Source organism: Anolis carolinensis, unplaced genomic scaffold (genome assembly GCF_035594765.1).
Source record: "Anolis carolinensis isolate JA03-04 unplaced genomic scaffold, rAnoCar3.1.pri scaffold_9, whole genome shotgun sequence".
NCBI lineage: Eukaryota > Metazoa > Chordata > Lepidosauria > Squamata > Dactyloidae > Anolis > Anolis carolinensis.
The window spans coordinates 24,659,069-24,709,679 of NW_026943820.1; the positions used below are offsets into that span (position 1 = coordinate 24,659,069).

The 50,611-nt window shown below is 39.8% G+C and overlaps 1 protein-coding gene across 1 annotated transcript; it reads right to left on the minus strand.

The window, feature by feature from the left end:
* Positions 1-857: 857 nt before the first annotated feature.
* LOC100566237 (polycystin-1-like protein 2) lies at positions 858-48,584 on the minus strand. The gene is made up of 44 exons (XM_062961878.1): positions 48,014-48,584; positions 46,280-46,444; positions 44,911-45,096; positions 44,158-44,268; positions 42,298-42,445; positions 41,627-41,856; positions 40,359-40,763; positions 38,930-39,146; positions 38,209-38,216; positions 37,991-38,031; positions 37,377-37,494; positions 36,491-36,698; positions 35,665-35,785; positions 34,373-34,514; positions 33,075-33,275; positions 31,705-31,850; positions 30,786-30,980; positions 30,342-30,467; positions 29,763-29,945; positions 29,090-29,214; positions 28,381-28,507; positions 27,906-28,037; positions 26,726-26,951; positions 25,392-25,585; positions 24,566-24,796; positions 23,405-23,506; positions 21,820-21,998; positions 20,096-20,242; positions 19,089-19,288; positions 18,502-18,722; positions 17,916-18,132; positions 16,831-17,053; positions 15,759-15,990; positions 15,301-15,397; positions 12,776-12,916; positions 11,499-11,684; positions 10,879-11,206; positions 9,967-10,100; positions 9,524-9,651; positions 9,135-9,295; positions 7,117-7,327; positions 5,412-5,513; positions 1,465-1,596; positions 858-1,250 (listed from the first exon to the last, which is right to left on the minus strand). Exons 1-44 carry the CDS (start codon positions 48,312-48,314, stop codon positions 1,125-1,127), a joined length of 7,554 nt encoding a protein of 2,517 aa, XP_062817948.1. The 5' UTR covers positions 48,315-48,584; the 3' UTR covers positions 858-1,124.
* Between the last annotated feature and the right edge of the window lie 2,027 nt (positions 48,585-50,611).

Genomic DNA, 50,611 nt, shown 5'->3' on the forward strand with positions numbered 1-50,611 from the left:
TTAAAAAACTCAAAAATCAGAACAGTAAATAAGAAGCAACACTCTGAAACATGGGAACTAGGGGCAGCTAACAAAGGATGCCCCCAGGCAGAAAGTAGCCAGTAGATGAAGACATTCAGTGCAAATTAGGGTGATTAACTGCAACATTCACGCTGGCCTCCAACTGACAAAGAGTTCTTCCCTCACCCTGGACTTTCCACAGATATATATAAACCTTCCTTGCTGAGTTTCTCCATACCTCACAACCTCTGAGGATGCCTGCCATAGATGTGGACGAAATGTCAGGAGAGAATACTTCTAGAACATGGCCATACAGCCTGGAAAACATACAACAACCCCAAATAAAGGACTCCTCTGACACTCTGCCATACAATCACAATGCAGAATGCATGGAAGTTCTACAATGCTACCTGCATTCAAGACACAATATTCCCATTTTGTAAGAAGAAACTATTTCATTGAACTGATAACCCCAAGACACGTTGGTTGCTTTGTTATTTTGTTGTTTATTTGTTCAGTTGCTTCTAACTCTTTGTGACCTCATGGTCCAGCCCATTCTTACAGCAATTTTAACTCCAACCTTGGATTCATCAAGCCCCATACATCGCATAATGTATTTTGCATACAGGTAGAATAGATCAGGTGAGAGTCTACAGCCCTGCCGCACTCCTTTCCCAACCTTGAACCAGTCTCCTGGTCCGTGGTCTGTTCTGTCTGTGGCTACTTGGTCTTTATACAGATTCCTCAGAAGACAGACAAGGGGGCTTGGTATCCCCAAACCACCAAGAACTTGCCATAATTTATTATGATCCATACAGTCAAAGACTTTAGAATAGTCAATAAAACAGAAATAGATGTTTTTTCTGAAATTGCTTTATTATATTGTTTATTATATCACACTGCAGATGAAATACAGTTAAGTGGAGTCAGGCTAGCCATTTGATGCTGTTACACTTATTTCTACATTTTTCAGTACAGGATTAAGGCTAAGGTCTTGAATATAACAATTTAGAGCGCACATTCTGGAATGTTCTTCAGGTCTAGCATTTCACAAACACAGGAACCATGATATCTAAAGGCAGCTGTAAAATGAAGTGATAAGCAAGGCATTCTCCTGGCAGTGTTCAATTGCCTGCAAGTCCTTCCAGAGGCTTATCATGGCCGGTTTTCTGATCATTTTTGCATCTAATGCCAAGGAAACTCGACATTTTCTTCAACATTAGGTCGACTATCTCTTCCTCTTCTGAAGCCTGGAAAACCACAAACACATGCACATTTATGGATCGCTGTACAAACAAACATGATACTAGAGGATGGGAGGGGGTATGGTTTGCCTCTGGGTCGCTATAAGTTAGAAATGATTTGGAGACAACTGCAACAGCAGCAACATATAGAAAGCTTTACATGCCATGGCAAGCTGGAATCCCAAAGGCTAGGATTCACAAAATACAGATGTGAACAAACCTGATAATGTTTCTGCTCCTCACTGAAAGCGACAAGGATAACTGAAATAAAGAGATTCAACACCACAAAGGTCATGAAAATGATGCAGGAGCCAATTAAGAAGGAGCCCAAAATAGGATTGTAGTCCAAGACCTGAAATACACACATAAAATAACAATTATGTATTTGCTATCCTATGGAGAAGAGAGAAAACAGTTTCTAAAGGATTTAAAACTTACAGGAGCTCATGCCTCATGTAAATATAAATGCTGCCTGGCTTAATGCTGAACAGGATATGATAAATATTTCATATAAAAGTATTTATTCAGCAAAACAGTACAATGAACAACATATTCATGTCAACAACAAAAGAGCAATGCTATGCTTATTGCCTTAGAAATTATTGAGTTCAAAGGAGCTTTCTTCCAGGTAAGTGCTAGGGTTGCAGTCTATCTGACTTACCGTATATACTTGAGTATAAGCCGACCCAAATATAAGCCAAGGCACCAAATTTTACCACAAAAAACTGGGAAAACATTGACTCCAGTATAAGCTGAGATACCAATAAAATTACATTAATTGAGGCATCAGTAGTTTAAATGTTTTTGAATCTTTACATCAAACTGTAATTTAAGATATGACTTAAACTCTGATTAAATCATTATTTTCATCTTCTTCAATGTAAATGTGCTTATGTATCCTTTTAATAATAATAGAGTGAAATAATAAATGTCATAATAATAAATGCAGTAAAATAATAAATGTATTAATAATAAAATAGAGTAAAATAAATGTAAAAGTAACAACAATAATAGAGTAAAATAATAAATGTAATAATAATAATTAATAGAGTAAAATAATAAATGTATCAATACCAATAATAATAGAGAAAAATAATAAATATACCATATATACCTGAGTATAAGCCAACCTGAATATAAACCCACCAGGACCGTCACCTGAGTATAAGCCGAGGAAGTTTTTTTTTCAGTCCTAAAAAAGGGCTGAAAAACTAGGCTTATACTCAAGTATATACAGTATCTTTAAAATATCACACTTGGGGAGTGTGTGGACTCTGCTTCTTCAAGGGTCTTTAAAACAGAGGTTGGTCATCTTTCGGGGGTGATTTGGTTGCCTATTTCTGCATGGCAAGGAGCTAGACTAGATTACTCTTGTGACCCATTCCAACTCAGAATTTTATTATTCTTTGATCCTAAAAAAACAGTATGTTTTGGGCTACAACTCCTAGAAACCTTGAGCCAGCTGGTTGGCAGACTCCGGGGATTTGAATCTAGAAATACATTTGAATCTAGAAATATATTTATCTACGTTCTGCATAAGAGTGAACTCTTGGTGAGCTTCTTTTGGAAAAGTATTTACAGAATGTCAATAAGATGCCTTCAGTAATTAAAGAGAGAGAGGCTTAAGGAGAAAGGACTTCAATTATGATCGTAATATTCCTTTGATATTGTTAAATTGCCTATGTTTGTCTGTTCCTGAGAACCGGTGTGTTTATTTTTGCACTGGTGACGCATGCATTCTTGTTAATCGGTCACTTATTGTTATATTGTTTTAGCAAAATAGTTTGTTGGCTACTAAACATGCTTCTGGAATGAGCTTCATGTATTCCAAGTAGACTGGAACATACGTAGTCCTAATCTTTTTAATATTACTGGCTTTAAACCACTTCATTCAATGTTGCAATAGCAGATTCCCAGTTTAGTTTAGAGTTACATCTTATTTATTTATTGATATTTAATATTCAGTGTTACTTTTACTTAAATGATAATTGTCTTTACTGGGTTGCTGTGAGTTTTCCAAGCTGTATGGCCATTTTCCAGAAGCATTCTCTCCTGATGTTTCGCCCACATCTATGTCAGGCATTCTCAGAGGTTGTAAGATCTGTTGGAAACAAGGCAAGTGAGGTTTATAGATCTGTGGAATGTCCGGAGTGGGAAAAAGAACTCTTGTCTGCTTGAAACCAATGTGAATGTTGCAATTGGCCAGCCTGATTAGCATTGAATGGCCTTGCAGCTTTAAAGCCTGGCTGCTAACTGCCTGGGGGAATCCTTAAAAATAAATAATTAGTAATAATGTGGCCAAGCAACATCAGCATGTGATCAAGATGGCACAATACATAATTAGGAAGAACACAAGATAGGGGAAGTTGCAGGAGTTTCCTTTTGCCTGATTCTACTAAGAAGGCTTTTAAGCAGAGGCTGGATGGCCATCTGTCGGGGGTGCTTTGAATGAGATTTTCCTGCTTCTTGCAGGGGGTTGGACTGGATGGCCCATGAGGTGTCTCCCAACTCTACGATTCTATGATTCTATGACCAAATTCTCCCTTCTCTGCTGAGTTAAATGAGTTCAAACTATGTTTGCAGCACCTGAAGAAAGCTAGGGGAAAGGTGAGTAGTGGAAAGAGAAACTAGGACATTTCAAAAGTAGCAAAGTGGGAGTACTTCTCAAATCGAAACAGTTGAGGGACCCCAGTGCTGCCTGCTAACAAGTCCCTGACCACTGGCCGGAATTAATGGGGTGACAGAGGCAGCTGCTAGCACAAAGGCCAACAAGGGAGGTGGAACAGAGCTGTGGGAGGGAGGAAAGAAAACTTGAACACTGGGGGTGTTAGAACTGGAGGAGCAAAGTTTATGGGAGTAGTATCTAGATAGCAGAGTTAAAAGATAAGCCGGGAAAGTACTGAAGGATAGGGAGTTTGTACTGTATCTAGAAGGATGCAGGAAGTTTGGCCCCAAACTGTTAGTTAGTAGATGCAATAATTTCATTAATGCAATTTTTTTCATGCGAGCTTGCCTTTAAAAGTTTTCTGGATACTTCAGGAAGTCTAGTATACATTCGCTCAGATTAGCCCTAGGGAACAGTTTCCCAGGGTAGAATTAATACACTTTGACAACATTTTATTTATTTTTTACCAACATTTATATCCCACCCTTCTCACCCCGAAGGGGACTCAGGGCGGCTCACAAGTCATATGTACATACAATATAATATATTATTCATATAGCACAATATAAGCATTATATATTACTACATTGTACTATAACACTATTATTAGTAATATTATATGTAATAGGGGCCCCTGGTGACACAGTGTGTTAAAACGCTGAGCTGCTGAACTTGTGGACCAAAAGGTCCCAGGTTCAAATCCCAGGAGCGGAATGAGTGCCCGCTGTTAGCCCCAGCTCCTGCCAACCTAGCAGTTTGAAAACATGCCAATGTGAGTAGATCAATAGGTACTGCTCCGGCAGGAAGGTAACAGCGCTCCATGCAGTCATGCCAACCACATGACCTTGGAGATGTCTATGGACAACGCCGGCTCTTCGGCCTAGAAATGGCGATGAGCACCAACCCCACAGAGTCGATCACGACTGGACTTAACGTCAGGGGAAACCTTTACCTTTACCTTATTACATGTAATATAAACATACCATTATAATTGTGTATAATAATTATTATATTGTATTACATTATAATATTATTAATATTATATGCATATACAATATATTATATTATTAGTGTAGCATAATATGATTAATATATATAATTATATTGTTATATTGGCACAGGAGACATGGTGGAATGATTTCTTCCTTTTTATTGCATGTCACCCTAGGATCTCTGGATGAAGCAGGGATATAAATATTTTAGTAAAATAAGCCAATTGCCCTGGTTTCATCTCTGCTATTGCTGAAGAAAGAGGTCCTTCCTGCTCAATCCTTTTTCATGGGGAAAAGCTCCCTTTTGGTCTAGCCTCACTGCCCAACATTTCAATCGAGGCACATGATAATGAAAAAATCCCTTTAGTTTGAACACCTTCATCACTTATACACAATACATTGATATTTTCATATACCAGTAAATCAATTATAATAACATTTCTCTGGTTTCATTTTAATAATCCAACCACAACTACAAGAAACAAACCCGCTGAAGGCCAGATTCTGTACCTCTTCATAATTGAAGATTCCGAGTTGAAGGCTAACCATTGTCTCTGCCGAATCAAACAGGGTCTTGTAAGAATTTAGCTTCCAGCCATAGATCAAGTTTGTCTGCAAATTCAGAAGAAGGGGAGGAGGGGGAAGGAGGTCAGATCTTGCATTTAGGTCAGTTAGGTTTTTTCTCTGTAATTCTCATTTTTTTATTTTTCCACTTGCCTATAAGATGTCTTGGATTGGTGTGATGTTTCTAAACTACTTTAGAGACCATGGGAGTACTTTTCAATTAATTGTGTTTGGAGACGGACTAAACAGAGCTCATAGCAGATTGCTGAGCAGGGAAATGAGCCCAACTTTAAAATATAATTACTGTTGTAGTCAACTGCTTCATTTGGACAACATCATATCTTTGGAGATGGTTTCTCTAAACAGAGATAGTACAGTGCATCCAAACCACTCTATTGAGCTTTTGTGCCAAGAAGCTCTTATTTCTAGATTTCCTTTTCTATTTCTTTTGCCTTGATCATTTGATCTGTCAGTCTATATCCACTCGTTTTATAATCAAAGTACTGTAGTTTTATGAGTATTATCTGTTCCCTAATTTTTACACATTTTCCTGAATAGATTCTCAGGCCCCTTCTACGTTATAATCCAGTTCAAAGCAGATAATGTTGATTATCTGCTTTGAGAATCTGGATTATATGCCAGTGTAGAAAGGGCCTGAGTCTACACTATCGTATAATACAGTTCAAATGAGATAATCTGGATTTCATATGGTAGTGCAAATGGGACCTCAGTTTAGAAAATCTACATTTTCAAATCCTTCCGTCTTCTTTATGATAGCCTGTAACCCCATCTACACTGCCATATAAAATCCAGATAATATGCTTTGAACTGGGTTATATGGTAGTGCAGATTCATATAATCCAGCTCAAATCAGATAATCTGGATCATCTAATTTGATAATCTAGATCCAGCCTGTATTAGAGTCTGTAACATCATGTTATACACTTCATCCATGAATATAGAACATTTTTGCCACTGTCCTTTGCACCCCTCAAATTAGTTTACGAAACACAATTTTGGAGAAAATGTGACAAAGGCCCCATCTACACTGCCATATAAAATCCAGAAGAAGCTAACACTGATAATAACATTGCCATTCATTCTACAAACATGCTAGCTGGATTGGCATCTGAGAATGCATCTGTACTGCAGAATTAATGCAGTTTGACACCACTTCAACTGCCATGGCTCAATGCTATGGAGTACTGGGATTTGTAGTTTGGTGAGGCACCAACACTCTTTGGCAGAGAAGCTAAAAAACTTTGTAAAATTACAAACCCCATGATTCCAGAGCATTGAGCAATAGCAGTTAAAGTGGCATCAAACTGCATTTATCCTATAGCATAGATCAGGCATGGGCAAACTTCAGCCCTCCAGGTGTTTTGGACTTCAACTTCCACAATTCCTATTAGTCTACCAGCTGTTAGGAATTATGGAAGTTGAAGTCCAAAACACCTGGAGGGCCAAAGTTTGCCCATGCCTGGTATAGATTCACCCACTACATATTGCCAGAGGCAGTTGCTTCATTCTGCCAAATTATAGAATAAGATCAAATGGTCAGGGTTCTCAAAAATATGAGGAAAAAATCCCTGCATTTATAGATGTGCGGAGAAGTCCTACTGACAGCAGGCAAAGTGGAAAGCTTACTCACAGCAATGGAGTAGGCAAGGAACATGATTATAATCACAGTTGCAAATCCTGATATGTCCCCCCAGGCCCGCTTCAGGGTGGAGGTGATCATGTTCAGTTTGGGGTTCAACCGCAGAAGATGCCAGAGCTTCACTGTGGAGAGAAGTACCAGGAAGGCGATCAGGTAGCCCAGAACGGCATCAACAGTTGCGGTCTGATTGAAGCTGGCAAACCTGAAGGCAATGCAGGAAGCATCGTGAGACACAACAGTGGCAGCCTCTTGAAACTCAGGCCCCTTCCACACAGTTGTTCAACCATGCGCCCAACATCAGATTGCGTCGTTCAGAGAGATTACGTGAGAAGTTGTGAAAGAAATTCACGGGAAACTGCATGCTTTCATGAGTGTCTATGAAGCAGCAAACTATTTACCTTCAGGCAACACTGCGTTAGAGTGAGAGGCTAAGCCTGAGTTCTCTTGTTCCTGGTTCAAGTCAAGCTTTGATTTTGGATTTAATATATCCTGGAAGTTCTATATGTTCCAGCTCATGTACTCCAGTTCAAGTCTTACTAGTTATATCTTCCTGATTGTGGATTTATGCTGTATCTGATTCCTGATTGTTTCTGGACTTTGTCACCTTTGGAACTTTATAAGAATTTGGTTTATTGTTTGGTTTTCACTTTTTGTTAAACATTTTTGGATTATATATCTTCCTTCCTTATTCCTGATTTTATATGCTTTTTATCTTTTTTTTTTTTTACAATAAACTATATTCCTGGACTTTCGTGTAGTGCAGTGGTCATAGGTGTTTCCAGACTTGGAGTGCAACAAATATTCATTGTTTCTTCAAAATCTATTTCACAATCAGGGTGACCATAATCCAGTCAGATTTTTTTTTCCAGGCTGGATCTACACTGCACCATGTCCCAGAAGCTGATCTCAAATTACTTTGAAATGGATTATATGAGTCTACACTATCAGATAATTTGGGATAAGCAGATAATCTGGGATCAGGTCTTGGGATATAGGGCAGACCCAGCTTCCATTTCTTCCTATCTTATTTTATAGTAAGGTTGTAAGAACAATATTTCATTTCTGTAAAGGTATTGCACTGAATCAAACAGTTTAGATCAGGGGTCCCCAAACTAAGGCCCGGGGGCCAGATGCGGCCCTCCAAGGCGATTGACCTGGCCCCCGCCCTCAGTTTTTGACTTAGGCTCACCCAAAGTCTGAAATGACTTGAAGGCACAACAACAACAATCCTACTTGATTATCTCATCGGCCAGAAGCAGGCCCCCACTTCCCACTGAAATCCTGATAAGTTCACAGTATGTTGGTTAAAGTTATTTTTATTTTTAAATATTGTATTGTTCTTTCATTTACCAATATTGTAAATGAATGATATGGCAATAATATAATATATTGTATAGACATATAATATTGATAATAATATTATAATGTAATACAATATAATATTTATTTATTTATGTATTTGTATTTCTGCCCCACCCTTCTCACCCAATAGGGGACTCGGGGCAGCTAATAATAATAATAATACAATATAATAATATTGTATAATATAATAATATTAATTATATATTATATATTAAATGTAATATTAATTATAATATTATGGTATAGTGGTATAGTACAATATAGTAATATATAATGCTAATATTGTGCTATGCTAATAATATAATTTATTGTATGTACATACAACTTGTACAAGTTGTACAATGGGGTGAGAGAGGGTGGGGTATAAATGTAGCAAATAAATAAGTAATTGTTGCTGGGGGGGGGTGTTGCACTACAAATAAGACATGTGCAGTGAGCCTAGGAATTTGGTGTTGTTTTTTTTTCAAATGATAATTCGGCCCCATAACAATCTGAGGGACCATGAATCGGCCCTACACTTAAAAAGTTTGAGGACCCCTGGTTTAGATAGTACTTCTTTCTCTGCATACTGGGATGTATACATATACTGGGAATATACGTATACTGGGATGGAGAGTTTGGAAAGTGCTGGGAAAATGAATCCTTACTCATCCTTGTGCTCCTGATAGTAACTGATGTCTCGTGAGCCCAAGATTGTCCGTCTTACAAACACCGATAGGGCACTCCAGCTGATAGTGATGATGGCCAATTCCAGCAGGTTCCACTTGCTGCGGAAGTAGTTCCATTTCAGAGCCCGTATGAGCTTTCCCTGTTGGAAAAAAGTGTTCAGTTCCCTTCAAATCATGCACAATGTGAGCAGGGATGAGGACCAATTATGCTATTACATGGCAACTTTGCTAAGAATACTAGCCAAGTGTGGCCTCAGATCAAATGGCCATTAATCAGAAAAGTGTGAAAAGCTGCAGGAAGAGGAATAGCTATGCCAATGTTTGTCTTGTCTATTAGTGAGCTTGTCTGTGTCTTCAGGTGGTCTTACCTGTTCCACCATGTAGTAGATGACAAAGAGGAAGTAAACAACTTCTGCTGCCACCACAAAGATATGCAAGCCATCTGTGTAGGGATAAAGTCGGACACTCTGCAGCTCAGCCCGTGTAAAGAAAGCCCCTGAGAAACCAAAAGCAGAGATCAGTGGGCGAATATTCTTCTGCATGTTGAAAGCTGGGCTGTGTGAAACCCAAGTTAAAACATAAAATAAAACCATCCAGGCGAAATAAGGTCTGCATGACAAGAAAACAGAGTTCTAAAATGCAGCAAGGCATTCTGAAAGTTAAATACATTTGTATGCATGTGTGGAATTTTGAGTGGTTGATCCAGCAGGTTTCTTTACTTGGTGCAATTGATTCTCTAACAACGCAGTGATATGGTACAGAGATTCATAACACTATGAGTGAAACACTGGAAGAAAGATCAAATTCTCACCTAAGGCATTTGTTTCAAACATAAGGCTTACAATGCAAAACAGGTTCACGTTGGCATTATAGACGGTGAACTCGACAAACACAGCTCTTGTAAAAATATCCAGCCAGGTGTTATCAAAGAGGTACTGGAGAATTCTGCCAAAGAATAAACACATACACATAGAATTGGTGTCTGACTGTATGTTTGAAGCTTTTAAAGGAATTTTAAGGTTTTTATTCTTTAAGGTTTTAGCTTTAAGTAAAGTCACGGTAAAGGTTTCCCCTTGACATTAAGTTTAGTTGAGTCCGACTCTGGGGAGTGGTGCTCATCTCTATTTCTAAGCCTAAGAGTGGGCATTGTTTGTAAGCATCTCCTAGGTCATATGGCCGGTATGACTGCATGGAGCGCTATTACCTTCCTGATGAAGTGGTACCTATTGATCTCATATTTGTATATTTTTGAACTGCTAGGTTGACAGAAGCTGGGGCTAACAAATGGAGCTACCCCATCCCATGGATTCAAACTGCCGACCCTCTGGTCAGCAAGTTCTGCAACCCAGCGGGTTAACCCACTATGCCACCACAGCCACTGTTCTAGCTTTATTAATTTGCTAATTGTTTTACATACATACAGTAACTCTTATATTTATAGTTGGACTGAAATTATTGCATGGTTCTCAATCTGTATAGTTTTGAAATATTATGTTAGCTACTACTGAAAGAAAGATCAGGTCATTTGTAGCCATCTTTTACATATTTATGAGGCGATGTAGGATTTTGGACATTGTTTTTAATTAGCTTCAGTTTCATTGATAGTTTTAATTAGATTTTTAATTTTTGTATTGTATTTCTAGCTATATTTGATTGAAGTGTTGCAAACCACCTGATTCCCAGATTTGGGAAAACATGGGCTATAAATATAAAAATATTATACCTGGAGGCATTCTGGGAATCTGTCCCCAAGTGAATCACGTATCCTCCGCCTCTATAGACAGCCAGTTTGCCCCAGATTGGATGCCCTCTGAGTTCAGACTGGCTCTGATACTGCCAGGCAGAACTGAGCTCAGAAGAGTTGTCAAGGGAAGAGACGTTCCAGTTCACTCCATAATCCATTGTGTCTTCTGTGTCAAAAGAATAAGGCGCACGGCATTCTCTGACAGTCAGCTGCAGTTTGGGAGCTATGGGGCACGTGCCGCTTTTTACCCGAACTTGACGAATCCGTGCACTACCTACAAGTTTGGAGTTGCCATCTGTGATAAAGCCTTGTTGGGATTTAAGGAGGTGGGGAGAGAGAAGACACATTTGAAACTACAGGTCAATATGTGATTCTTTGCAGAACTGTCAAGATCAATTTGTTCTTTGAGATGGGGAAAATCTGTCCTCCCCTCTTCATTTGTTTTCATATTCCTCCAAACACCAAATTACACCAAAAATCGGAGTATCTGAATTCGCATCGTGAAATTTTTTCATTTTAACACATTCATCCCTGCACAAAAATGTATTACTTCCAAACACTGTGTTGAGTTTAATTGCTCAGATGTTCTGTCTTCATACCTTGATATGGTCCATATAAATTTTTGATTAAAGTGGCTCTGGCCCATTTAAAGAAATCCTGGTAACTTAAGACTTCTTCAAATCCATCTGTGAAGCTTTGTTCAATGTGTTTGTTGAGATAATAGGAATTAGGATCTCGCTGTCCATAGGCAACCAAAAGCAACATCCACAAGAATCCCAAGTAGGCTGGGAAAAGAATAACAAACATGAAACAATTTAGGTTTCCAAATCAAATCAGATGTGTTTGGTCAACTCAGCACAGAGCAAAGGACTATGATGATCCACCATCCAAATCTTTTTATACTTCTGTAGTTCTGATTGCAAGCAGTTATGAGTAGAAAGAACTGTTTTCTTGATTTCTCCTTATTCTGTGAAGTAGACTGGGAGGCTGTGATTACCTCAAGGCAACTACATGAGCTTTATGGGGAAGCTGGAATATATGTATGTGTCTCTATATGTATGTGTGTGTGTTATTTTAATATATAATGTGTGTTGAGGAGATAATCTGTGAGTCTGAGAGAAAACTGTCTTTATGTGGAAGGTCTCGTTGATTTTACATTAATGCATACCATACCAGTAATTTTTATAACCATGCTCCGTGACATAGGCACAAACACCAAATATGATATTTATTAATTTAGGGATCACAACCATGGCAATTAAAGGGGAATCAAAGGACTACACATCCTCATTTGACTTAATCCTTTTGATCACATCCTCATGTCGCTCACCCACAGGCCTTACAATTTTACATAGGCATCTCCGTTTTCTTCTGTGAAATGTTGGAGGTTATGTAGCAGGAGTGTTAGAAGACTACTCATTCCTCCATAAAGAAACCCAGTATGTCAAGCAAGGGTTGGAAATCTTCTCCTTGGGCTTCTGCTCACTCCTTAGAAAGTGTTCAGCGATTCACTCCATCTTCCCATTGTCCTGGAAGTTTTCTATGTTTCTGTTCAAGTCTTACCAGTTATATCTTCCTGATTGTGGACTTATGTTGTATCTGTGATTCCTGGCTGTTCCTGGACTTTGTCACCTTTGGAACTTTATGAGACATTTGGGTTATTGTTTGGTTCTCACCTTTTGCTAAACCTTTTTGGATTATATATCTTCCTTTCTTATTCCTGATTTTATATGTTTTTTATAATAAACTGTTTGCTTATATTTCTGGACCCTTGTGTGGTGCAATGGTCATAGATGTATCCAGGCCTGGAGTGCAACCGTAAGCCTGAGAGCAGGGAACTGAGGTGTTTTCAGGATGCAAGCAGAAAAGAAAGTACCTAAGATTTCTCTTATCAAGGCAAAGGCTTTCTGTTCCTTGACTCGATTATTCTTCATCTTCTCGATGTCAGTGGCAGGGGGAGGCTGATAGATGTTGCTTCCGCTGTCTCTGCGTACCCCAAAGATAGGATTTGAGTCACCTGTGCAGGAAAAAGAGGTGAGATCTTATTGGTAGGCTGGATTTTATTTGAGATCTAGCCAACCTGGTCTATTGTTGCTGTTATTAAATAATTGACAAATCTATAGCAAAACACTCAGACTTACCAGTACTTCCTGACAGACCTTTTGCCCCTCTTCTCTTTTATAAAAACTGCAGAAATATTACTGAAAGAACCTGAGGTCCCTTTTTCACTATGCAGTTTCAGACATTTGATACATTCCAATTGCCATGGTTCCGTCTTATAGAAATCTTAGACTTGTATTTTGGTAATATATGTACATATAGAATTATCTGCCGGAGACCTCTAGTTCTCACCAGACTAAATTACCCACAAGGACTCCATACGATGTAGTGATGGCAATTAAAATGGAATCAAAGGGCTACAAATATGCAGTGTGGAAGAGACCCATATATGCCAAGTTCAATAGTCAGTATGCAGCAATAAAGAAATGAAATGCTGATATTGCTTTTCCAGTTTTCTGAGCTGTAAAAATCTGTGGTCTAGGAATTGGCCACTGCTTTGTCTTTCTTATTGCAATCACTAGCAATGCTATATATTCCTTTGTAAAGATCACTGAGCTCAATTGTACCTGATTGCAGTTGATTTATTTTAGCATTTTTATCTCACAACATAGACAAAAATAGTTTGAGGGCGCAAGATCAAAGACAGCCTAGAAACTAAGACTGGTTAGTATTTAGATGGAGGACCATTGAGTGCTATAAGATATATTTCAGAGGAAGGCAATGACAAGTTACTTCTGAGTACTCCTTTCCTAAGAAAGCCCTGTAAAATTAAGAAATCAACAGATGATTTGAAGGTACAGGCAACACACACACCTCACTCTGTGTCATGGGATCTCAATACGGCATACAATAAAATCAATTTAAAACAGTAAAAGTACAGAAATAAAGTGCAGATACAGGATGCAGTGGTATTCTACAAAAGCTCTCAAGTTCATTATCTGGCCCGGGGCTGTGGCGCAGACGGGAGAGCAAACCAGCTGCAATTAACTGCAATCAATCACTCTGACTAGGAGGTCATGAGTTCGAGGCCCGCTCGGAGCTATGTTGTTTGTCTTTGTCCTATGTTGAAAAGGCATTGAATGTTTGCCTATATGTGTAATGTGATCCGCCGTGAGTCCCCTTCGGGATGAGAAGGGCGGAATATAAATGCTGTAAATAAATAAATAAATAAATCTGGTACTGTAATTCCAAAAAAATGGCTAGAAAACTCTCCTGTTGCCAACTATAGAGATCTTCTGCCAGGTAGTTTTAACAATACTGTTATAGATAGACCTATGGTTTTAATGGGGGCCACGGTGGCGCAGCGGATTAAACTGCTGAGCTGCTGAAGTTGCTGACCGGAGTAAGTGCCCGTTATTAGCCCCAGCTTCTGCCAACCTAGCAGTTTGAAAACATATAAATGTGAGTAGATAAATAGGAACTGCTCCAGCGGGATGGTAACAGTGCTCCATGCAGTGATGCCGAGCACATGACCCAGGAGGGGTCTGCGAATAACAGCTTAGAAATGGAGATGAGCAGCATTTTGGCGACGATGCGCAGCTGCGGGCAGGGGTGACCGGCTGGTTGAGGAAGCAAGCGGCAGAGTTTTGTGGGGAAGGAGTTGCCAAGCTCATTCATCGCTATGATAAGTGCCTAGATTTGAATGGCGACTAGGTTGAGAAGTGATATTTGGGTGTGGCTTTCAACTGCATATGGTAAATGTTTTCTCCTATACTTTGTTAATTTTTAATTCCAAAACATAATCTACTTTCTGGATAACCTTCGTATACCACAAAATGTTTTTTCTATCTGCTATGCTATATCCATAGATCTGCACAATTTGCATCACAGTCATCATATTTGATATGTATTTGCACAAGAATTATATGCACATGTCTTGTGTAACTGTTCCTTGAAGAGATTAAACTTTATATTCTTAAACACTCTCCCAAACAGTAAATATGTCCAGGGCAACTTTGCAGTATGAATGTGTGGTGTTATTAAGAAATCATGAAAGGCCATTCTTTGGAAATAAAGACGATGGCAAAAACAAAGACCCTTTTCCATAGCAGTGGAAATAAACAGACAGGAGCATAACTGCTGATCCTGAAACAAATCACCCAAAGCAAAAGCATGGAACCTAATAAGATCCTTCCCATCTGTAGCTGTTTTCAAATCCAGCAAACTCCAAGAAAAATAGCAAAAACATAGGGAAAGCCCTCAGTTCTCTGCCTTTCTCTAAGTTTTACGGTAGTTCTTTCAAACTCCCATCCCCTCTTTCAAACAAAATAAAATATGTACTTATTGGAAAGTCAGGGAAATTAATTTCAGATAACCAATGGTTTTTTTTTAATGTGTTACCTGAAGTAGACAATGGCCCATCAATGGCAGTGTTCTCCTCATCTTCTTGCTCCACTTTTTTAAGCACCAAAGCAAAGAAAGCAGCAAATCCTAGAACCTAAAAAAACACCAAGACGAAAAATCTGGCACTGGATTCAGTCTTAACTCAGCAATTCTGACATCCTGCATACTTTCCAAATTTCCTGATTTGGCTGGGACAGTCTTGAGTTTCTGCTGTCCCACTTTTTGAGCTGCTTTGAAAATGTCCCAGTTTGCCATCTTGACTGCATGCAGGTTGCTTGGTCAGACATGTCCCTATTTTCATCTGTGAAATCCAGGAAGGTATGTAACCTGTCGCTACTTTTGTACCAACATGAAAGAGAATGAACCTGTCTCTTTTGCAAAAATATTTTTATCATAAATGGAGCTGGTGACATCAAGTCCCGCTTACTTCAACCGATTGATGGAAAGAAGCCTACCTTTAATGGTTGTGTAATGAAAATGCTTTCAAAGAAGGAGATAGCCATGGAGATCAGCCACTTGATGGAGTTCTCCTTGCCATAATGCAGCCCATACAGCATTGTGAAGAACCCAGAGACACCACTGGTGACTACCACCAAGAGCCAGCCGATGTAGACAAACCACGAGGGCAAGCCTTTGGGTGTTGGTTCCTTCTTACCATCTTCCGGAAGGCTGGGAGTTGGTGAGCCCCTGGTGAATTAAGAAGTATTATTACTGTATATACTCGAGTATAAGCCGACCCTAATATAAGCAGAGGCACGTAGTTTTACCACAAAAAACTGGGGAAACTTATTGACTTGAGTATAAGCCGAGGGTGGGAAATGCAGCTACGGGTCAATTTCAAAATGAAAATAGAGCCCAATGAAATTATACTGAGGCATCAGTAGGTTTTGAATATTTACCATATTTCAAAGAAAAACAGTAAACTAGCTCTGGAAGTGGAAAAGTAGGGTAAAAAATAATATGGTACTAACAATAACTTAATAACAACAACAACAACAACAACAACAACTTCATTTGTACCCTGCCCTATCTCCCCATGGGGACTCAGGCCAGCTTCCAACATAGTTAATAGGCAAAGATTCAATGCCTAGATAAACAATGCAGAGCTATAGATCTATAATTATATATACTAATATCACATATGCATTTCCCCTAAACATTTGTAAATCCTCTCTCTATATATGTGCATTTCCCTCCTGCAATATTTGCAAGCCCTATATATTTATGTTTATATCTATCTAGAAATTTCTATATGTGTGTGTGTGTGCATTTTTCCTGCAATATTTGCAAGCCTTATATATGTGTATTCATATATATCTATCTAGACACCTCTCTCTTTCAATTAATCCTCTATCATTCTATTTTTCAGCTATTTTTAAAATGTCGCAGTTTTCTCTATTCTTTCCCATTTCTCCTTTCATCTTCGGCTTACTTCAGTTGCTACAAACTGAGTGTCAAGTGCAAAAGTAGTGTGCACCCAATTTAACTCAGTAAGAAGAAAGAGGATGAGGAATGCCACTCCTTTACCTCTCGCTGCTGGATGTTGCAGAAGACAACTGGCTTTCCAGGAAGTCTTTCATGTGCCGCACCTGCCTCACGGCCTGAGAGTAACTTTGTGGGCTTTGGAATTTATGTGGCCCAAGGAGCTCCAGTTCCAGCTCCACATGCTGCAGCTGCATGTAGAGGCAACGGTTGTAGTCACGATGCTTCAGATGTCTCCCAATTCCTTTCTCTGGAGTTGGGGTCTTTTCTGCAGGGAAAGAAAGGGGAAAGTAAAATAAATTTTATATATCTGGACAGTTCAAAACATTTTAACAAGCTTTAGCAACCTTACAGTGGCATAACTGAAAGAAAACCTACATGATTTCCAACTTAAGGTGACCCTAAGGTGATCCTACCATAGGGCTTTTTTGACAAGATATATTAAGGAGAGTTGTGCCATTGCCTTCTTCATTAGGTTGAGAACAAGTGACCTACCAAGGGACACCCACTGGCTAACTGGTGTTCTGTTCGGCAGGCATGCTTCCAAACAAAAACTTTGCTAGGTCTTACTTTTGGGGGAGGTCTTATATGTAGAAATTCAGCAAAACATCTAGATCTTATTTTCATGGGATGTCTTATTTTTGGGGAAACAGGGTAGCTTCAATCTAGAATACTTCTCTTCTCCTCTAATTTAGTTTTTTCAAAATGTGAACCAGAAGGGAGAATGGAACATTATTGTGCCAACATACTGCAGGGCATGACGTGAAGAGGGAGAAAGAGAAATCACGCACCAGAAAATATGTGCTTGCCTCCTGACAGACCAGTCTGCCCTTATTTATTTATTTATTTATTTATTTACAGTATTTATATTCCGCCCTTCTCACCCCGAAGGGGACTCAGGGTGGATCACATTACACATATAAGGCAAACATTCAATGCCTTAACACAGAACAAAGAGACAAACGCAGCTCCGAGCTGGCCTCGAACTCATGACCTCTTGGTCAGAGTGATTTGTTGCAGCTGACTGCAGCTGACTGCTCTCCAGCCTGTGCCACAGCCCTTAGCAGCAGCTATCACCTTCATTTACTGGAATCCAGTCATATCTGAAAATTGCCAGCTTGTAAACTTACCTTGTAAATCCACTAATCCAAGGGTTATGATAATTGGGTCATCTTTCTTCTTGCTCTCATTGTAGAATTCCTGTCCAATCCTGTTCTGCTGACAGATAATGTCCTCGACCAAGGCTAAAAGCTTGTTAATATCAGTCGATTTACCGAAATCAGACTCAAAGGATGGCAAGGGTGCCTTGAGGGTTCTGAACAGGGAACTGGCAATTCGCCGAATATCCTGGGCATTGGGAGGAAAAGTTTTGCTTAGATTATAAAAATGCCATTGCATTCATTCCTGAAGATTAAGGAGGGTGATTTAGTATTCTTAGCCAAGAAATCATCAAACTATAAACCCCAGAATTCTATAGGTTGTTGCCATGGCAGTTAAAGTGGAATGATAACATTATAATTCTGTAGTGTGAATGAGCACCATTGGCAAACCATTTTGACCGTTGTTGTCCAGCACAGTCCAATTTGATTTGTCAAGGATCTTGTGTCTCAAACTCTCATCACCCCTTCTCTGAGCTTTCGAACAGATTCCAACAGTGAGAATGTAACCGGAGACAGCACTTCTGTACACGTAGCTCTGGCTGTTCATACAACATACCTTGATCACAGCCTCAGGAGAGAGTGACATGCTCTGGGAGACCTGCTGGGAAGTAGCAGGAAGGTCAGGGGACACCCGCCCGCTCTTCCCTGGCTTCTTCTCCTTCTTAGGCTGACTCCGAATGTTCCTGAAGATTTGCACGATGAGTAAGTTGATGGGGAACATGAGGAGGGAGCTCTCAAAGCCAATCATCACTTCCTGCCATGTGAACTCTATTTTCCCTGGTGAAATTAGGTGAAAAATCACAGTCTCGTTGTGCCAACTCATAACACGACCACACAGCTCCTGCAGGCTGCACACATCCCTAATCCTTGGATCCCAACAAGCCTCATTTACAAGTGGAATTGCATTTTCCAAACCTAGCTGATCAAAGCTAAGCCATCCTTATGCTAACAAACACATAAGTGCAGACTCCATGACAGTTAATGAGAGCCAGCAAAAATATTTGAAGAATAACAACAAATTCAGTTAATAATGAAATCGACTCTTAAACAAGGAAAATCAATTCTTAGTTACTAGATTTCATTGTTCAAATAAGCCATCCCAACTGTCACAGATTCTCATTTTTCAGTTTAGTCTGTAGTTACCTAAATCCATTTTCTGATCAGCTGGATCTTTGGGCACGCCCCAGAACATGATACTGGTCAGCATAGTGCACAAAAGCAGGGAGAAACAGCAGGAGACCCTCTGGGCCCGCGTGAAGGAGCTGCGTGGACAGCGGTTAAAAATGGAATACCAGATATGTCCATCACGAAATCCTTTGGAGGTCTTCATAAAGAACAGATTGCTGGAGAGGGGGGAAGTTCAAATGGGATTGTGAATACCTAAGTTTTTAGCAACAGACAACACCAAGCATTGCCCATACCCCAAGAATCCAGTCATCCCAGGAGGCTGCAGCAAATGGGGGCCGGGCTGTGGCGCAGCTGGCTAGTAACCAGCTGCTATAAATTACTACTGACCGAGAGGTCATGAGTTCGAAGCCCGGGTCAAGTTAAGCCTCCAACCATAAAAATAAATAAATAAATAAATAAAAATAGCCCCGGCTTGCTGTTGACCTAGCAGCCCCGAAAGACAGTTGCATCTGTCAAGTAGGGAAAATTTAGGTACGCTTTATGCGGGAGGCTAATTTAACTAATCTACAACACCATAAAAAACTGCTCACGAGGAAAAGAATGAGGAAGAACAGCCACCAATGGACAGTGAAGCAACAGCTCCCCCTTTGGCCGGAATCGTGAAGCTGGAAAGATGTTAAAAATGCCTCTGTGTCTGTCTAAAACTGAATGTTGTTTGTCTGTTGGCATTGAATGTTTGCCATATATGTGTTCATTGTAATCTGCCCTGAGTCCCCTTCGGGGTGAGAAGGGCGGAATATAAATACTGTAAATAAATAAATAAATAAACTTCTCCTGGAGGAATACTGGTTTTTAGGGTTCATTCTCGGTTACAAACAGAGCTCGCCACAGCCAGTTTTTCTCACCTCAGGCTGAATTGTTCTGAAACAGCTTTTCCCCTGAACTTTTCTTGAGAGAGAGAAAAAATGTCGTGATGCTGCTGTTTTTTGTTGTTGTCAACCTCTTTCTCCAACTTAACATACCTGAACTGCTTCATGTCCTGCTCTGTGGCTACAGGGAACACTTTATCTAGAACACAGTCTCCGACATCAATAGCCAGCCAAGAGTTACAAAGGAAATACCACTTCTGATCTGTGGCAACATCATGAACCAGCACACGGTTCACATACCTAGGAAGAAACAACATAAGGAAGGTTTAAGAAAGAAGAAAAGCAGGGCCATCATCAGCCCTGGATGGCCTTTGTGGTCTCTTTCAATTGGATGATTCTTGGGAAGTCAGCTCTTTTGTGGTTTGCTTCTGTCATCTAGGCTGAAAAAACTCATAACAGGAGAATTTATGCCTAGGTTTCCTTCACCTCCCCTTTTGTTTTCATGTGATGTTGTTTTTAGATTGCACACTTAATAGCGGAACTATCTTTTTACAAATTTGTATCAACATATTCTTTAAGATTTTAAAAATACATAAAGTAGAACAATACTAACACATAGTAACAAATAGAAGAAAGAGAAACAGTGAGGTAATGAAAACAAAAACAAAGTACGTAAAAGAGAAAACGCAAAAATAGATTAAAAACAAAAGGTAAAGAATAGCTGCAAAAACCATAGTTTTCCTTTATGTACAGGCAGTTGCCCAAGTTATGTATGGAACATATACATCTTTAATTGTAACACCTGATAAAATCTCTCTCTATATATATACACACACACACACACACACACACACACACACACACACACACAGTAGAGTCTCACTTATCCAAGACTCGCTTATCCAAGGTTCTGGATTATCCAATGCATTTTTGTAGTCAATGTTTTCAATATATCATGATATTTTGGTGCTAAATGCGTAAATACAGTAATTACAACATAACATTACTGCGTATTGAACTACTTTTTCTGTCAAATTTGTTGTATAATATGATGTTTTGGTGCTTAATTTGTAAAATCATAACCTAATTTGATGTTTAATAGGCTTTTCCTTAATCCCTGCTTATTATCCAAGATATTCGCTCATCCAAGGTTCTGCTGGCCCGTTTAGCTTGGATAAGTGAGACTCTACTGTATATGTGTGTGTGTGTGTGTGTGTGTGTGTGTATGTGTATGTGTATGTATATATATGTTTTGGATAGCATAGGGAAGGGTGTTTATTTTGCTGTCTGTGCCCTTGTTTGGAAGATTTCGTCTCACTTTCTATCCCTGTGACAATTGGATTTTGAAAAAAAAATGGCTTGGTGTGGAAACAAGGATCAGTGGTAAAACTTCAATGGAGACACATTTTCCACATGATAATAACTCAGAATTTCCCTCCTGAGGGAAAGAGTTCTCTCATTTCCTGTTCTCACCCCCATTCTTAACTATGAGTCATTTGTAAGTCAGATGTTTGTAACGTGGGTGCTGCCTGTATACATCAAATTTATTTTTTATTTATCTCATGCATGTATTTAACATTATGTTTTTCAAACCATCTCATTATATTTAGGATAACCTAAAATTGCCCTGATATAAACATTTCTGCCTCAGTCCTTCCCAACTGCACTCTCCAGTTAGTTCATAAGTCCTAAGTTGTAGGAGATGGGAACTGTCATCAAGTATAGACAGTATGTGAGTTCCTGCTCTCTTTTAGAAATATTGTGCTGGAAGTGTCCTTCCTAGAACCTCACAAGAGGTTGAAAGGGAGAAACACTTTGCAAAGGCAGTTTGAAAGAGTTTTGACCTCCCCCCTCCATTTCTTCCCCTCTTGCCTTACCAGGATGGGCTTCCTCCTGAATTGTCATGCCACAGTCTGATACTTTGTAGTTCTCCAAGGGGAAAGAGTGTGCACAAGAGGAAGACGTCCACTCCTCCTCGCTCTAAGATGGGGCTGTCTGGATCCACAAGGTGGTGGGGTTCGCTCTCGCCTCCCTGGCCATACAAGGTGAGAGTCACCTGGAATAGGAAGGGTTTGCAAGGCTTAGGTTTGTTTCTCCAACTGTGTCTGTAACTTGTTCCTTTGCATGCATTGTGTTCATAATTGTGCATGGCTAAATTCTAAACTGTTTGGTTCTAGGAAATTACAGAAACAAGCAATATGTAATTTCTAATTTGGTCTTTTCAGTCAGAGACTCTCTGGCTCATCCTGGGGAGGACTGCCAAACTCATGCTTAACAGTCCCCAGGAGACAAAAGGCACATCTACACTATAGAATGCTATTTGAAACCACTTTAACAGCCATATGTCAATATTATGAAATCCTGGGAGCTGTAGTTTTACAAGGTCTTTAGTCTTTTCTGCCAAAGAGTGTTGCTGCCTTGCCAGACTTCACATCCCATGATTTCATATCATTGAAATATGGTTGTTAAAATGGTATCAAACTGCATTAATCCTACAGTGTAGATGCAGCCACAGCTTCGCTATCACTCTCTGAGTCGAAAGGAGAACTTCTGGCACGACCGTCATCTCCCTAGATTTGCAGAATTCTCAAAATACAACATCAGATGACGGTGGTTCTGGCAGATGACAGCTTCAACAGCATAGCTCAGTCTAGGCTCCCTGTCATTCCCTTAAAGCTATTATTTAGGCAAGAGAGCTTCTGTATTATGAATCTGTTGAACTTGGTGCACTTTCCTTTATTTGAGTTTACTTGTCTAAAACAAAACTATACACATTGTGTGCCTTCAAGGGGTTTCCAACTTACAGCAGCCTAAAGGTGAACCTATCACAAGAGATACTTGGCACGATTTTTGCAGAGGGTTTTGTCTTTGAAATTGAGATTGGGACTGAAAATATGCGACTTGCCCAAGGTCACCCAGAGGTTTTCCATGGCTGAACGGGGTTGCAAACCCTGATCTTTAGAGTTGTGGTCCGGCACTCAAAACATTACACCATGCTGGCTTCCCTAAACTGTTTGCTGTGATGCAACTCTTCTTTTCTTAAATCTGTCAGGTGACACTGACCTTCCTTGTAAATCTCAGGTAGTCACTGAACAGGACAATGGATCTCTGAGCACCAAAATAGATTGGGATTGGAGAACCTCTGGTCGTCCAGGTGTTGAAAAATGTACAACTTCATTGTGCCTCACCACTGGTCAGGTTGGTTGGAGCTGATGTATCTGAAGAGCTACATGCTCCTCATACTCCTCCTACTCATACTGCTAAACTAGACTTTTGCTTACCACGTATTGTAACGTGATTAAATATAACAGTGTGCGAATGAAACTATGAACCCAAGTCATGAGGTCCTTATTTTTGTTCATCTTTAGTACAGCTTCAATACAAATCCCTCTCTCACACACACATGAGAACTAACTATAGCCCTTTCTGTCTATACAATGACATTCTGAACCTCTGTCATACCTTGGCGGTTGTAGCTGCCCCCCGGCGGTGTCCAGTATAAACAGTTACCAGGTAGCGATACTGAGCAAAAGGGTCATTGTCTTCCAACACTGTTATCTTCACCTAGAGGAAAAGCATAGCAAAACCAGAAAAAAATATGATAATTGGGGGAAAATATTTGTTTGCTGGTAAAGAACGTTATATGCATCATTTTCAGGCTGTACAGAACTCTTCTTTTGTTAGAACTAGAAAGGTACAGAGAGATTATCTTTTCCGGAAGGATATATATTCCTTGGCTTGGAATTCTTCAATTCTAAAGATATACCTCTTGTACACCAGCTTCCAATGTCCATTTTGATAGGAACAACAAAAACAAAATCCAGGACTTTTCCATCAGTCTGGATGTGCAAACGTCTATGATATAATTGCTCTTTATCTATGATGTAGTTTTGATTATATGTTTTGATTATCATATGAATGTTTATTTGAAATCTCTAAAAAGGATTTGTGGCCCAGAATTATTTTTGTCTTTTCTTTCAGACTTGACAGTTCACATACAGAAAGATGCCAATAATAACTAGATAATTTCAAATGTTCATTCTTGAACGGTGAATGTGGGGCAGTGCCACCTTGTGGTTATTTTTCTAAGAGTAAGATGTGCCACAAATGTATTTTACAGTTATGGGTGCCTTCAGACTGATTAAAAAAGACATGAAAGTCCCAGATTTTGTTCCTGTCTGTTTCCACTTTTATTTTACATATTTTGTCTCTCCCAGCATATTTTCTCTTAGCTTCTAGTAAGACCAAAGAATTAATTTTATCCCAGGAAAAAATCAGAAAGAACAGGAACAAAATCTGGGACTTTTCAATTAGTCCAGAGCGCTCCAACCCCCCAACTCAGCCCTCAAATAAACATTTACAATCTTCCAATGGAATGCTCATTTTCAGTTCTTTGTGCCATTTTTAGGGAGACTTGCATTGAAGTAAGCATGCACAAGACTGGGCTGAAAGAAATGCACTTTCTCGGACATATTTAAGTCTATTCATTACGTATCTGAGCTTTCCACATTAGGCACTCTCCTTTCTATGGCAAGATAAAAATCCACCTGCTATGGTCTTTGCAAACTGAAAGGAAATTCTTGGTACTGAAGAAAGGCAGGACGAATTTAAGATAACACTTACTTTGGCATCATCTTGGATGTCTTTTCTTCTAGCCCAGATCAGAACCAGCAGATATGCAAGAAAAATGCAACCCACAGTTGTCACCACAACAGGGTTGTCCACAAAGGTAGCAAATAACTCCACTGTTTTGCTGACATCAATGGTGTTTGGCATCACAAAGAAAGAGCTCCCAAAGAATGTCAAATGGTTACACAGGCACTGAGTGCTATCAGGGGTTGTTTTGGGACCAACCTGCAATCCAACCACATGATCATGACAACCTTGAACACATCCAAACTGCATAAAAATGAAAGTTCATTGGAAAGGCACTGCTGAGTTCTTATTGAGGCCTGTCCTGCTACTAGGAAAACACCTGCTTCCTGGTGGAAGATGCTGTGGGTGGCAATAGCAGAGCTTTTGGCAGGATCTCTCATATAGGCTTTTGCTAAGGAGCCAGACTAAATGTCCCCAGCAACTGATAATCTTTACAAATGAAAATCTATATCCTTTTTATATCTACATTTCCCTTAAAACCAAGGTGGCATACCAATTAAGAAATAGTTAAGTACAAAAGGTCAACATTAAAAGAGAACTAAGTTATCAAGTAGTGGAAGGCAGACCAAGGTGGACCACATGGTTAACCTTGCACTCCTCTATGCCAATCTTTAAATAGCGTAATTAAATGATGCAATACCATCACGGGTATTGTGGTTAGATGTAACCAGCAGTTCAACTGTATATGAAAAAAAATTCATCTGGGAGGAAAATGTCTGCAACCAGTCCTTATTTTTATAGAGCAATCCACTCTGTCCAATATGGCATCATTCTTTGGTTTCTCTCTACTCACATAGCATCCATGGTTACTCCACTTCCCTTGATGTTCATCCCAAAATACGCACTGGGATAGAAAGCAAGTGACTGAAATGTTTATACTGCTGGCAGCAATAGCATCTAATTCTGTCTCTGGTCTTGCTAAGAAATAGTAAATCCCTTCTCCAAAATCAAGGTCTTCTGGGTGAAGGATCCAAGAATATACCTCATCTGGAAGAGATAAAGTATAGCTGCGAATTAAGGAAGGAACATACAGATTAGCCATCATAAGGCATGTGGGGGGTTATATAATGATAGCAGAACAATGATGAGTTCCCCTGCTGCTAGGTTTGAGAATAAGGATCGTCCCATGTCCTGAGGTTTCCAGGCCAAACTCTGAGAGCTATGGATGGCCCTGTGTATTAAGCACCAAACACAGTTGGTCACAGTTTGCCATTCAAACACACACCAATATATATATTATTCTGTGTGTTGTCGAAGGCTTACATGGCCAGGATCACAGGTTTGTTGTATGTTTTCCAGGCTGTATGGCCATGTTCCAAAAGTATTCTCTCCTGATGTTTCACCCACATCTATGGCAGGCATCCTCCGCCTGGAAAACATACAACAACCCATATATTATTCTATTTGAAAATTGAAGCAAGAGGCTTCTCTACAAGCTGAGCTGGAGATTTCACACAGCCCTTTCCTGCTGCTCAGAGCTGAGACCAAAACGAGAGAATATGGACCCTTTTCTCCTGCCTCATGAAAACTGGAAACTCAGGCCACTTCATCATATTTATGACTCAAATCTGGCAACTCTACCTGAAATGGAGGTGGAGTCTCCAGTAACCAAATTCCAACCACTACGGATTATATATTGTGAGTGATCTCTCACTCACTGGTACAGAAATAGGACTGCCAACTTTTGGGTCATTCCTATTATTTTAACAAAGCTGTGCTAAGGACATTGCAATAGGTAAAGCTTTACAATAGTATGGACATGATCACTACCTGAGATCAGACCAGTCTGGCCAGTGCTTTGAAGATCTCTTCATACAACATCTCCAGATATTTAAAGATGGTGATCATGTCATCTCTTAGTCTCTTTTCCTAGATAAATACACGTAGCTCTCTAAGTTGTTCCTCACAAGGCTTGGTTTCCACACCTCTGATCATCTTAGTCAAGATGGGAAATAGATACTTTCTGGGCTGCAACTCTCATGAGCTCCAGCCCAAATTCCCAGTAATAAAAACTAGGGAAACTCTAGTCCAAAGCATCTCAAGGGCACCAAGTTGTTTGCACCATCTTGCACAGGTTTTCTAGCTAACTGGTGAATAAACCACTGATACTGAACTCATTCATTTTACCTGTAGAGTCTCTGTTGTGAGGAAGGCGTGTCATCAGTTCATGTTCTGTCTCATTGGGATGATAGCCATATCCCAAATATAGAATAAGTGGAATGGTTTGTTCCAGCTCCAAATGGATCACCAGAGATGCATTTGATGAAGTCACGTTAACCTGGAGAGCACTGAAATCTTGCAGACTCAATACACTTTTGTAGTCTTGTATTGTTGAACTCCTTGGCAGAATTATCTGTGTTTGAAATTTACAATTTAGCTTGGGAAAAGCATCAAAACTTCAAGGACCTTTAAATTTCATGATCTGAGACAACACTGCAATTGGTTTTCAGCCATCTTGTCTCTACCATTGGGAAGATGAACCATGAAAGGGGAGAAATGGGGATAAGCTTTGTGAATATCCTTTGCAGCCTATATTTGGCCCTTTTTTGGGAGCTTCCAACTGTTAGGAAGTGGGCTTATGATTAACATCTGAACAGGTTTTAAGGAGTTAAGGATGTAGAAAAGTTCATGGAGAAGTATTGTTTTTGTCTGAAACTGAACTGTTAAAATGTATGGTGTATAGAACCAGGTTGGGGAAACCATCATCCATGGTTCAAATCCGATTAGATACAATGGCATAGCAAAATGGCAAAATCAAGGTTTCCTTCTGGAATTTAAAAAGTCCATGGTTGAATCAATTGATATATAATCTCTAAATAATATGTAGGGCTGACTGTAATGAATTGTTGCTGTTTCTGTTTTATAGAACTGTGTATGACTATTTTTATTTAAGAATTGATAAGTAAAACTGATCAAGTTTTCCCACTGAACACAACCACCTTTCCTGAATAGTGGTCACCGTGAGGCTAAAGAACTAAGGGGGGATCCTGATGATAAAAAAAATCACGGTGACTAAGATTTGGAGCTGAAGGGTCAACCTGAATGGATTTCTGTCATAAGGGGACATAGTTGAAATTTAAATGCAAGTCTCTTTTCAAATTAAGTTTGTGGCCCACCTTTCTTCCATGTTACTGAAGGATATATTGTATGTATCAGGCTCCTAGGAAGGCAGGGCAGAGCTTGGAAAAGTTACTTTTTTGGATCATAGCTTCCAAAACAAATAACCGTCACAGCCATAATAACCTGGAAATACTGGAAGTTGTAGTTCAAATAGATCTATAAAAAAGAAGCATGCCAGGAAAATTACCTCAATATCTTCCATAAGATTGCGCATGGGAATCACCATTCCATCAAGGCTAGTGAGAGTGAGACCTCCTACAGCACTGTGGATCTCAAAGCTGTCACTTGCAGAAAAGGGATTTACAGAGAAGCTCACCATCTACAAGAAGGGATAGTCAGTGTTATTTATTCAGAGCCAATAACAACAAAGCCCATGCATTGGAAGATCGCCCACCTTGGCCCTACAGATATTTAGACTTCAACTCTCAGAAATTCTGTTCAACACAATCTATAGCAAAGGGTTTTGGGAACTGCATTTTGCAACATCTAGAAGGCCAACATTTTCTAGGCGCTGTTATATTAAATGGGCTACTGTGAATTGTATGAGAGGTGGGATACTATTTTTGTTTTTTGTCTTTTTTAAAAAGCAATTAAAATTTTACATAAAAAGAAGAAAATAAATTCTCCATACACATCAAATCATAGTGAAATTATGCACTTGCCCTAATGTCCACTGTCTCCTCACTTTCTTCCAAGATACTGAGGGAAGAGGCGGAGGGCAGAGAGAAGCTAGCTGAGCTGGAATTGGAGACGCTAATGGATGTGCCGTCTACGGTGTCCGTCTGCAACCTTTCCAAAGAAGGATCATGGATGGGGAAAATAAGAAAAGACAAGGACAGGTAAAAGTGGAGAAGACAATTCATTCTGGAAACAGAGCTATGTCGTGCATTCAAGAAAAATAATCTGTGTTGAGTGAAGGTTCATCTGTACAATTGTGGAAATGGGTATTTTTTCTTCTTCTCTTATTTCATTTAGATTTGTTCAAAACTATCCGTGGAGCTTAACATCTTATCTGGATTTTGAACCTAGATATCTTCATGGCCAGTGTCCAGATTCTTGGTCCTTGGGACTCAACAGCAAGAACTGATGGAAGAAGTGCAAGCACCGAGTAGTATATCTACGTAATCCATCTAATGTGACACATCATCTCACATAAGATGACATCACATATGACCTTCATCCCATGTGTAGTATGCTTCTTACCCTTCTCGCTCATTTATGATTAATAGTATCTCTTCTAAAACAATCCAGGCCATGTCTTGTTCTTGCTTTGCTGCCAGGTAAATGGGAAATTTGAATGCTAGTTTCTTACATGTTTTCTTCCCAAGGGAAACAAAAAGCATTGAAAAAGAAGTAGGAAGGAGGGATTACCTATTGATATACATCACTGCAGATGGAGCTGTGAGCACTGTGGGTTCATCATCCGGCAGCTTCCCAATCAGAAGAGCACTTTGTAGGTTTTCAACAGCATTTAGAAGTTGCTGTGGCACCAATCTCTATTGTAAGAGAAACGAAACACATTCTTTGATATTCATTAGTAGAAGAATTATTATATTTTAGCTTCACTTGGTACTGGCGAATATCAATCTAAGCCTTTCTCTTGGGGCAGTCACGTTCAGATTCAAAGAAAACAGCTTGACCAAATCATGGGCAATTCAGTATGTTAGTCCCAATTGCCTTGTGGCTCAATAAGCCTCAGACCTGAATGCTGTGGTTTCTTTTTCATCAGTAAATGAGAACAACAAACTGACTTTCCCCTCTTCTGTTGTGACAGAGGAATAGCCCATATTTTTTCTTGGTTTAATTCTTTGGCTTGATGTGAAGAGATAAATTAGAATGCCAGGTTTGGATGTCACAAACTATAGGCAGAAAGTCTGTGGTATGTTGTGCTGCTCTAACTAAGAAGAAGAAGGAAAACTTGATTAATATATTCTACCAGAAGCTTTTAAAATCAAGAATTTGGTTCATCAGTAGTTCTTACGTATATAAACTCATGCTATATTGGTCTTTTATAATTTATCATTTTAGAATAAAAAGTCATCACCTGTGAAGACTCTGGGGCAGAAACATCCTCAGTTCCATTCTGACCTGAAGCCTCAAGGACATTGCTCACAGCTGCAAAGAGGTAGCCGGCCGCCTCCTTGCGCTGTAGATCATCTTGACCATCTTCACTATTCACTATCAGCAAAGACTGACTGACACTCTTCAGGGTATGGCCGGCTTCCACCTGAGCAGGGAAGAAAAGTATGTGAACACACAAACACTCACCTGCACATTCTCTCAGAGGACAAGCAATTAAATGGCAGTGCTTTCAGAGGTCTCATCTTTCAGAATCAAATTTGGATTGCAAGATTGCAACAATGCAGCACCAAGTGACAGGAACAGCCAGGAGATTCCAAAACATTACTGCCGGAAGATTCCAAAATATTTCTCTTTACACTCTTATTTTCTTCAATTCTGTCTGTTCTTTCCACTTCCAAGATTCCATTGTTTTCCTTACTACACAACGGAGTCAATCTAAATGTCTTCTGAAATATCCCCATCAATTTTCACAATAATACTGCATCCCTTGCTGTACTACATGGACTAAGGTTAAAGGAAATGCATCCCATCTAGCACTCACCTGTGCCAAGGAAGATAGCTCTTCACTCCTGTATGTGACTGCTTTCAGAACTTCAGACATCTTAAGTGCTGTCTGCATTGATGTTACATTGACAGTGGACAGAGTGGTCAGCATGAGCTCTCTCAACTAGGAATGGCAAGAGAGAATATTAGAGAAATTTCAAAGTGTTGGAAGGGATTTAGAGGTCAACTAATTCAGTTCCTAGCCAGTGCAGGAGATTGCAGTCTGTCCTAGTATCAGATATCTCTTGAGTCAACCTAATACTTTGTATAGGATGGGATTGCACATGTAGAAGATGACTAGACCATCAGTTCAACAGTGGTAATGGAATAGCATTTATGTATTTTATTGTTTATTTTATTTATTTATATTCCATTTTTCTCCCAAATGCAACTCAAAGTAGCTTACAGTACAAATAAAAACAAAGCAATATGAAATATTGACCTCCTTCCTTGTATCTGTCTGCAGTGATGTATTAACATTCTCTTCCTTCATCTTGTGATTAAGAACAGAAGATACTGATTTGTACAGCTGGAACAGGGACATACTGTTGTTCTCTCCTTTTAGGATGGTGTTTGATTTTTCCAAAATAATACTCTGCAGCGTCTGGTTTCCATCATTTATATCCTCAGGCCAAACCTTATAAAACAAGGGGAAAATGTTCTGATTACAGAGCATCCAGAATGTTTCCCTCCATTACCACCAAGGGCATTCTAAAAGCTGCAATATTTTGTTCTCATCCTTAAGTGGGGTTCTTTTTTATTCTGAGATAGATCAAAACAATAACATACTCTCTGTTTCTTTCTTTTAATTTTTTTTTTGTTACAGTGTGTGGGTAACTTTTGCACCACATCACTATTCTAAAAACATTTTTTTTAATTCAGAGAAGAAAATCAGCCCTTCAGACTACATGCAACCCCGAGTTACAAACATCCAACTTACAAATTACTCATAGTTAAGAACAGAGTAGAGACAACAGGAAGTGAGAGAAATCTACACCTATCTGCTACCTGTTACGTGCTCCCGAAGGTTATGAAAGTAAAAAAGAACGAATGAAATGAAGGAAAACAGCTTCCGTGCACAACTCTAATTCTGATTTCTAGGAAGGAAGAATGCCTTGGAAGAATCTAGAAAGCACTACAAAAGAAAGGAGAGTAGATACAGAAGCAAGAGCAACTGACAAAACCCAGGGAGCCATACTGTGAAAGTTCACACTCTTTTAGAACAATCTGGAAGAACCTGAAGTATGACTCAATCCAAAGTGAGTTTTCAGAGTGTTGAACTGTGCAGAGTGTTCGAAAGAGATCTGAGAAGTGTTTCCTCCACCATTAACAAAAAGCAGACAAAGCCATGTCTAACTTACCCTGACAGTGGAATTTGTATGAAGTGTGTCACCATAACTATTGGTTACAGAAACATGGATTCGTAAAAGGAAGTCATTGTCCTTTTCTCCAAGTGGGAGGTAAACTGAAGGGAGAACACAATTGTGTCCACAGTGTAGGAGAGAATCTGGAAGGGGCAAATGGAACAGAGAGTGAACTTTATGGCAATGGAAAACAAATCTCTTCACATCAAACAAGCAAGCAAACAAAAACAGCCCAAACTATGTACAGTGTTCCCTCACTACTTCGTGGTTCGCTTTTCACGGATTTGCTGTTTCGGGTTTTTCAATAAACTCTAAAAGAATATTATAAATCATAAAAAATTACAATTTACAGCTTAAGGAAGGGAGGAAGGAGAAGCCAAAGGGAGAAAAAAGAAGCCCAAGCGGCAACGGGATGAGAAGGAGGTGATTTATCAACACACGATTGGTTGATAAAGACTTAAAATAGTGTATAACTACTAAAATAATGTATAAATATTAAAATAAATATAGCATCACTTATTGCGGGTGGTCCTGGAACTTAACCCCCGCGATAAGTGAAGGAACACTGTATTAGTTCTGCAGTCCTTGTTGACCCTCTTGGTGCTTGTATTAATCACAGAGCAGAAAATGTACAGCCAGGAATTTTTTTAAAAAGATTCATATGATATGTCCCTGAGCCTAAAGAATTTGTTAGGGCTCCGAACATTACCAAAGACTTTTTGTTTCATCTTCCTGGTTGCTTTAAATTAGTCCAGCACTTTCTGAAATGAAATGCATCAGTTGCTTGCCATGTGTGTGTGTTTTTTACTGCCTCATGTATTACACGAGGGATCTGTTTCAGGACCTTTCACATTGTCTGAAATCCACAATGTCTAGTTTTCCAGCCAAAGCATACTACAGAATTATGCAGAAGGACCGAGCAATCCCTAGAGAAGTGTTCTCTCCAGTGCCTCCAGTGCTTTTCTACAAATAACTTCCAAAGGAACTTGCAGCACAAACTTTCTGAGTCTCAGGTTTTGCTCCCGTAAGAACCAATTTCATTTTGAAGATCTGGATGATACATTCCCAACACCAAAGTATTTTTTCCCACTATTTCCCAAGATAAAGCATACGTCTCCTTGGCTGCCCGTTTGTATTATATTGGAACTAGCTAAGATGACGACCCCTACGAAAAAATATATTTTTCAGAACCCTCTAAGGCTGAAAGAGTGTGAAATGCAATTTCAGCCCGTTGGGATTGCCATGGCCAAGTGAAGGTTCAAATCCTGATCTCTAGAATTGTAGTCCAGCACTCCACCCACAACACCAGGCTGGCTCTCTGTACATAGAGCAGATAATGCTGTATATTACAACACTGTGACTCTTACTTGGCTCCAGATAGAAACAATATGTGAGTGAGGAGCTATCCGATGGAAGGCACTGATCCTCCAGGCAGGAAGTGGTGCAGGAGATTGAAAAACTTGTGAGAACTGATCCTTGCTCAGGGGATATTGTACAGACTGGGGCTGCTGGAGGAGGCACTGTGCTGACAATGAAGATTTCTTCGCCATACTTGTGCTCATTCACAGCTGGAATGTTTATAAACAAAACAGGTCATGAATTGATTTGAAATAGCTTGTGTCACATCTGAATTTGCACTTAAAAGAGCATTTGCTTTCTCAGTATTCAACACATCTGCTAAAGAACAGCTCATCCTATTGAAGGGACCATAAGCCAGAAAATAATAAAACTTTTGCCTATGTAGCTTTGCCTCTGCATATGCCCCTCCCTTCCTGTGAGCTGGTGCCTTTCTCCAGGAAGTTCTAAAGAGAGAAGAAAGCTCAGAGTAAACAAGTGAGGTCATTGATATCATTTATGCCAAGTAGGTGTGAAAGGTGAGGAAGACTCTCAGCCATTGGTCAATTTTAGATAAGCCAAAGGTATACATTCTTTGTTTGCGACGCACATGTTGCGGCAGTCATTTGCATGGTACAGGACCCATTGAAATGGGTGCCTATGGCTGTTTGCCTTATCATAGCTATGATAATAAACTTTGTTTTTTGCATCTCTCACAAGACTGAGTTTTCTGCCCGATTTCCCTCCTGAGCCAGGACCCTTTGAAGGTAATTGTCTTACACTATAACAGACATTAACATGACCTTCCCAAGATGTTTACTGCAATTTTCAGAAATATGCTTTGTAGCAGTCAAGATTCTGGATATAATTATCATCAGCCTCACCATATCTGACTCTTCTGTTAAGATAGCAACATCAACTGTCAACAAAAACAACAAAAAATGCTTAAAGGCTAACTAACTAATTGTAGCTATGGCTTTCATGAATAGTATGACTCTTATATTCTCAGGTGATCGTTATTTTTACTATACAATCCATTAATCACCTCCTTTTGTAAAAGAAATGCCTTCCGACTGTCTCCTTGGCCCCCAGAACAATAAAAGAGGACAAGTCCACATAGTAAGGCCCGCTGTTACACGGCTATAATTGCAATTTGTCTGACTCATGTGATAAATTCTTAAGTCACCATAAGCCTCTTTGTTGCTTTTGCTGCAAAGGATTACTAGCTCTATACCTTTGAAAATGATCCATAGCATTCAAACTATCAATTTAGAGCAAAGCAGCAAATAAAAATCATCAAACCAGATTATCCAAATTTGGGTCCTCTCACCTGTTACTTTAATCCTAAAGGCTTCTCCTTGTGTTTGCAGGAAAGAGGTGTTCAGCACCAGCCTTGCTGTATTGCTCTGAAGCAAAGTGAGGGAGCTCTGGGGGAAACCTGTCAAACTACAGACTGATGGGAGCATAATGCGCTGCGGAGAAACAAAAGAGAAACATAGATGGATCAATACTTGGTTTTCAGTAGGTCTTCTGCTGTGTTTCCTAAAGAGACGGTCTTCTCAGCATATTTGGGTGTTTCATCTAGACTTGAAATATAGTTGCATGACTTTTTCCATTTATTTTTAAAGCAATATAATTACGTAGCTCTCATTCAGCTTACTGTATATATTCAAAGATAAGCTGAATTTTTCAGCCCTTTTTTTTGAGCTGAAAAAGCCTCCATCGGCTTATAATGGGGTCAAGGTCAAGGCCAGGCAATAGAACCTGGAGACCATTGCTTGCAATATATGATATATTTCTCTCTTACCCTTCCTCATCAGTGTGTTTTTCAAAGCCTCCCTTGCTCTTAACCAAGGGAATGTTTTAAAAAGGGAGAGACGCCCTTGCAAGTCAGGAAGAAGAAAAATATATATCATTAATCTTATAAAGGCATTTTCCCCTGAAATATTTGTTAAACTCTCCTATAGATATATAGGCATTAACCCCCTGCATGCATTTGCAATCCCTATGTACTTATATATCTGTATCTATCTATATACATGAACTTTATATATGAATTTTCCCCTCATATTTTTGCAGGTCCTTGCAAATCCTATATACATATAGATCCATGTACCTGTATATCTGTATCCATATGTATACATTATTTAACCTATTGATGCCTCGATTAATGTAATTTTATTGGTATCTATTTTTATTTTGAAATTTACCAGTAGCTGCTTCATTTCCCACCCTCGGCTTATACTCGGGTCAATAAGTTATCCCAGTTTTTTGTGGTAAAATTAGGTGCCTCGGCTTTTATTCGTGTCGGCTTATACTTGAGTATATACGATACTTATGGGTCTCTTAAGTCTTCCTTATACTGTAGCATTTAAATAGTGTTTACCAACCTAGAGCCCTCAAAATGGTTTGGGCTGGATCGTCCAGTCCCTCTGCCAGCTTAGAGAGTTTCAATAATACATCTTTGGGAAAGGATGCTGCATTTTGGAGGGTGGGTATGTGTTTAGATATTGTTTTTAGAATGAAGGCTGCTTCTCCTTTTTTAAAACAAATCTTGTGATCATTATTTTTGCAAACTGATCAATTTATTCCAAAACATCGGGGATGGAGAGGAAGGCTCACCTTTCTTTCAAATGAATGGTCTAGATACCACTTGTAGAGTGTGGCCTTTGAATCCAGCTCTGTTGAGACGCTGAGTCTAACATCTTCTGTGACATTTACTGGCTTGCAGTTCATCTCACAACTAAGAAGAAGGCAGAAGCCATGGTTAGCAAGCACAAGTATATAACACAATAAGTGGAATGTTTGGCCTAAGGACAGAGCCATAGCCAGAAAAAAATGGGGGGGGGGGGGAGGTGAATCATGATTCGCTTTTTTTTAGCGAATCATGAAGAGTAGTTCCATAATGTAAAATAATTTAGAAATCAGGCTCCATCAACAAACTTCAGTGGACACTCATGGGGATTTGGTTAATCAGTTAAAATTCATGAGTAAACCAGTTTTTTAAAAACCTGAAAATTTTCAAGAGGGATTGAACCTCTAACCGCCCCTTCCTTGGCTACAGCCCTGCCTAAAGGCTCTGAGCAAGAAACCCCAAGAGCAAATATTTATCACAGGTTCAGGAGAGAAAAGCAGTATTGTGTTATACTTCATATGACTCAGAGAAGTTAAACGCCTGTGAAAAACATAAAGTTGTTGTGTTGGCTTCTGGAGAGGCTATGCCATAAACATTCAAACAATTTCACTGCAATGAAGAAGCCAGTTTGGTTAAAGTGCTGGACTTCAACATTTCGCAGATCCAGGTTCTAGACGTCCCAAATGCTATGGGGAGAAATGTTCTAGAACAGGCATTGCACGGGGTTCCTGCTCATTTTCTTACAAGTGTATTCAGTTCCCCAAGAGATCACCATCTAATCGAATTGCACACTAATACAAGGGCGACACACACCTGATTTGTGGCCTCAGGTCTTGCTTTGCTGTGATGTAGAGACATTGCTCATCCTGTTTCTCTTGCTTTTCCAAGTTTTTGACTGTAACTTTCACAGTCACAGCCGAGCTAGGAGGAGGTAAGCAGGCAGGAAGAATCCGGATTTCCCTTTGGTCCGTCTGGATGGACTGTTCTTGCACACATTCACCCCATTCAGGCCAGCAAGATCCTGTAAAGGCATTCCCAACTAGTCATCCTCTTTTCTGGCCCTCTTCTCCAAGCCCACCCTAACATCCCCTCCACGTTGCACCTCAGGTTAGCTTCACCTTGCTGTATACACCAAACTGCACACAAGTTGAAGTCTTTTTAGTTTATTAGAAAATAGAAGATAAAAAGTTCTTTAAAAGCAAAAGTAAAGTTCCAAAAGATCGTTACAAAATAAAGCCTTAGAGTATAATTCAAGAAAATCACCAGGAATAAACAAAATCCCATTAGAGCATGACAAAATCCCAAGAACATGAACACAAGAGCTGCAAGAAAATCCAGGAAAATGAGAGTACATGGATGTCAGAGCATGCAAACATGCAAACATTTCAACTTGCTTCAAAGATATTCTTTTTCATTTCTTATCCAATGGAAAATTCACACCACACATTTATAGTGCTATGATTCCACGATAACTGCCATAGTTCTGTAATATGAATTCCCGCAGTTCGGAGTTTAGAGAGAAGCATTTAACGCCCTCAGCCAGAGAACTCTAGTGACACACCAAATGACAAATCCTAGAAATCTATAGGATGTTGCCATGTGGTAGTTAAAGTTTGTATAGTGTGAATGGTCTCCTGAACTGACCATTCTCTCCAAAAGTGTAGGAAGGAAGGTCACATAAAGCCCATAATCCACATACCACAAGACCAAGTGTAGACAGAACCGTTGCTCTCATCAGGCCAACCAAGAATAATGGTTGTGAAGAGTCCAGCATGGCGACTGGGCTTAATGTATATCTTATTTTTCCCTTTGTCATCCTAAAGTGCAAAGAAAGTTTTAAATCAGAGCTGTGACATCCATGTGCAAGCAAAGATTCCTTCTGAATCACAACTTTAAAAAAATTAAGGGTTATTTTCTTGTTTACCGTTTGCCGATGAATCTTCACTAGTTTTATGTTTTTGCTATAGGTCATTACAAGTCGCATACTATGGAAGAAGAATTAAAGCTAAACAGCAGTGAAATTTCAAAGTCTGCCAATTTAATAGGCAAACAGAAATGTCAGCACATTTGTTTGTGTGCTATAATGTTACAGTTTTATTTTGTTTATCATTTTATTTATTGATAACCTTACCAAAGGATGGCCTAAACATTATTTACATAAATTAATACAATGAAAAAATTAAGTGTTAACCACTATATCACATTTTTAAGAAAGCAATAGGTAGCTAGACGTATCTGACATATTTGCAAAAGGAATTTCTCAGTATTTGCTCCCCTTTACACATGTCTTATTAAAATCTCTTCAATACTCACAACTCTTTTTATATTTGATTGCTCTTCTTCCTCAAGAAGATCTATTTAATGTAAAGGAAACAGCTTTAAACAGCATGTTTAAATACAAATCACTGGTAGAAATATCCAGTTTCAAAACACCAGCTTTGGGTGCATCTACATTTTAGAACTGATGCAGTTTGACACCACTTTGATTTCCATGCTATGGAGTCCTGGGAGTTGCAGTTCGGTGAGCTAACAGCACGTTCTGGCAGAGAAGGCTAAAGATCTTCTAAAACTGCAATTCCCAGGGATCCATAGCACTGATCCATGTCAAACTGTATTGGTTCTACAGTGCAGATGCACCCCGTTTACTTTAAAATGGTCAAATATATATATTAGGTCCCAGGTTCAAATACGGGGAGTGGAGTGAGCGCCCGCTGTTAGCTCCAGCTTCTGCCAACCTAGCAGTTCGAAAACATGCCAATGTGAGTAAATCAATAGGTATCGCTCCAGCGGGAAGGTAACGGCGCTCCATGCAGTCATGCCGGCCACATGACCTTAGAGGTGTCTACAGACAATGCCGGCTCTTTGGCTTAGAAATGGAGATTAGCACCAACCCCCAGTGTCGGACATGACTGGACTTAACATCAGGGAAAACCTTTACCTTACTATATAATATAATATAATATAATATAATATAATATAATATAATATAATATAATATAATATATATATCAGCACTCCATGCAGTCATGCCGGCCACATGACCTTGGAGGTGTCTATGGACAACACCGGCTCTCTGGCTTAGAAATGGAGATGAGCACCAACCCCCAGAGTTGGACACGACTAGACTTAATGTCAGGAGAAACCTTTACCTTTACGTATACATACATACATACATATGAAATTTCAGGTGCTGTCCCTAACTGGGCCAATAGATACATGAATGTGGTGACAGTTCCTCACACTTCTCACTACTTCGAATTGGGGCACATAACATATATAAATCTGGGCAAGGGAACGAAGGAAACTTGCATTTTAAAATGTATTGCTTTATCATTTTTAGGAAGATAATGAAGTGTGCACTTGCCTTTGCCTTCTTTATGAGAACTGTTAGATGACACTGTGACAGTTCCTACATCCACGCTCATGTTCGAGAAGGCATTCATCGCAAGCACTTTGACCAGAAAAGTACCTAAAAAGGGAACACATTGCAATCAACCAACCAATAAAAAACAAACAAACCTTGCAGCTTTTATAATTCTTCCATCAGTAGGGAATTGTGGTTTAGAAATTGTGTTTTCTAAGCTCTAGTATTTACTGTTCAGTCCCCAACGCTAGCTATCTGAGAGCCAGACATATCTGGGAGTAACCAACAGTTTACTTTCTCCTTCTTCCCGCCAACTAGAGCAAAAGGTGAGGCAGATGAGTGGAAGAGACATGTTGGCTGAAAAAACAAACAAAAAAACCTATTAAACTGCCAAGAATGTGGCAACACTGTAGGGAACAAATTATGTTCATGTTATTTCAGTCTTGATCGTGGAATCTGGTATCCTTAGCAATTTTCGATTACAGCTCCTTTGACTTTGCTTGGACTTAATGGGAGTTGTAGTCTACCTCTTTGATCATGAGCCAGGCTGGCTTGGGCCTAATGTAAATGTGCTTATGTATCCTTTTAATAATCATAATACTGTAATAATAATAATAGAGTAAAATAATAAATGTAACAATAATAATAAATACAGTAAAATAATAAATGTAATAATAGTGTAAATTAATAAATGTATTAACTATAATAAATAGAGTAAAATAATAAATGCAATAACAATAATAATATCAGAATGGAATAATAAATGCATTAATAATAATAAAAATAGATTAAAATAAATGGAATAGTAGCAATAATAACAAGAGTAAAATGATAAATGGAAGAAGAAGAAGAAGAAGAAGAAGAAGAAGAAGAAGAAGAAGAAGAAGAAGAAGAAGAGTAAAACAATAAATGTAACAATGCCAATAATAATAGAGGAAAATAATAAATGTACCATATATACTCAAGTATAAGCTGACCCGAATATAAGCCAACCAAGACCCTCATCCGAGTATAAGCCGAGGGGGGCTTTTTCAGTTCTAAAAAAGGGCTGAAAAACCCAGCTTATACTCGAGTATATACATTATATTGCATTGCTTTAATGCTGGATTGCTGAGGCAGTTATAACTTTTGAAGTATAATTTAAGTGAAATGCACAAAGAAAATAATTAATTTTAGGAATGATTTATTGTCGCTGTTATCTGTGTTTGTATGGCAGGCCAATGCCAATGCAGCCACGGATGGAAGGTCTCATTTGAGTGGATTCTGCCTAACTATTAGTGAAAAGCGGATTACATTTGCACATCTAGATGGGAGTACCTTCAGCCTCCAGTGGGATTCTGTAGGTTTCAGATGCTCCTTCAGGACAATCTCTCCAATGAGTAAAAGTCTTGTTAGATCCAGACACTTCAAACTTCAGTTTGTGGGGAGCACCGTGTTGAGCAGAGACTATGACCTCTAGATTGTCTCCTAACTCCACAGAGCGAGAGGTTAATTCAGCTTGAAGGCCAGAGACTGATTCTATTAAATGGACAGTGAGGACTTCTGTAAGTTCTTCTTCTGTGGTGTTGCTGGTTGCAACAATTTCCAGACGATGTACCCCAGGACCTAAAAGCTGTTGAGATGCACCATCCAAGGTCAAATTATGAGGAACAATGCCTGACTTTACACTGGACTCTGTCACCGTCTTGTTGTTGCTTAGAACAGTGTAGGTCACTCCAGTCCCTGAAAAGGAAGTTCCTCTATGAGAAGTCAACAATGTCAGCAAAATGCCATTTGGAAGGATGATTATTATATTCATAAATTAATATACTAGTGGTCCACTGCACTGTGACCTTTCCTCACTTTCATCATTGGAAGGAACCTTGATCCTTCCCCTAAAAGTTTAACAAGTTCAATCCCAATTGTAATCAACTCATTGCAGTAATTGACATGCAGAAGAGTTTATATATATCAGCTTCCTATCCATTTAGTACAGTCACATTCTATTTGGATTGTGCCCAATTCTTTTAAGGATCTTTTAATGAAGGGACCATAAGCCAGAAAATAGTAAACTTTTGCCTATGTAGCTTTGCCTCTGCATATGCCCCTCCCTTCTTGTGAGCTGGTGCCTTTCTCCAGAAAGTTCCGAGGAGAGAAGAACACTCAGAGTAAATAAGTGAGGTCACAGGTATCATTTATACCAAGTAGGTGTGGAAGGTGAGGAAGACCCTCAGCCATTGGTCAATTTTAGATAAGCCAAAGGTATACATTCTTTGTTTGCTACGACATGCTTTGATAACGGCCATTTTCATGGTACAGCCCTCTGGGGTATGTACGGCTGTTGCCTTCTCACAGCTGTGGTGAAAATAAACTTTGCTTTTTGCATCTCTCACGAGACTGGGTTTTCTGCCTGATTTCCCTCCTGAGTCAGGACCCTTTTGAAGGTAATTGTCCTACATTAAAACAATAACCAAAAATGTTGTTGCAACAGATCCAGGATAAGCCCAATATACTAGTCTAGTATAAGTTTCTCCTTTGCATTGCAGACATATCTGGCTGAAAGTGTCAAAAATGTGAAAAGAGGAGGAGGAGGAAAGAAATCTGACCTCCATTAAGTTCCACTTGAATCCACAGAGTTTCCTCATAAAGAGTCCTGCAGTGAGAGCGGTTTCCTACTTCGTTCTTGCTGAAGCACCAGCTAACAGTCAGCTCATCCATTTTATCTTGCACAGTCAACAGTTTTTGAGCAGTTACATGCCATTCACTGGTGGTGCATTCCACAAAGATGGTGAATTTACCAGGAGAGACATAGTGATGGCTCACATTGCTAAACAAGCTTGGGAAACACAATGGAAGATTATCATCAAAGCACACAGGGTTTGCAACAAAATGCTGCCGAATGTAGTGTTTCAGGATACTCTGCACCACACTCACTCCAGTTTTCCATTTACTTCCCACTTCTGACCTCCATGAATTAGAACTCCCTCCCTCCCTCTCCCTCTCCCTCTCCCTCTCCCTCTCCCTCTCCCTCTCCCTCTCCCTCTCTCTCTCTCTCTCTCTCTCTCATTTTTTAACTTCTGCAGGCCTTATGGTTCTCTTTAGCTTGCTTATACTGCTTTTAGAAATGTGTGTGTGGGGGGGGGGGCTGCATGTGATAATATCTTTAGACATTTCACTGCACATATCTTTGGTGATTTGGAAGCTTTCGTCAAAGCAAATCACAAAAATAGAAGAACCAAGGCCCTTTGTTAACTCAACTTCAGAAAATTTAGCTTACGTTGGCGGGTAATATGGATCAATCGTGTTTCCATCTCCAGTGCTAATGATGCACGAAAGGTTGCCAGAATAAGGAGAAAGCAGCCACTTCAAGGATATGGTGACATTTTCAAAGACAAAGCTCTTCTCTGTTACAGCCAGTCGCAAGCCTGTAAAACAATGCACAGAATAGTACTAGCTTTGTTTCCATGTGTTAGCATCTTTAGGTCATCTGTTGGCTACATCTATACAAATACTTGTGGAAGTTTATAATGTGCGTATTAAAATTAAGTGTTTGTGTGGGTATGTGTCTTCAAGTCACCTGTTGACTTGCATCTACACAAACTAGAGGCATCCATAAGTGTACAATGTACATATTAAGAATTAAATAGAGGTCAGACAAGATCTTCCCAGAATTAAACATATTGGCATCGAAGGGACCATAAGCCAGAAAATAGTAAACTTTTGCATATGTGGCTTTGCCTCTGTATATGCCCCTCCCTTCTTGTTGGCTGGTGCTTTTTCTCCAGAAAGTTCTGAGGAGAGAAGAAAGCTCAGAGTAAACAAGTTAGGTCACTGGTATCACTTGTGCCAAAGTAGGTGTGGAAGGTGAGGAAGACCCTCAGCCATTGGTCAAGTTTAGATAAGCCAAGATATATATTCTTTGTTTGCTGTGACATTCTTGGCAGCGGCCATTCGCATGATATGGACACTCGTGGGTGTGTTTGGCTGTTCTGCCTTCTCATAGCTATGATGAAAATAAACTTTGCTTTTTGTATCTTTCACGAGACTCACAAAATAGGTTCTGTACTTTGGACTAAATCCCAGAGTGGATTCAGAACCCCACTAAAACTGGACACCCCAGTCATCATTAGATACACGTGATCATTAGGGTTGCAGATCTCAGAATGTATTTTCAAGTCTCTAGTTTCAGACCCTGCCCAGGCACAAGACAAAGGGCCCAAATTCTCCACTTTGGTAGGTTCGTTTTGGGCAACAGGAAACTTCATGATGTGGGACAGCTTTGAACTGCCAACTTTAGTGATCAGATTTATAGAGACTGTGCATTTTAAAATGTTTGAGGAGGTGATTCACATCCAGAGCAAAGTGGTCGAGTTAAGCAATTTTTGTTTTGTTGAGAGGAAGCTAGGACAGATGAGTCATATGTCACATTTTAGTACATGAGCTAAACTTTAGTTCATGAACTAAAGAAAACAAGATCTTTTTTGCTGACCATGTGGGGTAACCAGGGGTCATTGAGAGGACTGACAATGTGATTTAGCTAGTAAGGACAGAAATCTCACTTGATGGATGTTAAAATATTTTGGACTCAAAAGAGACATACCTGACAATATTTTACAGATTGAAAACTGAGGCACCTAGGACAGAGCAACATCATAGTGTGATCAAGAAGGCAAACCATTGCTAATGAGGAAAAATACATAAATTAGAAAAAGCTGCAGCAGTTTGCTTTTGCCTGAGCCTACTAGGAAGGGCAATATTTCTCCCCCTTCTTTCATTTCCCCCCCTTCAGTGCCAACTATGTTTCAACTTTGAACTTGATTTGCAGCAATTGAAGTCAACTGAGGATAAAATGGGAAGAGAAGAGTGTCCCTGGGACATTTTATAAACAGCAGAATCCCTTCTGCATGTCCCAGAACCTAGAGAGGCTCGGTTTTTGAGTACGCACAAACTAGGTATAATTGCATCCTGGCTCCAGAATTCCTACTCCAAACAAATGCCATGGGACATGCCTAAGAGCCACAAAGAATCTGACAAAATTGGGTGTATGGCAACAGTAGGGATAGACTACATATAAGCTGAAACTCCTTTCAATCTGTGGCTGTTCTTGTCCAGTGGGTGAAAAAATTATGAAACTTACCTTCCATGCAATGGTACTGAACAGACAGATAGCTTCCCAAAGCCGAACAGGGGTCTCCAAAGAAAGTCCCATCAGCGGCTACCTGGCATGCTTGGAGCCCATGGCACTGCCCTGCAAGGATAGATATGAAACTATCTCATTTGGTACCTGAATGATGACAGTGCCAAATGTTAAGACCCCCCAAACACCTTGACATTTAAAGCTGAATTTTATGCCACCATCAAAGTGTAAAAGGTGTAATTCTTTGAACGATTGCTCTGAAAGTAGGAAGGAGAGCAGCTAGGACCTGCTGAACTTAAATCCCATTCTACCATTCCCTTATCCTTATACCAGTATATGATGTCTTATTGAAATTCTAAATTGGGAACAGGGAACTTTCAATTGTGATTGAAGGGTGGATATTACTACAAAGGAAAGCAAGGCCAAAAATCTTCCACGTGTTTATTCACACCTGTGTCCATATTTCGAAAGTCTTTTTAAGATTACAGAGAATTCCAAACTGAGTGTGATGATGCAAATATACCTATTTAAAAGTTGTAATTCATGCTGATTACTTTCCCCATTATTCACCAAATAATAACCAAAATTACTTCCTTCTGATAGGTTTTGCAAATCTTGAAACACCAGTGTTTTACTTGCAACAATGAGATCTTTTAGAAGCTATTAAATTTATCCCAGATGAAATTTGTAAAACGGGAAGGTGCCACAAGATTCTTGATTGCCTTTGCTGCTTTGCCCCAGCACAATTCTCACCTGCCACCTCGTCCTTCACGCTGACCCAGCTACATTCTTCTTCAACATCAAACTCCAGGCGAGTCTCGAGTACACAATAGTGAGGCGTTTTCCGTCCATAGAAGCTTTCTCCAATTTGAATCACTTCTCCAGATCCACACTGCACTGTGGCATTGAAGTTGTCACAGGCAATGCTGAGGCCAGATTCTAAACAATAAAGAATGTCTCTTATAATATGATGGACCACTCAAACATCTCTTGGGACATTATCCCGTGTGTGTGTATGTGTGTGATATATCCATGGCATTATGTCCTTTTGCATTAGAAAGCAAATTGTACCATTTTGTCAGATCCCATAACACAAGGCCAAGATTGAAAAATCAGCTGATGACCCAAAATACAGACTGTGCAAGAAAGCTTATCTCATGTCCCCGCATGGAGCTGGAGCTGCTAGAGGGAGCTCATCTGCATTCTCCCCAGATTGGATTTCAACTGGCAACCTTCAGGTCAGCAACCCAACCTTCAAGTCAGCTGCCCTGCCAGCACAAGGGTTTAACCCAATGCGCCACCGGGGGCTCCTCAGTTCCCATGAGAATAGGCCAGAGTGGCTTTTTGAGGAGAATGTGGGAGACAAAGGTTTTTCCAGGTCAAGTTGCTTGGAGATTAGGAAACAGAATGTAAAACAAAGACAAACTCGTTTTTATCAGAGACTTGGAGATAAACAGAGAAAAAACAAGTGTGTGTGAAATGATGTCATGGGAGGGATTGAGACCGTTTAAGTGAGTTTAGGCTCCCATGCTTTTAGTGGCAACAATGTTGTTAAAAGAGAAACAGCTCCTGGTTTTTAGTCCTAACTTCCTGGTTCCTGTATTTTAGCAATGTTGTAACCTGCCTCAAGCCGTGAGGAGAGGTGGGTAATAAATAAAATTATTATTATTATTATTATTATTATTATTATTATTATTATTATTATTATTATTTTATGACACAGCAAACAAGATAGATATGCTGGATTTCGTATCACAAAATCACAAGTCGAACACTTCCCAAGTGTCTAGGAATGTGTGATGTATTTTCAGATGATGCGTGCAGATCCCAGTAGGGTGGCCTTTTGCAGTTGGCAGATTGTGATTTTGTCAATGACTATTGTTTCCAAATGCTGGCTGAGATCTTTTGGCACGGCACCCAATGTGCAATAGTTTAAATCAGGTTAAAAGACAGGCCAGAATCTCTGCCTGTCATCTCCGTGGCATGGCAGAAAACCATGATTATTTCCCCTTGATTCAGAGGTCACTGTACCATAACTCTTAGCAGTCATTTTAATTATATCTAATGAAACAAGAAAGATATATAAGTACAGATAGAAGGAAATGTGCTTAGGATCTCTTACCAAACTCACAAATGAATTCAAACTCCTGGCTGCAGTTCTCTGTTATGCCCCATTCATAGCCAGAGTTCTTCAGGATATACCCACATGAAGATGTGAGGACCGAGGGTGAATCTTGGTGCCATTTGCTATAGGTGATATTTGAGGTATCCAACCAAATCAGGGACCCTGAAAGAAATTCACATCAAGGGTGATACACACCAACAAATTCTAGGATCCCACTAAGATCTCCTTACTGAGGCCTGACCCATCATTGGGAAGACCGAAGAAGCAGCTTTAGTAAGTGAGTTCCAGAAAATGACAACAGGATGTTGGAGAAGAGAACTAAATGCCAAACAGCCAGCCCTGTACTTCCAACAAGCTTGATGCTTCCAAATGTGGTGGAAGAAGCCACCCAGTCACCAGCATTGAAGAAAGACTTAGCACTGAACATTTTCAGTTCTCTTATGGGAATGCTCCAAGCTAAGGGCATCACTAGAAACTGTACTGACAAATGAATGTCAACACTTTTTCAGGCATTTAACCCTGATGTCTGTGCACCTCACTCTGCCACCTGCTATATTTGCCTAAAACATTTCAAAGAGGACCTTTTGGAACTCAGATGTCGCACCTCAGGTTAGCTTCACCTTGCTAAATACACCAGACTGCACACAGCCTGAAGTCTTTTGTAGTTTATTAGAAAATAGAAGATAAAAAGTTCTTTAAAAGCAAAAGTAAAGTTCCAAAAGATCGTTACAAAACAAAGCCTTAACCAATAATCCAAGAAATTACCGGGAATAAAACAAAGTCCCAATGGAGCATGAGAAAGTCTCAAAAACATGAAGACAAAAGCTGCAAGATAATCCAGGGAACGAGAGCTTGCTTCTTGGTTAAACGAAAGTTGCTTTGACAAAGGTTTATCTCCAAACACACTGCTTTAATACCCTTTGCCAAGCATGAAAGCATTTCTTTGGCCTCTGACCTCCTTCTTATTTGCTATTCTCACACTCCTTCGAACCCCGAATTCCAAACGGTCAGCTCAAACTAAAGATTCCATTTCATCAAGGTCAGTCAGCTCGTTGTCAAAGTTGCTTTGACAAAGGTTTGTCTCCAAACACACTGCTTTAATACCCTTTGCCAAGCATGAAAGCATTTCTTTGGCCTCTGAACTCCTTCTTATTTGCTATTCTCACACTCCTTCGAACCCTGAATTCCAAACGGTCAGCTCAATCTAAAGATTCCATTTCATCAAGGTCAGTCTGCTCGTTAGCGTCAGCCTGCTTGCTATCAGACTGAGAACTGTCCTCCTTTTCTGAGTCAATTTGCACCTAGCTAGTTTCAGTATCATCAACATCATTCCCTCCTGTGGGAAAAACTCTCTGTTCCTCATCTTCTACAACAGGGACATTCTGAACCTGATTTTGATCCTGAATCCCATAATCGCCATCAGAGTCAATCTGAGGTTCCAGCTGAGTCACAACATCAGAGCTCTATATATACATAGCTGATGCCCATCAAGAACCTTGTGTGATTAGGGATTCTAATAATATGAAAAGTTCTTACTGTCAAATATAGAGACCCTTTGACTTTCTAGATCTTTTGGATTACATGATTCATAATTACGTACTTGCTGCTGACCTCATACAGCTTTGGGAAGTCCAAAACATTCAGAGGGGCCCACCTGTGGTTTATCTTAATTTCTGCTGCTCCCTCCACCCTAGCCAGGCTTACACAGAACAAGGAATTATTTCTTCCTACCTTCAGATGTTTCATTTGAAGAAGAGCTGTAGGTTATCCCAATCCACCATTCTTTGTCCTCAGAAATGTGCTCCTCTAAGAACATCTGCGTCTCTTCATCCTCAATAAAGACCAGGTGGCCCCCTCCTCTCTCACACCAGCTCTGGGCACTTGTGAATGTGCGCTGGAGTTTCACGAACTCATAGCATGACCGATTGAAAGCTACTTGATACTTAGAACAGGGTATCCCCTCTGCAAAGGATACATCCTCCGTAAGCAGACGAGGGACAAGAAATGCAAGAATGATGATGAGATGCTGCATGCTCACTGCAATGGTTCACTGAGTCTTGCAAAGAGACTGGAGAAGCCCACCATCGAGTCAGGACTTTTGTTGACACTTTCTGAAGGGATCTGAGAGCTGTCGTGCTACTCTACCATCTATTTCCATCCCCTTTACATTTCCCGTATAATGCCAGCAATACCCTGCAAACACCCTGGGCTCAATAAACAAAGATTATTGCATCTGTGAATGGCCAGGGAAATGTCAGAGACTAAGATGTACCGGTAGATATGAAAACCCCATTGTGCACCTGCCCAGCTCCAAATCAAGACGGTATACACAGTGGGCTGTAATTCATGTGCTTCCTTTGAGATCTGCAGTCATTGACCATGTGGCAGCCAGAGATAAAAGACCCTGTAAAAAAGCCATTGTACATTTTTTGGCTGGGTATTCAACTGCAAAATAAGAATTTGAAGACCCAGAATGCTGGATCACCATAACAATCACCCAGAACTTCTGCAATCACAGTGAGGCAACATGGTGGTATATTTTCAGATGTATATTGTAAAAAATGAACCAAGATGCGTATGCATGACTTCATGCTATCACCATACACTCAGGCCCCTTCCACACAACTGAATAAAATCCAACATTATCTGCTTTAAACTGAACATATGGCAGTGTGGACTCAAATAGCCCAGTTCAAAGCAGATATTGTGAGATTTTCTGCCTTGATATTCTGGGTTATATTGAAGGGACCATAAGCCAGAAAATAGTAAACTTTTGCCTATGTGGCTTTGCCTCTGCATATGCCCCTCCCTTCCTGTGAGCTGGTGCCTTTCTCTTGAAATCAACAAGTGAGTTCACAGGTATCACTTATGCCAAGTTGGTGTGGAAGGTGAGGAAGACCCTCAGCCATTGGTCAATTTTAGGTAAGCCAAAGGTATATATTCTTTGTTTGCTATGCACATATTGCGGCAGCCATTTGCAAGTACAAACCTTTTGGGGTGTACGGCTGTCCCACTTTCTCACAGCTGTGGTGAAAATAAACTTTGCTTTTTGCATCTCTCACGAGACTGAGTTTTTCTGCCTGATTTCCCTCCTGAACCAGGACCCTTTGAAGGTAATTGTCTTACAATATGGCTGTGAGGAAGTGCCCTCAGTCTCATTGGAGTTCAGAATCCAAGCAGGGTGAGACCTGGTCAGTACTTGTGTTATGAACCCAAAGGGTTCCTGTTCTTTTTAATGCAGAATGTTCGGGGAATAGTGGTGGATCAATGAGGCATTTTCAGAGACCAAATTTGGTTTTAACACTTTTCATGTAACATTTATTGATAATCACAACAGAATCATATCAAAATCACATGAAGAGAGTGCTCATCCATTCATCTCATGCATCCCATACCCACACACACAGCCATTCTCCAAAAAAGGTGATCAGTCTTTTCCTAGAAGACATGGTCACTCCGTCGCCGCAGTTCAGGAAGCATGTTGGATCTTTTAGGCCCCCTGCATTTATAGCCTAAAGTTTTATAGCCTTCTTTCTGTGGACGTGCTGTTCCATTTTTATGGCATGGTTTCAAAACATTCTATATCTCAGGCTGTATGGGTTACGGGGTACCAACTGCACACTTTATTGTCCATTGTTATTTCAGATACTCCTTGTGATGGGACCATAGGCCAGAAAATGGTAAACTTTTGCATATGTGGCTTTGCCTCTGCATATATCACGTTAGCCTTTTATATAGACCATATAAACATTTTGCATGAACCAAAGTAGTACTGTAACACGGGGCCTGTGCCCCTCCCTTCTGGTGGGCTGATGCTTTTCTCCAGAATGTTCCGAGGAGAGAAGAGAGCTCAGAGGAAACAAGTTAAGTCACTGACATCACTCGTGCCAAAATAGGTGTGGAAGGTGAGGAAGACCCTCAGCCATTGGTCAATTTTAGATAAGCCAAGGTATATATTCTTTGTTTGCTACGACATGCTTTGCGACGGCCATTTGCATGGTACGGACCTATTTAAGTGGGTGTGTACGGCTGTTCTGCCTTCTCATAGCTATGGTGAAAATAAACTTTGCTTTTTGCATCTCTCACGAGACTGGGTTTTCTGCCTGATTTCCTCCTGAGCCAGGACTCTTTGAAGGTAATTGTCTTACACTTGCTGATTCCTCGCTTCGCCTGACAAGTCCATCCCATATCATGCTTTGCCTGGACTCCATCTTTTGAGGCCTGTGTTTCTTCTTTTCTTCATAAGCATCCACAAAACACTCTAATTCCTTACACTTGGATGGAGTGATAGGAAAGCAATGAATGGCCCTGAAAGGTAATTGAGACCAA

Excerpts from the sequence above, each read along its gene's own strand:
- LOC100566237 (XM_062961878.1), bottom strand. The coding sequence starts at position 48,314 with ATGCAGCATCTCATCATCATTCTTGCATTTCTTGTCCCTCGTCTGCTT. Across the intron at positions 19,289-20,095 it reads CAGGACATGAAGCAGTTCAG|CAATCTGTTCTTTATGAAGA; the intron begins GTATGTTAAGTT and ends CCCCCTCTCCAG. Across the intron at positions 11,685-12,775 it reads CTTGATAAGAGAAATCTTAG|CCTACTTGGGATTCTTGTGG; the intron begins GTACTTTCTTTT and ends TTCTTTTCCCAG.